General features: G+C 42.6%; 3 protein-coding genes across 3 annotated transcripts; all 3 read left to right on the forward strand.

Annotated features, from left to right (window-relative positions):
* The first annotated feature begins 23,159 nt into the window (after positions 1-23,159).
* foxq1a (forkhead box Q1a) lies at positions 23,160-24,833 on the forward strand. The gene has a single exon (XM_083689916.1). It carries the CDS (start codon positions 23,372-23,374, stop codon positions 24,332-24,334), a length of 963 nt encoding a protein of 320 aa, XP_083546042.1. The 5' UTR covers positions 23,160-23,371; the 3' UTR covers positions 24,335-24,833.
* A 3,792-nt stretch (positions 24,834-28,625) lies between these two features.
* foxf2a (forkhead box F2a) lies at positions 28,626-32,155 on the forward strand. The gene is made up of 2 exons (XM_083689592.1): positions 28,626-29,961; positions 31,532-32,155. The coding sequence occupies exons 1-2, from the start codon at positions 28,989-28,991 to the stop codon at positions 31,702-31,704; spliced, it is 1,146 nt and encodes a 381-aa protein (XP_083545718.1). The 5' UTR covers positions 28,626-28,988; the 3' UTR covers positions 31,705-32,155.
* A 9,896-nt stretch (positions 32,156-42,051) lies between these two features.
* Positions 42,052-44,140, forward strand: foxc1a (forkhead box C1a). The gene has a single exon (XM_083689543.1). It carries the CDS (start codon positions 42,263-42,265, stop codon positions 43,691-43,693), a length of 1,431 nt encoding a protein of 476 aa, XP_083545669.1. The 5' UTR covers positions 42,052-42,262; the 3' UTR covers positions 43,694-44,140.
* The last annotated feature ends 27,949 nt before the right edge of the window (positions 44,141-72,089 follow it).

Below are 72,089 nucleotides of genomic sequence, written 5' to 3' on the forward strand. Positions count from 1 at the left end.
TAGAAGAAGGAAAATGTCCATTTTTTTTTTTAACAGGAGAGACACTTAGCCCGTACTGTGAAGCCCAATCTATGGCAGAAGGTTGGCAGGGGGGGCAAATGCAACCATCTGGCTCGAAGCGCCTGTCTCTGAGTTAGGGGAGGTCTGTCTACTGGCCTGGCTATGGGAGGACTTCAGGGCACCCTATACAAAGCTTGTTCTCTGAGGAGCCGTCAGAGTCACACTAAGTTGAGGGGGGTGCATGTGTGAGAGGGTTTGAGAAGGTTTTCTACATGTGTTTCTATCATGTGTGTTTGATACCATTCCTCGTTCTATTCCATGCATTACAATGAGCCAACCTCCGATTTCTGCCTCCACCAGCCTCCCCTGGTCTCTGGCATGTGGAACTATAGGGTGTTACATGAATGGGGTGTTACTGTCTGTGTGTGGACTGTATCTGTAGGCTGTAGGTAGTTTCCTGGTGTTTCATCAGGTTTCCTAGGGCAAACCTGATGATATTACAATCTCCCTGTATAGATATACTGTATCGAACAACACTGATTGGTACTTCTGTCTCTCTGCTAGAATTAAGATAGAAATGTTAGAACAAGATCTGAAATGACCCCCCTTCGTCAGAACGACAGTCAATAATACCTGCTCTACCCGACGCATTACCATATGTTGTGTAACGATGCAACCTCCTGAACGGGCACCTGGAGTTCCAGTAATAGCCTGGGGCAGGGTGGTGGTGGTGGAGGGTAGGTGTGGCCCGTGCAGGAGTCAGACTGACAGGTCTGTTTATGTCCCTCAGACCACATCGCGTGCCAGACCATAGTCACCAACACCGCACCAATCCCTCAGATCAGCATGGAATCCCTTCCACAGAAACATTAGTCAGTGTTAGTGTTTTTCTGTAACAGTTACTCATCGGTTGCCCCATTGAGTCGTCTGTAAAATCCCCGAAGAACAATACAGAGGTATCTCAAGGAGCTATTTATGTGTGTGTGTGTGCTTCACTGATTTTTCATAAGATGTTTTAGATGTCGGACTCCCAATTTACAGCTTGGATTTCTCCATAAGAAATCTTTTTATAAGCCTGAGATCAACACGCTTGTGCACTGATAGGATTATGGGGTGTGGCTAAAGAATGCTTGCAGCTAATGTTCTAGTGACGTTCAGGTAAAAGCCTTGAAGAAATTCAGGTGAAGTCTCCCGGGGTCAAAAGAGCAGGAACAAGAGCAGGAACGTCAGTAAAATTGTGCCAAGATCTGGGGGTTCCATTTAGTTCTCAAGATTGTGTTGAAAAAAAGAAAACAGGATACTTTATACTCACAGAACCGTAGCAAAGTTTCATTGATATCAATCCACCTGAAGGCACCTCTTGAAAACACACACAGCCCATAAATACAGAATAAACTGAAAAAACATAAATGCCAGACACTTTATATCCTTATAGTACATGTTGATGGCATTTTTACCTTTTTCAACTTCTGCCAAGAAAATCATAATGAAAGGCTCTTTGTAATTGGAGTTGGAATAATATTTTCCTATGCAAAAAAAAAGTCATACGCTTTTTGAATTCTCCTTATTTGTTTACTGAAGTCTGTCGTAAAGTACAAAACTCTTCCTCTCCCGTAGCTAGACCGCAATAGAAATAGCAGTGCCAAACAACTGCATAGACATCAATGTAACGCAATTACAAGCATAGTGTTTATGGAGCAGAATTTCCCACTTATAAACATGGAGCTTACTAATGGGTATGGTTATGGAACGGATATCAACAGTGAAAATGCCCATGGGGTTTTACCTTTGTATGTAAGCTGTTTGGTAATGTGTGTGGTCTACAAGTGGAATTTTCATGACTGATTTTACATTCATCGCAAGTTGAAAAAGAAATGCTTGAAGTGTGGGTAATGCCTTATTCTATTGTCCAGTTTTAAACCGGTATTTAATAAGAAAGTACGGGGTAAAACTGTTATTACCTGATAATTGCATATGAATTACACTTGCGGTTTGTTTAAGATTCATTGACACGAGCACCCTGATGTACCATATAGTGCCAGGTAATGTAATTACCAATTCTGCTGGATTCACCAAGGTAGGTACCAGAGAGTATCCCTCGTAAGAAAGTATGCATCACACACTGTACAGTTGTTTCTCATCGTGACTACCAGTTAAATATCAACTTAAACTGGGCTGTAATCCAATTTTGCATTGCAAAGCTCAAACAATGCAGTATAAATGTCTTCTATGTCAGAAATCATGCTGTCATGAATACAGAATACTGACAATCATGAAATCTGACCCAAAGCATATATAGCTCATAGTGAATAGGACAGATGTCTAAAAGGATAGCCTTTCCACAGCTCAGGAGAGGTGGCGCCAGTACCATTTGTGTAGATAGACATCATCTACGTTGATTTGGCATTGAGATATTCAGTAGGCCCACACCCACAGTTGCATTGAGTGACTTCCCCGAATTCTACAACATACACAATACGTTTACACACACCGCAACTCCATAGATAACAATAAACTAGACAATATCACTTTTCACTGTCTCATGGTGGTAGTGATACTGTGCTTTGATCCTTTGCTGTCAATGCTCTGAAAGCTTCTCTCATTCATTTTTTTTTAAATCTATTTTCCTTTCAAAACACACTCCATTCACATTGTTTTGGGACTATCGTAGAGTTTTCTGAATGGACAGTAGACACACACCATTGTGGATCCTCTTCCATTGAGCTCTTGTCTTCTCCTATTGTGCTTGGCAATGTGTCTGTCCACAAAGCATCCTACTATTTTCTGTTCTTTTTTTTGGTTGACATGCAATAGGCAGATCCATTCTATGCAGAGTGTGTGTGTCTGTTTGTATGTTTCTAAACTCAAAGATGTCATAAACCTAGAGTCTGCTTCATATGATTCTTCTTATCTGACCGGGCCTCATAAAATACTCACAAACTTGAATGTGTAGGTCAACACGTTGCACCTGCGCTGGTTGAAAAAAATAGTTGGTATGTCTACGAGGAATTTCAGCTATTCCAGAAGGCATATTTTCGTGCTCTCTTGAAATAGGAGACTGTGTAAATATTTTCAGGCTCGTACCAGTGTTTGCCTCTCAAGACCAAAACCTTGGCTAGGAATGCCATAACTTCATGGGATTTTGAGGAGCTTACAGTATACTGTACCTCCTCCTCTCTCTCTCATACTCAATATACAGCACTCTGTATGAAATAATAATCATATCCATCATCATTACTTCCACGCGAATAGCAGAATGTCATTCATTTATCCTGGGAGCCATGTCCTCTAATTTATTTTGATGAATTAATCATTTTTAAAAGGAGCGTGTTCAGACTTCAGTAGGCATATAATGATGGAGATCATCTCACTTAGAATATAATAAGAGAAATATCTGGTTTACAATATCTGATAGAGTCTAAAAACCGACCTCTACTGGATGGCTATCCTGTCAAAATGGTTACAGTGCAAGAGCTAATGACCTTGGCTTTGGAAAGGTGTGCCCAACCTTTCAAAAATAAAAGAAAGCCCAATATTTCCCTCCTCCTCTCTTTTAAGGTTACAATGCTTTTGTGAGGGACCTTTTCCTCCGTTTTCTTTTGTTTTTTTATTGCCCTTTCGCCTCAGCGTTTGTTGTTTTGTTGGCTGTTGTTGTCAAAGGGTTTGGGCGCTGAATGGGGATCATTTTACAAAGGACTTTGTTTTGATTTCGCTCCGTAACGTGACGGGCTTGGAATGACATGAGGTCAGCAGGCAGGAAGTCCTTTCATCGCGCCTGCCTCTTTGACTCCGACCCTCCATTGTGTACCCACGGCCACTTCACGCTTCTTGATTGAGTTCCCAGATCATCTAAAGGCATTATAGGTGGCAGTCATATTCCTATTATTGTTGCTGTACTTCAAAGTCAACTGCGTGTGTGTAGTATGTTAGAGAATGCAAAAGCACCGATTAGCTTAAGTAAACACCACTGCTAAAGACACACCACCGAGCTAGGAGGAGAGGAGGATGGTAGGTTAGTCTCGGTATGACATGTCACTCAACCAACCCAAACCGAGTCAGAACCTTGTGATATCTTCTCTATAAGAAATTGCATTTTTGGACACTCGTGATTTACAAAAAAAACATGTCCGATTTCAAGGAACAGCGAAGAGAGGCGTTGGAAATCAAAAGAAGAAAGGGGTCACTGATGATGACATTGTGACATCACGAAGGACGACACTTCCTCTCCCTTTTTTTACCGGGCCTGCTCTGGTGCCCTTCCTATCCCTGATGACATTACTCGAAAGGTCAAAGGTAAGAGACAGACCAAAGACCCTCAAGAGAGGGACACACCCTCCCTCCGTCCCGTCCCAGAATCTAAAATAGAAGCTCTGATTCACAGAGGCGCCCCTCTGACCTCAACATAACCCACCTCCCTGCATCACACTGGACAAACACAGGGTCTAGAAAAGAAAACATCCTTTCAGAAGCTGTCCCACTGCCAGCTTCCTGGGGAAAGGTAGCGCTGAAGTCCCTAGCAGAGAGTCTGAACGTGAACATGAAGACGAAATGTGAAGTTGCTCGCTAAGCGCTAATCTCGGGTCTGTTTTTTTTCTTCTCGTTTTCCTCTCTAATAGTTAAGGATAGGATTTACGGACAATATACTTATCTTAGATAAACCCCCTTATCTTAGATAAACCCCCGGAGCATTTCAAAACAGAAGACCAGTAGTAGGTGATTGAGGACTACGTTTCTTTGTTATTTATAAAGGAGCAGAGGCTGATGTGTGAGTGAAAGGGTCCCAAAACCCAGGTCATTTGCATGCCACAAGACTGTGTTAGCCAGTTGAGCTAAAGCCTATGCACTACCAGCTTTCACAGCGAACTCAAGTCTTCAAGGTCTCAGGCAGGGGATACTCATTGCCCAGCTAGAGGTTCACCGAACCACTACTGTTCCACACACACACACACACACAGGTGACTGAAACGGACTGTTTCAGTGTCAGGACCGTGATGATCGACCTACGTGGAAAAAGTGGAAGTATCCATCGATAACAAGATATCAACAAGGTATCCTGTTGTAACTCTTACGTTGCACTCCCTGACCTTCCTCTATTGAAACAGGCTGCCTTTCAGTGTGGAGGCGGGGAGGTAGGCTGGGTCGACTGTGCGTGAGATCACTGTTTGTGTCTGAGCTTGTTTATGTTTCAGCGATCTGTCACCGCCTCCACGAGCCTGCGAGAGCACACTCCCTCTCATTCTCTCTCTCTCTTTCTCTCTCTCTCCGTAATGTGGGTACTGATCGGGAGGCAGGCCTTAGCAGGTGTTTCAAAACAAACATCGAAATAATACATGCTGTAGCCACCTGGTGTGTAGTTACCTGCAGTTATCAGTGGGAATAATCGGAATTATTCTCATTCATTTCATCTCGTCTAAGATTCACTGTGCATATTATTTGGATGACCCCCCCCCCCCCCCCCCCCCCCCCCCCCCCACCCCCCCATCAGGAAGAGCTAACAGGTTTCACCAAACGGATATAAAGTATTGAGGAAGACTCAAGGTGTACCAGCTTTTGCTTGCGTCAAATGATCAGTTTATCTTTCGAATCAGGTGTGGCAGTATTGGACTGTAACAAACGCCTGCACGCCATAAGGGTCCCTAACACCAGAAGTGACGACGGTTCTGACCTTATCAGACCTTTCTATCAGATACATTCCACAGGCCCAGTTGGTAGGTACTGCACAGTACTGGCCCTGCTCTAGCCAGGCTTGGGCCCGATCCAGAGGAGTTATCTATCTGGCCTCATGTCGCTCTGATGTTCCTCCAATCTTTATCGCCAATGTTTATATAGACAACAGATTTATGCCATTTTATCTGATGACGATGCTAATCTGATGACAGGGGAATGAATCATTCAGTGGGGTGGAACAGGTACTCTCACGCACCTTACGGCTGGTGGCCGATTACACAACTCTACCCCCAGTCTGTCGCAGACGGATGTCATGGTAACCAGGTGGCCCAGCTAGAGGCAGTCCTGCCATGTGTCGCATTCCCAGAATGCAAAGCTGTAGTAGCATTATGTTTTGCTAGCAACCAAATTATAATAGGGATTTGTTTTTGTTTATATCACACACACACACACACACACACACACACACACACACACACACACACACACACACACACACACACACACACACACACACACACATACACATACGTACAGGTCACATACACACTCGCGCACCCACATATATACACACACACACAAAGGTCACATACACACTCACGCACACACTCACACACACACACACACACACACACACACACACACACACACACACACTTTATATTGTATCTGCATCCACCTTTCCATGCAGGCTACTGCGGTCTTGGTTGTGTGTGTGTTCTCGTTGATTGTAGCTTGTGCTGCCTTCTTGGCCAGGTCTCCCTTTTCGACCTCAGTGGGACTTCCTGGATAAACAGGGGTTAAATAAAAATGGTCCTATGGACAGAATGTCCTCCATAGCTCTGTTGTGTAGTAGAGGAGAGGGAAGTTGAAATGCTCCATGGGATAATCACCAGTAAGGTGACACGATGGCCAATATATGAACTATCTAAAGGGCTGTCATTTGCAAATCAGCTCTCGATGGTCATTGCAGGACAGGTAACGTGGAACATGATCAAACACCATGCACGCTCCCTCAATCTATGTCTCCACGGGAACCACGGACCATGGTGAGGATCATATCACATGCTTTGTTTACATTCTCTTCATGCTAGACACACCGTATATTCTGAAACGCACTTGAGTTTGCATGATGTAGAAAGGCCCATGTATTTAAATAATGCCTCTTCAAGTGCAATGCTTTCCTGAAGTGTATTCCCTCTGATTTAGGGAGAAAATGAAACCGAGAGAGGAGAAAAGGAAAATAACATTCCGATTTTCAACATTCAGCGTCTTTGCAGTGTCTTCCATGTGATTCAACAACAGATTAGCCCACTGAGCTAAAGTCAAGACATATATTCTGGCAGATGAGACACCATGTGAATGTTGCTTGCTCAACCATCTTAGCTACATTGGGGTCAGAGATACAGTACCAGTCAAAGGTTTGGACACACCTTCTCGTTCAATGGTTTTTCTTTATTTGTATTCTTTTCTACATTGTAGATTAATATTGAAGACATCAAAACTATGAAGGAACACATATGGAATGATGTAGTGAACAAAAAAGTGTTAAACAAACCAGAATATGTTTTATATTTTAGATTCTTCAAAGTAGCCACCTTTTTTGCTTTGATGACAGCTTTGCACACTCTTGGCAAGGTGTGTCCACATTTTTGACTGGTGCTGTATGTATGTTGGAGAGTTTGGCTCGGAATTCATGCACAGCCTATTTCAATGTTGCCTCCGATGTGTGTATTTTTCCGGGATCTGGGTACAGTCAAATTCTAGGGATGCCAAATAGTACATGTCACTCAACAGCTCTCCACTCTGAAATCAGCGAAGGATTATTTTACCCCTCGCTTTGGCCTTCACTCTCGCCAGCAGGGCAGAACCACATCAAACACCCCCAGCCTTCGGTTGTCATGCAGGCATGGTCTGACTGTAGGGTGTGTGGTGTCTATGCATGGGACAGCTGGGCAGAACCACCAGTGGTGTACCCTTGAAGGCTACCGACCCGTAGCATCTGGGTTGCTAATTTCCTCATTTGAATTCACTCAGTGAATTGAAAGCAACACCCCGACCCGTCTGCATATCCACCAAGAACTATTTTGACCCACTGTTAAATTCCATTAAAAGTAACTTTCCAGTTTGTTTCAATCAATAGATGCAATACTGTGATATGTGCCATGGATTGGTAGAGCAATAGTGTACAGTCGAGTGTCATACACTGGACAGCATACAGTGTATCCAAATAATGTTATCGTTGGAACACAGCCACATTTCCTATCCAGCATCCGCAGCAAGCAGCTGTGCTTTCTTTATAAAGAGAATACCGATTATATACTGTACGGGAGTTACAGCTTTGCTTTGTTCCTGTAATCATGTGACCAAGACAACCTGCAGAGCGAAGACCCAGGTGGAGACGTGAGCCCAAGACGACATCACTTCCTGTGTGGTGGCATTCCTTTGACTGACGTCCGTGATGACGCCTGTGAGCTGACGGTTTTAACAGCATAACGCCGACGTAAATGGTGCAGGATTCTCAGGGGCGAGAGCAGAGCTGGGAAGGGCTCTTTCATTCCGAAACAATTGGCCGGGTTATTTTTAGACCGTAAGTGAAATGAAATAGGGAGCCGCGGACAAAACAAGGACGGTAACACTGCTCAGGTGGGGAAACACGAACACACCCAGACTGAAACATCATCCCACACGCACAGGCATGCACACACAGGCACGCACATGCACATGCACACGCACACACACACACACACACACACACACACACACACAAACACGACCAAACATACAGGTACCCACAGGCACACGCGCGTGCACGCCAGCACACACACTCTCACACACACACACACACACACACACACACACACACACACACACACACACACATACACACACACACATACACATACACATACATACACACACACACACACACACACACACACACACACACACACACACACACACACACACACACACACACACGTAGTATACACACTTATGAGCACCAAAAACAGGTAAGATAGGGTTCCCCCTTACAAAACAACAACCTGGGGTACCAGATCAACTCTACAGCACACACAACATACACAAACATAGGGTGTCCTTAGCAGGAAATCACCAGGGTGCCTGCTGCTGCTAGCTATAGGGAATCTCCCTTTGAACTGGGAAACTGCTCAGTACGGTTGTAGTTCTGAGGAACATCCTACACATCACTCACAAATACTGTATGACTCACCATCTACACTTTCAAGTGTTTTAAAATCAGACACGGGGCAAAAACAGGTTGTCAAATACTTGACAGACCTTCCTATCGGCCAGTTTGTCTGAAGTGTTTGAAGGGTGCTTGGTTTGACATGTTTGGGAGTATTTCATTGGTTCCATTGTACCACACATGACTGAATCAAGCGCAGCTTAAGTATTTTTAACGTATTTTCAATTGGACCCTCTGACCTTCATAAGGTGTCATTACACTGGTCTCTGAGCGGACTGCTCATCTGGTAGCTGCAGTAGTCACAAGCTAGGTAAAAAAAAAAAGCCACACAAACAATACGGTATGGTTCTTTACCTGAACATGGAGGTCAATTAAGATACCCATGGCGACCATGGAAACAAGGTGTGGGCTATGAAGAAAGAACAGCCTGCGATGAAGCTGAAAAAGGTTTTGCATTACAGCTAAGGGTCCCATGTGATAACACACCAACATGAATCCATTCATTCATTCAATGATGTGTGATCATACACCACCTTTTTACCGATAAACGATACACCCCGTCGTTGCTATATATACTGCTCTGTAAACCTATATGCCATAACTCCTTGTAAAGCATCATATGCAATATGAATGAAACCCATACGAAATATGAGAGGAGGGAAGGTTCTAGTTTACTGTGACTGACCTCACTATCTTTAAGGAGAGTGGCTAACGTGACAGTGATACTCTAAAACACAATGATGTGAACACGTCTCTCCTTTTCTTCATATCTGGAGGGGAATGATTCCCTGAAGAATATTGCATTGCCGTTATCCAACCCCTCCATATGAAATAACAATTGAAAAGGAACACACAAACCAAGAGCTCGATGATTAGCGCTTAATATATAATATAATAATAACAACACCATACGCCATTTAGCTGACGCTTTTACCCAACGCAACTTAGATTGCAGTGAGTGTGTACATTTCAGTGTATAGGGTCCCAGCGGGAATTGAACCCACGACCTAAGCGTTGTTAGCGTCATGCTCTACCAACTGAGGCACAGAGGACCACGCGAGCTGAATGAGGTGTTCGAGCCGGGTTCAGTCAATGGGTTCCTAGACCGCTGTGCTGAGTGCTGTGTCAGTCCGTGTGGTCCCACGGTAGAAGAGCGTGTTGGGGTGTTGGGCTGTTATGGAGGAGGACTGAACATGACTTATGACAGGGCCTGGTAGTGGAGGTGATGTTGAACAGGGTGCTGACACGATGGAGCTCCGCTGTAGGGCCCAGGCAGGGAGTGGAGACGGATGGGCTGCAGCAGAGAGAGTGTAAATCTGCCCCGGATGGCAGGTAGCAGCAGGCTTCTTCACCTGGAGGAGAGTCTGTGTACATTCATACAGCAATAAAAGTCCCATTACTTACTGACATCACGTACGCGCCCCCGCGCTCTCTTACGGATCCACAGAGGAGTGGATAAACAGACCAACGGAAAACACGCCGCCATGCAGACGCAGGCGCGCACGCGCGTGTGCACGCACGCGCCCGCCCACGCACGTACGCCGTAGGCAAACACAAATCACACATGCTGTAAACATTCCGCAAACACAGACACACGGGCAAACATACACCAGACGCAGCACATTGTGCTGAGCGCAGGCCCCGGCAGCAGATCCAGAACAGGTCTGGCAACGCATGCCCTGGAAATAAATATCGTTAAACTCAGCTGTCAGCTTGCATTTGGCTCCGCTGAGCTGCACCGCCATCCAGAAGAGCCAGGCACTAACTCCGCACGCAGTCTGCTCCTCACACTCCCCCACCCCCGCACCCCCCCCAAACACACACACATATTCACACACACACATATATATATATATATATACACACACACACACACACACACACATATATATATATATATACACACACACACACACAGGTCACATACACACTCGCACACCCACATATATACACACACACAAAGGTCACATACACAGTCACGCACACACACACACACACATACAGGTCACATACACACTCGCACACACACACACACACACACACACACACACACACAGGTCACATACACACTCGCGTGCACACAAACACACACTCATACACACACACACACACACACTTAAATGGACCACCTGGGAGATCTGTTTATGGGAGCTTGCAAGGACCAAACTACCAATAGACCTCGCTTTTTATTTCTGTTTAAGACCAAAAGATCTAAAAAACGCTAATTCATTTATGTCCATAATGTAGAGAACATTGCATAAACACAGAGAAAACACATACCGTACGCACAGATAAAGACACACACACACACAAAGACACGCAACAGTTCAGGGGTCATATCAGCTAAGGTTGTGTGTCTCTCATTTCGTTTCTAAGTGACAGTTTGGTCAACGAAGATCAAAGGACAAAGTGCTTGACAACAACACCAAACAACCACGTCTGTATCTGTGTCTGCATCTACAGCAATCACAATCATCGCCATTCACCACAGCGAACGGCGGGTGTATTAAAAATCTTCATTACGAAATGACAAGTGCCCTCCAATTGACTCCCGAGTGTAAAAAAAAAAAGAAAAAGAAGGTGTGCTCCGGTGAACCTGCGTCGGTTTCGTGCAAAGCCCGTGTTTCCAGGCACTCACCTGAAGGGAGTTCCTCCTCCCGTTTGCACGCAGGGCCCTTTGTTGTCGAACGCCGTGAGTTTTTTTTTTCTCTCTTTTCTCTCATTTCAAAATAACCCAAACAGGTTCTCTGTAGTAAAGGGTGATATTATCTAAACGCACTTCACCTGAAGGGGGATCCCGTCACAGTGCTTTTTTTTTTCTGGCCTTCTTTTTCTTCTCTCCCCGTCTGCACGAAGGAGGCCCCGAGCTGAAAGCTTTTACAGGCTAAACAAGTTGAGCACTGCTGGGGCAGGCTAAGCCCTGCTGACACCTTTTAAAGACCTTTTTTAACAGCTCACTGTAAATAGTCATTTTCTCTGGTTAATAAAACACGCAAGGTGTCAGGGTCAGGACCTTTGATTTTATAGACGCACGTATAAATCACGGTTACACAAATGGAGGGTCTGTTCAATTTGGGAAGACATGTAGACATATAGGAATTTAGATTTATGTTATGAATTAATATATCAATTTCAATGTTTAAGTGGCATAGCTCAAAGTCCAACAACAGGTTAATAAGACAAATATATTTCTTCACTAATTGAACAAGAACCCTACATTAATCGTTGAGTTATCTATGTTATAGCTATTGTAGATGTTCTGGCTTTGAGTGTCTCAACTCTGAGAAATCAGATCAGGTGACAAAAGACTTCATATCAGACCAGTCATCTCCCACACGTTGATTCACCATCCCAGTTTCAAAACGTTTGAGCATAGAGCATCAGACCGTAGCCTCACGCAACTGTTCAGATAATAGATTCCAATAACTGCCCACGGTAGTCAGTGGGCAAACTGCCAGAGTCTATGACATCAAACCTACCCAATTCCTACACTAACAAAAATACAACATATATGGGTAGGGTAACTATCAGTGTAGAGATTAGAACCTGACATTCCATGGCTGCCTTCCAAACACACACTGAGACAAAGTGAGATTCGTCGGGTTAAACAAACAAAGGTGAGAAGGTTCATCAGATTGTGCGGCCTTGGAGGCGAGGCTCTTGTCATGAGAACTCTCTTTCCATATTCGCGACACTTAGCCGAGCAGGGAAGCAGTACGATGATTGACAGTTGAAAAAGTCTACCTATTTACTTTACTGGGTCTGTGGCAGGTCTCCCAGTTCTTCATGGTGACAAGCTGGAGTCCAATAAACCTGCCAATCTCACCATCATTTGCATATAGATTACATTCATTTGTATTTACTACGTACTGCAAAAGTACTATATGTTTTCGCTGGAAGACAAAGGTACCTGGCAGCAGTAGTGTTTTGCATTTGCCTTCCCAGGCTGTTGGTTTGAATATAATTGCGATTGCATTGAAGTTGTCACCATTGGAGAGGGAAATAAGAGTAAATGGGCCATGGATAATTAAGGGTTAACCGTCGGTCAACTCCATGCTCAACACTGGTTTTCAACTGTCGACATTGCGGCACCAACAGCGTCTGACCAGCATCATGCAAAACAGCCACCAACCCACCAACCAACGTTTATGTAAAATGTCCTCCCAGACTATTTCTGCCCTCAGATCAAACAAGGGAAGTTCAACAAACTGATATCAAACTTTGTGGACACAACGTCAATAGTACATGGGAAAAATAAAATGATACGTTGATAAGTTATCTTCTGGCAAGTTGGCAACATGAAATGACACCATCGGAGATTGCGATCAGTCAAATTACTGTAAACTAGTGATTGCAAGCCTCTGACTAACCTGGCTGTCGAACTATTTTGCAATGGGTTATTGCATAACGTAACATTTATAGGGGTCTCTGTCCAGTGCTACATTTCGCAATACTGTTCAATTCCAGACAAATCAATGCATCCCCACCCCTATGCTGTGGCATCGTGCATAGCAGGCATTAAGTCAGAGGTGGAGCAGGTCCATGCTTGTTTACGGCTTTTGAGTTGTTTCTATTTTGGTTATGTGGTCTATTAGCCTCTGGGCTGAGGTACACAAGCAGCCAAACAGATGGCAGCAAAAATGTATCAAGACTGTCAATTAAAACGACAAGATAGTAAGGTTACCTACAGGTGAGAATGAACTGGGTGTTCTCCTGATACTGTGTGGCAACCGTGTTTGACAGATAACTGTCTATTCAAAAAGGATTATAATCAACAGTGAATAAGGATAATCCGTTGCCTGAATATCTACTGTACTACTCCACAGAATGTGTGTCAGGGGTGAATGCATCTGTTTATAAATAGAATATCTGATCCAATAGGTAGGATTGTTCTTAGGGTTTCTGAATTTGCAGGGAACACAATGTACCTGTGTTTTTTTTCTGTTATAGGTCAGAAAATATCAGTTTATGAGGAACAATATACTACGTAATAAAACCGAATGACAACGTTCCCATCTTTTACATTCTCTGGCAGGATTTCTCCATGATAGAGTCTGATGTAATTGCTCACTGGTGTTTCTCCATGATGGTACATCTTACATAAGATGAGGAAATTGGCATAGGATTTGCACATGGAGAGAGCAGGCAACTGTGTCCTAATTGAAAAATTGGGTTGAGAGAAAAGGGCACAACCATAAACATATCACTGTTGCATTGCTGTCCTTGTTATTTCATTACAGTAAATGAACTGGCATCACCAGGGATCAGTGGCACCTCATCATGTATTTCAGAAACAGAGTTGAAGGCGTCTAGTGTAAACATCACAGTGCTGACTATGGTACAAAAGTGATATGACTATGGTCACTGCCGGCAGTACAATTTTGCTATCATTAAACATAAATCACACTGAAATCGGCTGCGGCCTATGGTTTCATTTGAGAATAAACTATTGTATGGACCAGTATGTGGAGTTCCAAGAGCATAGAGGAAGGATTAAGGATTAAGTTACATTTAGTATCATGTCAGACATTCACCGAATGCTTTTGGACTGAATTTTCTGAGTTGGACTTCATCAAGCTTCAAAGCCCACCTAGAGCAGTTTGACATTGGTGGTTGGCGTGTGAATGGGTGAAGAGATGTTTATCTTATCCTTTTCTCCACCATGGTGTTGTTAGCCATCCTAGCCCAGCTGCTAAAGTAACCGGTGCCCTGTCAGTAACAGCTTACGCAGACCTGTCTCTCTGGCCTGGCCCCTCACACGCTAGTCCCTCCACACGCTAACCCCTCCACCAGAACCACACCACCCAGAGGACTAAAGAGAGGGGATTGATGGATCCCTTTTCTAAACTCTTTGGCTGTCTGTTATCACTCGCCCTGTTATGACGCGACCACCATTCAACGCTGAGGTTTTGTTTTTTTCTCGCGCGAGCTAAATCGTATCCCTGATCTCCGTCTCCCGTGGCAGCTTCACCTACAGTGCTGCTTTCTTGGCAGCGTATCCCTCCCCCTTCCCCTTTTTTTGTCTGTCTAAACACGAAAGAGCCAAACACTGTACTCACGCAGAGGGCTTGCACGAGATGCACCCGCCTAACCGTTGCACCACTGTGCCCTCCAGCCCCTTTCCAGAGTCCAGCCTAAGCTAATCAAATTAGCGTTGTTTTGGGCAGAAGACATTTCAGATTTATAAAAATGACTGGGGAACAAAACTAACATTTCAACATTTAAACAAAGGGAGCATTACCCTCGAGCCCGGGTCCGCTTTTGGGTCAAGGATACATACAGAGATAGTGTTTTCAAAATGTGCGCATGGTGCAATGGTATCTATCGATCATACATAATATTCTTTAAGAAGGTCGTTTACGCCTCTCTGTCCATAAATAATCTGTGCTGCATGCTATCGTCCCCATCCATCACAAGCAGTGGCTTAGGGCCTGAAAGGACTGCTGTCTAATTGCAGTCTGAGAGAGCAGTAAATCATCAGCGTTCATTCCACCAATTGTTTGCTGGCAGTGCGAAGAGGAGGCAGGAGCTCTAATCGTTTACCGCTCGACACCTTGACCTTGTGTGTGCCGAGTATCGATGGACTCCACAACAGTATTTCTGTATGGTCGCTGCTCCGTTTAAAATAGCCGAACTTTGAGAGATAAACACGATCGAAACACCTTTTGCCTTCACCTGTGGATAACCTTCCCCGTCATTGTTATTTTTAATTGTCGGTTTTGATACATTTTTGTTCCAATCTGTTTGGCAGATCATGTATCATAGTTCTGAAGTGAGGAGACCACAACACCGAAATAGAAACTTCTTAAAGACGCCCAACAAGCAGGGACCTGTTCCTTCTCACTGTCTGCTGCTTCTCACATCAGGGGACATGAGACAACTTGAGCCTTGTTTACTGCAGTTTTCATACCCCTGCACTACTGTATGTCAGAGCATTTGAAAAGCTCTTGAAAGCCGACCTTGGTATTACTTACAAAAACACAAAGTTGAACACTTGGCTCTAGTATAAACATACAGTTAGATTCAACACAATTATGATAAAGATCAGTGCTTAAAAGGTGCGACAGGGTTTGGATTGCCAGACAGAATCTTCAAGAAAACAGCGTCTGTTTCCATACTCTACTGAAGTGGTTACAAAAGCAGATACAAAATGTGACACAAGAAGGTGGGACCGATAATGGAAACAATTATACTATATGAAGAAACATGCTATTATTACAGTGAACACACGCATGTTTGTGCAAAACCAGAACGCTTCATTTGGACACTTAGGTACTTAAAGGCGGTTTGAAAACAGAGCTGTCAAAACACCTTCATTATTAGCTGATGAAATATACTAGGTTGGAATGGATTGTACAATGAGGTTTAAATGCACTAGCTGTCATAAATAATACCAAGGAATGTCTGGAATTGGCATGGGATTCCGTGTCTATTTTGAGCCTTTGTGTTGATCCCTACTCAGCAAACTGTCTGAGTGAACTTAACGCTCTTGGCCACGTAATCTTCAGCGAAACATCTGAACATCTCTTAAATTATCAGCAGCGTCGCATGCGTATTTGTTTGCTGAGAGTGAGAGAGACAGAACCCTTCAGTTGAAGATGTGCAGACTTACTGCATGGCAGGTAGAGATGAAGTTACTTTTTAGACAGGTCAGACAATTAGCTGTGACAGTTTACATTACTGCGTTACTAAGTCAACAGATTAAAGCTTTCTCTCTACCCTCTACAGACGTTTCTAGATGTCTCTTACTGGCTGTGAAGAACACAGAAATAAACATAACTTTTCCATCCAATGATCCCGAATTCATACACTATTTGAAAACATACATGAATTCCCCGAAACATATGTAAAATGTCAGCTTTCAGAAAACACCCTACTAGAATGCACCTCAATCAACTACCCAAACATTACAAGACCCAAACATTGACATGACAATATGATCAATGTATAATGTGATATATGAAACTACATAGATTACTGTATTATAGTCTTTAACTAACCACACAATTACTGTGCATTTCCTATCATTGTATCATGGAAATTGAACAATATCATTGAACCAATGGGCCAGACATAACTCACAAGATGCATATGTGGCCATGCAATCTAACTCTCATGTATTATTTGCCATATCCCATATGCTAGCCTAGCTTGTTTATCCTCAACAAACACTTTAACCCATTACTGCATTGTATCTTCCCTCTTATATATTTGAACAGCCTAGTGTATTACCTGTTTGTTAGTTTGAAGAGAATAGGAAAACGAACAAACATGTCTAAATGTCTTTAAAAGCATTGCACCTGTATTTGATTCTACGACATCAACCCTATGTGTAAATATGGTCCAGTACCTGACAAGTGAATGACCAAACTATGTATTTCTTCACTGTTCATACATCCTGTCCACCATACGTTTACCCCTTCCTCATTCATAACATTATAATAATACACTATATGCCATTTAGCACTTTTATTCAAAGGAACACGCAGTACAGTAAGTAAACACTTTTTTGGTATATATGGTCCCAGCGGGAATCAACCCCACAACCTTTGCATTGCTAGCGACCGTGCTTTACCAACTGAGCCACACATAACCAAACATTCCTTACAAAAACACTCAAGTCTGCTAAGAGTATGGTTGTTTACGTTCGGCCCTGCTGATTGGGCATTCCGAAATGGCTGAAAACCATGTTGCTTTGGAAACAACCACAAAGGCAGAGGGAAGGAATTAGAGGGCATATGTCTGTGACTGCTCCTCTTTTATGATTTACTGCTGAACCCAGGCGGAGGAGAGATCTGCTGTAAACCAAAGTATGCTGTTTATTTGGATATGGTTGTCAATGGAGAGTGGTTTTAATTTATGCGGACACTGTTAGGAGCATGAATACTGGACTTCATTCCGAGCGGGAATGCCATTTACAACACGTACTGTGCCTGCTGTATATATGTTGTGTGGTGTGTGTGTGTACAGCATGTACATGCACGCTTTGAGCTGAAATTAATAACACTAGCTGGTATGTCATTTTTGCACACTGACCACACACAGCTGTGTCAGTTTGAGATAGATCTTCATACGAATATCAATAACAAAGCTGTCCCCCAAAGGGAAAGTGCAAACAGCCATGGGCTGTCAGTATCCCCTCACGTGTTCTTAAATGAAACCCTCGGTTATGTTGAATATGACTTCAGAATACCTCAATGAGAGTAGAATAACTGTCTTAATGTCTCAAAACCAAGTAAGTATTAGGATGACTCAATTGTTTATATGGAACTTTAAATTCCTAATTCACTAAGGCTAATCATATCTCAATTGATTTCAATTCAAGAATGGATTAACGTGACGTTCTAAGGCGTGACTCAAGTAACCATAACTTACAAAGCGTGTTGATACTACGCCTGATGATTATTCTGACAGTATTCATCAAAGTGATATATGTTTGACAGTCTGGCTGTGCTGCCCATACATGACCTCCGCGTGTGAACAGTGTGCGGGGGGGGTGTATGTGTGTGTGTGTGTGTGCATGTGTAAAACACCTGTTCATTAACTGGAGACCTTATTTCATCTAAGGCCTGTGGCAAGGCACTGAATGTAATCTAACGTCCTCATAAATCTCTGGTCCTGACGCAGGTGTGAGTGAGAGGCAGAATGACATACTGGAGCGGGAGCAGCTGTCAGTCAAGCTTTGGTTGATTAAACCGAAGGTTGGGGTCTGAGGGCTTGTCATTGATCAGGTTAAAACGGGACTAAAGTGACCAATGGAAAGCTCTATTTTTGGTATGTCTCATTTCATTCCCACACAGAGATTTACATTTACATTTACATTTCTGGCATTAATGATTTATTTATGACTAGATGCTAGCTAATACTCTCACAGACATATTCATAGCACATTCAGTGCTAATACATTTATGGCATTTAGCAGACGCCTTTATCCAAAGCGATAGAACAAATACATTTGTCTAAGTAAGTGAATCATCTATCCATCAGTCTTCATAAGATAAAGTAATCAATGCTCGGACCAGGGGCCATAGGCAGTCACAATGCTAGAAGAAGGATTCTTTCTTTTTTTTTTCTTTTTTTTTTTATTATTAACAGGAGAGAAACTTGTACAGATGGGTAGTGGGGGTGAAGAGGTCTTTAGGAGGGACCGTTAAGATGTAGGCTAATACTTTCCAATACTTTAAGCATTTGCTTGAGCCTGCCTGCTGGAGCGCCAGATGGGCACGTTTTGCACGTTTTGGGACTATTCCATGTGTTCCATCGTGCCAGGCAAAATCAATCAAGCATAGATAAGTATTTAGAAATGATTTTAAACACTATTTAAACCCAGGCCTGAATTACATTCCCCCAATCACAGTCAGCGGTCCCCCCAATATAGCTGCCTATAGTAGACCGTTCAGAGTACATTTCAACGTTTTTTTTTACGTAGCGGCTTGTGTAATACAGTAATACAGTAATACAATAATACAGTAATACAGTATCACGTCATTGTTGATCGATGTGCGTCTTAACCCGCTCCCTCTCTCTAGTCCCACCCGTTGCAGCATGTCAAGCAGGCTATTATTATGTGGATCAAGATGTATACATGAACACACACACGCATACAAGCCGTTACATGTGAGGAGGAGAATGCATACGTAGCACTTGAGCCTCCGCCATTGTGTTGTCAGATTACAGCAAATCCACAGTCAACACAGAGGTTTTCAACAACAGTGACTTCACCACGGATTGGGTGTCACCGACTACACAAACAGATTATCACACTCTCAAAACGCCTACATACACTGCACACACGCAAATACCACGCACACACACGCACACACACACACACACACACACACACACACACACACACACACACACACACACACACTCATTGTAGTCCTGCTTACATAAAACGGAGACATAAACATAAGCATAGAAGGTTGAGGACTCTGACTATGCTGGTTCACAATAACATTTATATTGACGAAGCAGCACGCTAACCATGCTAGTTTACCAAACCAATGGCCAGGTCACCGACGCCCCGAAGGACAGAGCACTCACTAGCTGCTTCACATCTGCCACACAGGCATGTGCCCTCTGTGAGCTCAGCACTGTTTCAGTAAAAACAAAACAGTTCCAGTAAAATGTGCTATATACGCACAAAACGTGATTGCTCGGTTCAAATGTGATTCATTCAAACGAGGTTGACATCACTTTACAATTGGATCCAACAACTTCTCCAAAAACACTGAACCTTCTTTCTGTTTTGAAAGTTTTTTACTTCAAAACAACCCTCCCCATTGGATGAATGGTGGCAACCAATGTCAATCTATTGGCACGGTGTGGTGTTCTCACAGAATCAGAATGCCAACGCCACAGGGGGACGGGTGAATCGGTTTAGCGTGACTGCCAGTTGAACCCGGCAGTGTGTGAGGGAGGAGAATATTTCACATACATCTGGAGTAAACATAGCAGGGATTCTGGGCTGAGGTGTGGTGCAAAATAACCCAGAACTAAAGCGTTGCAATTAGCTATAGGGGAATATCACATCATATTTCAAGTAAACGGTACAGAGTCTTCTGCCTTTTGTGTTCTCCCTGTCTACCGTATGTCCCTTTGGAAGAAGGGTCACCGGACATACAGCACCAGTCAAAAGTTTAGACTAACCTTCTCATTCAATGGTTTTTCTTTATTTTTTAATTATTATTTTAAATTATTATTAATATTGAAGACATCAAAACTATGAAGGAACACATATGGAATTATGTAGTAAACAAAACAGTGTTAAACCAACCAAAATATGTTTTATAGTTTAGATTCTTCAAAGTAGCCACCTTTTGCTTTGATGACATCTTTGCACACTCTTGGCAAGGTGTGTCCAAACTTTTGACTGGTACTGTAGATAGGGGATCAACTGCCTTGCCATCTATTATACCAAAGCAGGTCCAACTGTAATCAAAGCATAAGGCTTATAAGCCTTCATAACCTCTATATAAGACATAATATAATATATATGCCATTTAGCTGATGCTTTTATCCAAAGCGCCTTACATTGCGATGAGTGCATACATTTCAGTATATATGGTCCCAGCGGGAATCAAACCCACAACCTAAGCATTGTTCGCGCCATGCTCTACCAACTGAGCCACAGAGGACCTACACAGATGTTTCACAAACAATATACAACGGTGTACATATACAGGTGCATCTGGTGTTTTGCCCAAACACTTTTGCCATACCTTTACAGTGCATGCCATTTGTCGATGAATACTTTATGAAGCATCGATGCATGCCTTATAACCTGTTTATGAAGGTGTCATTCAGTCTTTCACTTTTCATTTTTAAGTTAGACCCCCCCCATAAGACAGTGTCGAGTCTCAAACCACCACCAACTGTATCACTCCAAAATGGACCAACATTGGGATTCCAAAACATCCAGGAGAAGTTCATCTCCAGGCCTGTAACAGTCCCTGCCACCTAACATTACCATCCACAATGAGAGAGAGCAAGGGCTTGGTGTATGAGCCTGTTACGGTCCAGTACTATGGCAAACAATAGAAGTCTCTGTGTCAGCCAACCCTGTGTTGTTGTAACCTTTCGTGGGCATCCCCCGGATTAGGTGACTTCACAGAGCGCTGGCTTCTAACAACACCTGAGAGATAGATCGACTGTGTGCCTTTTCACTGTGCTAAACAAACACACATGGGCGATCTTCCTTCACCGCTTCTAAACTGTGCATGACCCTGCTATTATTAATGCTTTCCCAGAGCGCATTGGGGCTTGCCTCTGTCTTTGCATATCTTCCAGAAACCTGTTCCACGCATGGCTCTTTTCCAGGGCCCTCCGTTTTCACAGTTGTGGTGACACCTTGGTAGCACTTCATGTCTCTATAACTTCCCTGTTCCTTAAAGACACCCGAAATACTCAAGGCCATTTATTTAGTGAGTCATCGGGATTAAAAAGAAATGTGTGACTCATCAAGAGAGCGTGCCCGCCATAGTCTTCTTCTTCAGTAATGGGGAGGACCAGTTAGGATCTGTGAGAGCGAGAAAAACAAACAACAATGGTCTCTATGTGGGTTCTGGAGTTGGCATGCACATGTCTTCAGCTGCGAGGAAATCAAGGGCTTTGATGTGCAATCGTGAGAGCACTTGAAAGCTTCACTTTGCACTCTGAGACAATTTGTTTTTACTTTGTCTTCGTCACTCTGACATCCACAAGTGTGAGTGTTCTTCTCGAGACATAACAACTTAAGACGACTTCGCCACGAAGAATTAACCATAATTCCCCCTATAGGATACACAACATGTCATATCTTCTGCACGAATCGTGGTTTCTAAAATCACACACACCTGCATCATAGGAATTTAAATAAAGGGAGGTCATTATTCAACTCATGGGCAATTAAGGATAATCAAAACAAATAAAGCAGCAAGTAAGCTCTCTCAAGTCACACAAAATGAATGGTTCAGTGAAATGCAGTTTGCTCAGACATCATACCTCACTATTCATTCTGATTCATAATAATCTTAATAATAACTTCATAAATGAAGCATGAGACACTTGACAGCCCCTTTCATCTAAACTACTGCTGCTTTCACAGTGAATTCCTCCTGTATGAGTGTGTTTCTGTGGTGTTTGACACCTGAGATCCTTTCATGTATTTGTTGGAATGCTGCTGTCCTTCACTCGCGTGTCAGTAGAAAGATACAAGAGAGCGATATAGTGTGAAAGAAGATATTCGATACACCTCCCCGGCAAACATTGTATTTCATCTTCTTGACTTCAGACTGTACATTTTGATTCATTCCATTTTGTTTTCTTGTTAAAATGTTCCAAATCAAAATGATACAGTACATGGTGATATTATTTGTGTAAACGTGTTAGGAATCAACATAAAGGGATTCAAAACTGGAATTGGGCTTCATTATAATGGCATTCGTGACAGAACTGATGCAAAGGAAACGCACGCCACCTGGTTGTCTCAGGTGAAATACTCCGGGTGCCTCCTCAGCCGGATCGAATTACACAGGTGAGGCAAAAAGAAGGTATTGCATGTGTGCGTAAATCACAAGGGTGAAAAGGTTATTCAACTTAATGTCATTACCAAACAAATACTACCCTGAATGTAAAATACTAAACAGGGATTGGCTTTTACCTATGGTGAGTCATTAAAGCAGTATGCAATTTTTGTTGTTCCAAAATATTCGTAATTATCTGACCCCGCCTCCTTGGGTTGGTCCTGAGGTGAACCCGGCTATAAACGGCTCAGCAGACACCCAGTAGGTGAGTCGGGCTTCAGTGCTCCCAAAGGTATGACATCAGTTATCTCATCGGGTGCTTCTTAGGATATCTCTGACTGAAAGCGCTCTGCGCTTTGACACCTGTTCGTGCATTGCCTTTCTTCAATGAGAAGAGACTCACTTTCTGACGACGTGCCTGTTTTGACTTGGGCATCCGATAAAAGTTGGATATATATCTTGCAGTGAACTACAATAAATACAAAACATGAAACTTGAAGTGTTCTGTGGAAACCACTACGAGATGAAGTCTCTGGAGCTGTGCAGCGATGCCGAGAGCAGCGTGCGCTCGCCTCTCTCGGGCGAGGAGGAGCTGGGTTCGGATGGGGACTGCGTGGCGCACAGCCCGCCACCTGTCACTCCGTGCGCTGACGCCAAAGGCAAGCCATACACACGGAGACCAAAGCCTCCATACTCTTACATTGCACTGATTGCTATGGCTATCCGTGACTCCACCACAGGACGTCTGACTCTGGCGGAGATCAATGACTATCTTATGAAAAAGTTTCCCTTTTTCAGAGGCAGCTACACAGGTTGGAGGAACTCGGTGCGACACAACTTATCACTAAACGACTGTTTTCTGAAAGTGCTACGGGACCCGTCCAGACCATGGGGAAAGGACAATTACTGGATGCTGAATCCTCACAGCGAATACACCTTTGCCGATGGAGTGTTCCGACGCAGGAGAAAGCGCATCAACAAAAACGCAGGCAAAGAGCAAGAGGTCTCTGAGCACGTCGCCGACGAGGACGCGCAAAACAACACAACGTCACCAGTCGTTACTAAAACTGGATCCAGTGCAAAGTTTACAAGTTCTTTCGCAATAGACAGCATCCTCAGCACGCCCTATAAGAGACAAGAGTGGGCAGACAATTCCACTGTTACGTGGCCGTGTTTCACGGGTTTGATGATGCCCCATTTGGCGAGAAATCCACCTGTCACCTTACCATACGCCCAATCGGTGTTCCATGTGAACTCATACGCTGCGCATGTGCTAAGGGCATATAGTGGTGGACTGTACTCCGAGGTGGACTATAGAAAAAACTGTTTCGCTGCGTTGGACGCAACTTCTAAGGACACAGTTTTCCAGATAATGCCTGCCGATCCCATGCAAACCACATCAAGGCAAGATGTGTACCACCCATTCAAAATAGACACTATGTTGTCGTAATGGACTTGAGGGGTGTGGCAAATTGAATAAATGTAGTCGATTGGCACTATTGTACACTTTGCAAGATATTCAACAGAATGCATTTTGAATGCATTGCTTTGATTTCGACAACCAGTCGCCTGAGATGATGTTTGATATTATTTTTCGTTGCCTTATTATAAATCATCTCATTTAATGGAATTTGACGCATCCATTGTGATGGCAAGGAGCTGTAGGCTATATGTCATTGCTTTGAGGTTCACTGTTCATTTTCTTGTAAAATTATGGATGTTTTACTTTATGATGTACATATGCTACTATTTATGTTTCTGGTTTGTTTAAATGTTGTTGCTGAATTTTACATCACCTGACCTTCAAAATATGCTGGTTTACAACTTCACATTTGGCATGTCTTCAAGTGAAAGTCGAAAGTGTGTGTATGTTTAGACCTGTGTTTTTGTTCTTGAAAACACGATGAACGTTTTAGCCCATACAAATAAAGTGTATATTTACATGAAAATAGTGTTGTGTTTTTCCTTCATCTGTGTTAATGCCCAACGTGAAATGTGAAATAACTTTTCAGCATGGTTATATATTTTTTTTATCTGGAACCCACAACCCTAACCCTAACTGATTTTCCTTTTTACTGTTACAAGATAACGGCCGGGATCAGGTAGGGGAGTGACAGCTTGCAAGGGTGTCATGACTCATCTAATTCGTGCGTAACCTTTAATTGGTACATGCAAATGGTGGCTAAGATCCAATAAGGTTATTCGATGGGCTACTTCCCTGCCAAGTTGTTAAAAGCCTCTTGTAATGCCTAGGCTTATATGAAAGACGCTCTTTAAAACCATCTTTGACAAACCCCAACAGGAGCAGGTACGTCTTCAAGTGAATTACTCATTGCAAAACAATGGTTAAATAAAGAAGCAGAACAGTTTTTTTCATGACAAGGACTACACTGAGCATGGTAAGCAGCCGGTTTTGTGGATTTATATTATATTAGGCTATGAGTAGTCAGACATAAACGTAAAAATGATGGCAATATGGAACTGCAATGGATGTTGCTAGGCCGATCATTAAACGAAAGAGACATCAATTTATCTTAAAGGCACAATCTGAGATTTGTCCTGCTTTTGTCCTGTCATTTAAATTCATGATACATACCCATTTAATCTCGAAGAGTATGACATTCCAAATGACCCTCGTAGGCTACCACTATCTTATCGTACATACAACATATACAGTTATTTTATTGGATGTGTTTGTAAACAATATCTTTGTAAATAAACAATGTAGGCTACAGCTTTAAAATATGTAAAACATAGCATATCAATTTCATGGATTATTAGTCCTTGTATCCGGAGCTCAGTCGATTTCAGAGTGGTCACATTTCCCCAGCCCCATCTCTCTAAATAGGCCTACAAAAACAAACGGCCGGCCAGCCATTTGGCTGAATCACGAATGGAGGATTGCACCTTTAATAACACGCCTTCCATTGGTAATGCATTGCAACAACGAATTGCAGCACCTGATGCCCACAGCTCTTTTTTTGCACGTCAGATAACACACATTCACGATTACGGTCAATACATTATGATGAAGCCCATAGGCCAATTATGCCTATCATCGAAACAGGAGGGTAGAAGAAAGAAAGGAGCCAGGGAGGAGTGACGGAGAGAGGGAAGAGAGTAGTAAACGATGAAAAAATAAAGAGGAAATTAAACGAAGGATTGAAGATGCTGAGGAGGCATCTCAGATTATAAGGTCATTTTGCTGGACCAAAGAGGACAAACAAATGCCGTCATCAAACATTGGCTATTGGCTATTCATATAGATACAATATATAAATATTGATGCATTTGATACAGTCGGTGATCATAACTCGTTTGGTATCATGAATATACAGATTTACCATAGTAGGTTATTCTTGATTTAGGTGGATTTGCTTATTGGAGCCTGTTGTTAAACAGCACTCTCTCACACAAATGGCAACACTGTGTATCGGCCATGTTGTTATGGATTAGGTTATGTTATTAGGTTATGGATTAACTGAATACTGTTTGTTTATAATAAAATATATTAATATATATATTTATTCAATATTCAATAATGTATTGTTAGTATTATTTTATGTATTATTATACAGTACCAGTCAAAAGTTTGGACACACCTTCTCATTCAATGGCTTTTCTTTATTTTTTATTATTTTCTACATTGTAGATTAATATTGAAGACATCAGAACTATGAAGGAACACATATGGAATTATGTAGTAAACCAAAAAAGTGTTAAACAAACCAGAATATGTTTTATATTTTAGATTGTTCAAAGTAGCCAACTTTTGCTTTGATGACAGCTTTGCACACTCTTGGCAAGGTGTGTCCAAACTTTTGACTGGTACTGTATGTATTATTATTGTTATTATTATTGTTGTTATTATGATTATTATTACAAATAATAATAATAATTTAAAAAAATGTTATCATCATATCTTTATTATTAATGTGGCACAGTGAACTAATTCTAAATTGGTCGTTTTATTGAGGGAGAAATGCTGCGACTTCTATTTATTTTTTGTGTCCGTGAAGCTCGCTGTGAGCGGATACAGACATTCAGTATTTATATTTTCTGTCTGGGGCTACAAATAGACGTCGCCTCTGGAGTCGAGACACATGAGCAAGGGGGAGAGAGTGGCGAAATAAGTGGGATATAAAACTTGAATTCAGTACACATTACAAGCTGAAGAACTGTACTCTATTTTCACCAAGTTATGGCATGATCCCTAGTTTTGTGCGTACTATCAAAGCCTTCCAAGTATTCTTCTCTAGCTGAGCAAAATTTCCTTTACCAGCTGTGCATCCTGATCGCAGCGGGGTTATTAGTTTTGATGTTGGCGGAAATTCTGAGGAGATTATGTTCTTTACCTTTGTTGTTATAATGAAAGATGATTTTATCTTCACATCCTTGTTTGCTTAAGAGTTTGAGCTTGTGGGTAACGGTTGCTTCAAAGCCATTGGCTTAAAATACCTCACTGTTATGTAGTTCATCATAACATATTAAACTGTGAAAATTGGTAACAATATGTCTTCAAATAACCTCAGTTCGTCGTTAAATCTGAAATATAGGATCAGGAGCCAATTAATTTAAATTCAACTGGAAACTAGAAATATAACTGATGAATGAAACATTTATTCCGGATGTATCAATTGATGAAATTAATTTAATAAAAATAATAAGCTATGCAACATTAATCAGAGAGGCTAATCATTGACACAGCCTACAGGAATACATTGTATAACACACTAAAGTAAGTCACTGTGATCTCGATAGGCCTAGAACAATGTAATGCTCAAAATTCTAAATGTAAACATTTTACAATGGGCCATTTTCGTTCGACAGTTTATATTTTCCTCACGCTTGTATTGTGGCATATATAGTGGAAGTAGGCCATTTAGACGAATGTGCATATACATCAAAAGCGTAAATCGACGAGAAAAAAATAACAAAATAACAACAATCATAGGCTGTAATAAATATGGAAAACGAAGATCTTTCCCTGAGACCTAATTTGGATCCTCGCTGTAATTAATTCAGCTCCCCAAGGTATACGATCCAGGCTCGAGGCGGTAAACTGACACTCGCTCGCTGTGTGTGGTATGCTGGCAGCGCCTGATGGAAAAAGCATGCTTCCACTCATGTCAAAGCCCTACCCCTCCACAGCCCCCAACAAAGGAACACGACAACTATGGACTGCAACACCAGGCAACCTGGCAATATCACGCCGAAGTATAACAAAGTTATGAGATCTACAGTACAAAGATCTCCAGTTTCTCCTTTCTCTTCATCCAGAAGACTAGACCGAATCATGCGCTCTCGACCCGAATGATAAAATGACAATTGCTTCTAAATAAGGGAAGAAGAAAACCCCAAAGGACGGCAGGCATATGACACGGTTGACAAATCATATAAAAATACATTATGCTTTTCACTAAAGTTTCAAAGACGGGATGGTGAGGGTTTGGTTTGGCCATTAGGCTCCCTTCAATGTTTGGCTTGTTGCACTGTTTACTAGAGTGTCTAAATGCGTTTGATAAATGGCGTAATTGCGTGTATTGGAGATGCGAGGTGTGGGAGGAGATGTCTTATATAGCATGTTCTGTGCTGTGTGCCTCACGCTAGAGTGATGTCTGGACCGGGGCCAGATATGGGAGGGGGTGGGTCTCGAGTTCCTGGCGATTTCTTGGAGGGATTTAGACGGGATCTAGGGGGCAGAGAAGAGATTTAAGAATTGATAGGTGGTCGAGTTTTGTTTGGCCGAGTGATATGCGCAAGAAAGCTCTAGGAGCTTTATGTTTCCCCCCCTTAAAGGATTATTGCCAGCGATGGCCAGAGCGCGAGACGGAGGAGGAGCAGCGGCCGCAGTGATACGCAGCTGGTGTTCTTGATTATAACAGCAATAAACGCGCAGTAAATCGCGACGGGACACTGACCTCTCCAATTATCGCATTTGGAGACTTCTTTTTAAAACGTTTGAGGGAGTTATGCTAAATAATTGACTAAAGAGGATTGGGTGTGATCTGATTAGAAATTTCAGGCCAGTGCGAAAAGCGTCTAGCAAGGCATTGGGCTTACTCGTGTCATTCTCGTTATCCTCACTTTAACGGGGGGCCAACATGACGACTGAGAGCTCTCAACAACATCTGGACTCGCCGCATCCTCTCAGATCAAGTCCAACAGGCGGTGTGATGCATGCAACTCTGATGAGCGCACAGCAGCCAGAGGTGGAGAGCGCAGAAAATGCGTCAAGCAAAGGGAAGAAGGCAAACTCTGGCCTGAGGCGTCCCGAGAAGCCGCCCTATTCATACATCGCCCTTATTGTGATGGCAATCCAGAGTTCCCCGACCAAGAGGCTCACTCTGAGTGAAATCTATCAGTTCCTTCAAGCCCGCTTCCCGTTCTTTAGAGGATCTTATCTGGGCTGGAAAAACTCGGTTAGGCACAATCTGTCTCTGAACGAGTGCTTTATCAAACTGCCCAAAGGCCTCGGTAGACCAGGGAAGGGACACTACTGGACCATCGACCCGGGAAGTGAGTTCATGTTCGAGGAGGGGTCCTTTCGACGTAGACCTCGCGGGTTCCGTAGGAAATGCCAAGCTTTGAAACCCATGTATCGAATGATGAATGGCATTGGTTTTGGTGCGTCGATACTGCCACAAAATTATGATTTCCAGTCACCCCCCGCGTCCTTGGCATGTCATAACGGCTACAACTTGGACGTGATGGCGAACACGGTGCCAGGGAGCTACGACGGGCTAAGCGGAAGCCACCATGTCTCACACATGTCGCCAAGCCCCGGGTCCACCTACATGGCGGCTTGTCAGGTGACATCTACCGGGGACTATTGCCCGGACAGCAGCAATAGCCCTTTGCACTCCTCCCCATCAATGGCAGGCACCTTGGACTGTCACACTCCTTACGGGAGTGCTCCTTCACACTGGACATCACCTGGTGTATCTCCGTACATCAAGCAGCAATCTCTGGCCTCCAACAGTCCCACATCCTCCGCTTTGCACTCGAGCATGTCCCCTTACTCTCTGGAGCAAAGCTATCTCCATCACAACGGGAGAGACTCAGCTGACATTTCAGGTATTTACTTTCGGGTAGGCCTCGCCTATAGTGCAAGAACACAATATAGGTCACGCACTGTTCATCATAAAACTTAAACATTTACAAATCGTTAGGCTAATAAAAGGGCATGTATCTGTTTTATTGACTTATCTCGCATTTGTTAGAATATCTAAAGTTTTATCAAGTAGAGGCATAGTGTTGATTTACACACTCACAAACGATCTTTAAGCAACCGAACAGAGAACGCGCAACGGTTCTTCGTGGAAAATGAAGAAGGCCTGTCAAAGAGGGGGAATTGCAAATTACGTAATTACGAGAGGTGACAGGACATTGGGCCTACAGGTAATAGGCCCACTGTCAATGTGTTTCTTGAACACTATGTAATAAAGGACAAAAACACTAAAGAGAACTATGGAAATGAAACATGAGTTACGACAGAGCATATACTGCAAGCTATGTGATTGAATTATCTCTAATATGACACTATGCTTTTGCCAATATGAACAGACAACCGCTGACGCACAAACTGACGCCATGATAAGCTACACGCGTACATGTTTGCATCTCTGTTCGATGTGTAATACGTGCTGCCAAGTATATATGAATATTATATATGAAATAAGATTGTATATGAACATAAGCATGGTTTGAATCAAATTATTTACACATAATGTTTGACTATTCGAATGTGCCCTATCATGTCAGGCCTGTGTTTAAAAAAAAAAAAAAAAAAAAATATTTCAGAAAACATATGTGATCATTTTACAACAAACATTATATTTCAAAGAGCTGTATGGAACATTCTCTCAACACCAGTATGTTGAATAAACGCAATATCAACATTCTCATATTTTGGCTTAATCAATTGATTTCAAGATGGGTCATGGATGTTGCTCAGAAATGGACAACATTGTATCATTGATACATTTGCACGTCCTGGTAATCATACTGGGCTGAAACAACATAGTCTCCAAATGATTACGTTCTGGGATTTCAGAAATGATCCTCCAAAACGTAATATTTTGGAGATTGGGTTGTGGAAATGGCATGCAGTGACCTTGGCTAAGTAGACAACAATATAATTGCCTACATACTGTTAATACAGAAGGTACTGGCTATACACATGAGCAACAAATATGTAGTACAGATAATACAGTTAATCAAAAGAAATGTGGTTTATACAAACTATACCTTAGATTTTACAATAACAGTGCCGCGCATTATAAGCCATTTTTGATCACTAAATGAAGAGCAAACTAATGCAAATTGAGAATTAATATTTCAAAACACAGTAGGGCCTACAGTGAAAACGTGTGAAAAAGTAAATGTGTTAAAAAAAAAAGAGTTTTCCAAAGCCGAATAGGTCTATCTAAATACCCATCTACAGCCCAACTTCCTTACAAAAATATATAATTTTGAATCTAATGAAAGAATATTCCATTTGAAATAAGGTAAGAAATGTCCGATAACGCCAGGTATAGACAGACCTACTACATTTATCTTTTTTCTTGAAAGTAGACTAGCGTTATTGTATACTCTCATAAAGCATTTGTGTTTGACTGCCATTTCTCTTCTATTTGTTTTGCAGTGGGATTATCTCGATACTCCAGCCATTCATCGCCTGTGTGTGACAGGAAAGATTTTGTTTTGAACTTTAATGGAATCTCCTCGTTTCATCCTACCACCAGTGGATCTTACTACCACCAGCTGCATCACCACCACCAAAGTGTTTGCCAGGACGTGAAGCCATGCGTAATGTGAAATTAAAACAACGGGGCTGCTGACATCTTGGAACAAATCAACATCCCGAGAAAACGTTTCTTGTTGTTGACGCCCGGTGAGACGCCCTTCATAAATACCTCCGTACTAAATTGACCTATAACCTATAGGACACAGTGGAGAGCGTCCGTGCCATGGTTTCTTAACAGCAACTTTAAACTGATGAAGAACCCGGCAAAATGAACAAAGACATTTCTTGCCATCGTCAACGACTAACACAATATGCAATTAAGGTCGCTATATCTCAATGCTTCTATAAAACTCTCTCTGTGCCATCCCATACTATGCCATGCTAAATGCGTCATTTATGTTGTTTGACTACACGTTTTATCCGATAAACTGCAATATCCAACCACATTTGAAATGTGTTGACTGAAAATACATGCACAATCACTCCTATAGTTATCTTTACTTATTTGCACTTAATTTTGTCCATCAGAGTGTTCTTGAGATGTTGCTGTATAGCAAGTCAATAAAAAGTTATATTTTAAAAGCGTGGGATTTGTCAGTTATTAAGAAATTATTTCCGAAATGTGCTTTATTTCGAATATATCTTGTGCAAGGAAGAATGCTTAAAATGGTAGGCCTTGTTTGACGAATTTGTTGTAACATGGTCTTTGCTGTGTTACTAATGAGTTATTGTTAAATAATTGCGGGAAAAAATAGGCTTTTGTTCAAGTATTGGCAAATCAATTATCAAATGCATCCTATCCATCTTTTACAAAACTAAATGTAATTAATTCAAACAAGTTAAACGTTGTGAAATGTTTGATTATTATATATTTTTTCAAATATGTTTGATTAGCGTCTATTGATAGCTACAGCCTAAAGGTTATAACTATTTTGTCAAGCAGAGCCTGGTATTCAATATATAGCCCACAGACATTTCTAAGCAAAAATCTACAATGATATGAACAATGAAATATGAATTTGGTAAACCAACGTATCTGCTCGATATCCCACCGATGCAGTAGGAATCAAGAACATCTAAATGTCATGTCTGTTATATAATCTATATAGTCTCTGTATTTACATATCAGTGGAATTTACATGACCTGGTTATTACAAAGCAAGTATAAAGTAATTGCACAATAACTCTGATACCTGTTTGTAGGCTAATACATGTTAGATTGAAACAAAATTAAGAACAATTTGATCTGGGCCATTGTAAACAATCACGCAGGACTATCAATTATCAGTTTATTTAAGAAAGTTTTTACAAATTGTTGCATACTAGTTAAGACAGTTAAACGTGACAAATCGTATACAGTATAGGCCCATTATAGTATGCCATATTGTTGCAACATTGAAACATGAACAAGAAAAATGTCTGAAGCACATGAGCTATTATAAATGCTGAAAAATCCACCATAAGGGCTAAGTGAAATACTGTCTGGCCAACCGTCAAATCAGGATTAATAAGGCATTTAAATCGGGGTTTTTTCCTCATGGTAAACTGAGATAACAGTTTTGTGTGACAAAATAAAATAATTTAATTAGAATACATTAATTTAAAATATGATACAATGAAAGCGTTGTTTTGCAACGAGAATGGGAAAGCAAAAACAAGTGAAACGTCCATTATTCGCAGCAGCTGTCAAAGGTTTCTGCTGTGCATACAATTTCATCAAATGTACGAACTCACATAATGGTGTAACCATGCTACCATCTAGTGGTGCTTAGAGCATTGGACCTATTTGACTAAAGCGTGATAAGAGTATCTCACTATCAGGCCAGGCCAAGGCAGCAGTTCCCAAACGTTTGGTCACGATCAATTGGGGTCCCTGAGAAAATCAAACTAAACCCTATGATTTGATGAACAGGATACAAACATGTGTAAACCCTATACTGCAGTGTTTTGGAGGTTCAAATCCGGCCAACAAGAGCACGTTTAGTCATTTTGAATACACTTGGACGTCATTATTATGTGTTGACATGGCCTGCGATCAAGTTATTGGGGGTCACAGTCAGTTTGGGGTCGCGAACCCAAAAAGTTTGGGAAGGGCTTTGGGATGTGACGTTCAATGCACCCTCTGGTCACTAGTAGGCGCTGGTGATCTTGTATGATCCACATCCACAGACAAAAACAGGGCTACGACTCTGTAAACAGCTTATTTATATAGGGCTCCTTGTTTATCATGCTCAAGTCTCTTAAAGTGACACACAGCTTACAGTTGTTCTATACAAGAGTGGTGGATTGGTTGAAACTCAGTTCCAAGGTTAAATGGGCCCTCCAGGTTTCTGTTTTTGCTGATTCATCAAACCCAAGATCCCTAAACATACCATTATTACGGCATGTAAGTGACGCTAACCAAAGATTAGAGCAGAGTAGAGTACTGTAGAGTACAGTAAGGTACAGTACAGTACAGTAGTGTAGAGTAGAGAGTTGTACTTTATAAATCCCTAAAGGGGAAATTTACTTTTTTCAATTACAGCAGATTGGACACTTCAACAAGGTACAGACCTATCACCTCTCTTCACAAACTGAACAAATAGGCTGAGTTTGGAATTGAATTGGAATTTCGTTATATGTGGTATGTCGTGATTTGAACTTGGATCAAATGACTCTGATGCTCCTCACTGGTTGATTTAGAAACCCTTTACTACTACTAGGAAGTCCAATGAAGCCTTATAAACATATTCATAGCACCTTATAGAGCATTTTGAAACTGTATGAAATGTAACAGAATATATCCCAGCCTGCTATGCCTTACAAGTTAGTTCAGGTCATGAATCCTACAACACAAAAGTAAGTGGAAAATTAGCTTAACTATACCTTTAAGGCTGTACAGATGTGTGTAAGGCTGTATAGGCTATATGGGCATATTAGTCTAGTAGCAATACTAAATCGTTGTTTTGCATAGATGCACATTTTCTATAAATGGGAAGACAACAACTAAAGCATGGAATATTTATTTCGACTCATCGATCGGTTCATCAGCCAATTAAGTGGGTATTTATTAAGTATATGATATATGATAAGACAAAATATAGCGGTCTGTCACTACCACTTCAGTGGAACCACAATTTCTAAGAACTGAATGAATCTTTTATAAATCCTTTACACGGCCTATATAGACACCCGAAGCGTCATTAGCAGTAGTGTATATGTAAATTCATACATAGAAAAGGTGTTATAACAGGTCTGGAACCTGTGTCTTGTTAAATGTGGCACAACTCGTTTTTGCTTATGGATGATTGGTGGGCTCTTTATGTGGTTTACAAAGGTTTTTTATGAGCCTTTAAAGTTGTCATTTGTTTAAAAATGGGACCAAAGTCATTTTTCCAAGTCATTATTGCTAATATATGACTCCTTATTTTGTCCAACAGATATCCAAGTCCAGAAAATCCTAAAGTGTGTATATTTGACAATGGAACCTGATTGGTTGTTTCTTAAAACTACACCTATATTTTCGGACTTTATCTCTAACCCTAACCCTTTATCTCTTTTAAAAATGCTGTAAGATAGACTAATCAGCATTTAGTCATATTGGAGAGGGATGCTACTGTACCTCATTTTCTGGTCATATTCTTGAGGTTGTGGTTTCTGTCATATTTAATCTGGAGCTTTAAAAAGAATGTGTTTCGGTAGTGACCTCAAAAATGTTCATTTCAGAAAATGTGAAATATCTGAACTATATGTGAATATGTGAACTATATCTTCATATTTCGATTTGCTTTCAAAACAAATCAAGATGTTTCATTGATTTGATATAGATTTAAAAGCTACAAAAGCTACATTTTTCAATACAAATTTTCAATACCCATTTCACAAAACACAGTGGTCTAAAAACACTGATTTTGTATTCAATTAGGAAATCAATATGTTGTTTATTGACTTAATGACAAACCTGATTTAACTGAATTTCTGGATACAGTATCTTTTTTTATTGAACGGGGAGGCAATTTGCACCATTTCTGTAGAATGACGCATACAACGCTTCATAAGAGTGTGCTTCAAGTCAAGTTTTATTGTGGATTCTATAGTTTCTACGGAGGCCTCAGGGGCCTGATCATCATGACAGGAAGAAAGCAAAACAGAGCATTTCAAAGTATGAAACAACATAAAGTTATTGACTTAATAGCAGTTGCGAAACCACAGGACTCTATTATTTCAATCAGAGTTTAGATTATGTATTCATTATCATCATCAGAATGTTTGTCAAACCACAAGAAAAATGAAAATGAGAAAAGACCTCTTTCATCATCTGAAGCCATTTTTCAAATCTAAACATCATATTTTTCACCACGTGTTAGCAGATGTTTACAAGGATGTGCGTGAGAGTGTAGGATTTGCAAGTCCATTTTAATGTCCATTTTTTAAAAATGGAAATACACTTGACTGCTGTTTTACATTTTCTTGTAAATGCATTGAGAAAACAATGTAGAGATCTAAACTAAAATGTATTAATTACATTAAATTCAGTTAAATTCAAAATGTTATTATATTCAATTGAAGAATTGGGACAACAAAAAGTATACATGTGAGGAGTTTCCTACTTCCAATAGTGGGTCCAATTTCATTACAAAAAAGTGTATATGTTCTACATGGAACCAAAAATGTCTCTACCTGACCCGAAAGGGTTCTACATTGAACCTTTAGGGTTGTGCTATGGTGACAAAATGGTTCTATGTAGAACCAAACCTATTTTGGTTTCATGTAGAACCTGACCCAGAACTAAAAGGGTCCTACTTAGCATCAAAACTGGGTTCTATAATTGTGACAAACCAATAAACCTTGTTTGGTACTTATTGGAACCTTTTATTCTTAGATGGTATCAAGGCCGGCGGTGGCTATGGGCAGGGGTGGGCTCAGTCTTGCCCACCCAATCAAAAGTTAAGATTTTTTTTTCTTCTGAATTGTTGATATTCCGGGGGCGTGTTTGAATGTTTAATCTCATATTTGTATTTACTGTAGGTCCATATCCTATGTCTATTTATTTAGCGCTGCCCATAGAGCCCCCTCCCCCTGCCCCCCCCCCCTCCCCCCCCCGCCCACCCAAAGAAAAAATCAATGTCCCTTCCAAGCTGTTGGTTCTGGCACCGGGCCTGGACTGTATGAAGTACTAAACATTATCCTTACCTCTATTCATAACAGTGCTGTGTAGCTCCTCAGGTCATGGCCTCTTTTCTCCGACAGGTAAAAGTGAGGTTACTCTCAACTTTGAAGCCTTATAATGCCTTATCGGCTAAGCTTGGGTGTTTCTGTGGAAGAACAAGGAAAGAAGTGAGAGAGACATTTCTGCAAGGCGAGAGAGCTTTGAGAAATGAAAGAAGTCAAATTGATTTAACTCAATATACTTTGAACTGATTTGAAAGCAGCTAGGGATTTGTTTAGTCATTTCAAAACATGATCAAAATGACTCCTAAATACTCTGAAGAGAGTAGAGGTGTGGATCATAATCACACACAGTACCTGTCAAAAGTTTGGACACACCTTCTCATTCAATGGTTTTCCTTTATTTTTTATTATTTTCTACATTGCAGATTAATATTGAAGACATCAAAACTATGAAAGAACACATATGGAATTATGTAGTAAACAAAAAAGTATTAAACAAACCAGAATATGGTTTATATTTTAGATTCTTCAAAGTAGCCACCTTTTGCTTTGATGACAGCTCTGTACACTCTTGGCAAGATGTGTCCAAATTTTTGACTGGTACTGTACATTAGGATGTATGACTTCATTGTTGATGTTTTTGTGAACAATTGATATGTAGCTTGAAATTATGTTTTAAAAAAGTAAGGCTGCTCTTATGGATTGTCTGTTTTTTTTTGTTTTTTTTTAGCACAAAGTCCTAGTAATGTAGTGCTATTTGCTTAAAATGCATTTTCATTTCGTTTACATTTTGTTGATGACCCTGCGTGCAGAAATCACAGTTAGCTGCGTTAAATATTGTTGCAACATTACAGATCTGATGATTAACTAAGCAGTTTGTCTATTTTCCTAACTTGTTGATGTTTGGCATGGAGCATTCCCACCCCAAAACTCATAAATCAAGACTCGTTAGTGAAACGTCACCTCAAATGATGCACGTGCATGTTTAGGCGATATGATTGATGAGGGATGAAAGAGTTCAACCTGCCCCTGAAATCAACTTGACAATGCCTGTCTCTTAAACATTGGACTCTTGAACGTTACTCTGCTTTCAAAAATAAATCCATTGCAACGGTTGGGTATTGGTGCAGCTGCTGCTAGATAATTTAAAACTATTATCCACTTTGCCTTAATGGTCAGTCATTACCTGGCAATGATCCCTTGCCTCTATTTTAAACAGTATTTTTGAAGTGGTGTTTTTTTGGGGGGGATTGTGACGTACTATTAGAGAGTATTAAGTAGTAACATACGATTTGAGTGGGGGTATTTCCTCACACACAAGGGGCAGTGGCTGGTTGCTCCTGGTTATTTTTTTCTTTGGTGATCAGATTCAGACACAAGGGGGTGCCAAGAGGGTTGATCTGTTGTTTCACAGTGAGCAAACGCCTATCATGTGCTGACTATGTTGTTGTGTAATTCATTACAGCACTGTAAGTGTTCATGATTCACTCACTTACTCAATTCAAATGGATTTTCCTATGCTTTGTTTTTCTTTGTTGCTGAATGTGTTCATTATGTTGTAGGCCTACCTAAAAGTACACCATGGACGTTTGGTAACACAACTCAAATGTTTTTGCTTTCGTGTTGACTGTACGCTTACCAATTAACTCATTTAAAATATCATCCATAATTGTTTTTTCCTCATTAAAGCACACAATAGTTCGTTTTAGGCGAATAAACTTTGTCAAAATAACCCCATGGGCATGGAGAGGTGTGCCTCTTTTTGTTCCATTGGGTGATTTCTGGATATTATTGACTATTTCGGATCCATTTTAGCTCAAGAGTAGCGCCAGAGTACAATCTTCCATAATGTCACTTTAAAAGACCCTTTCCCAAGAATGTCTAACACAAACGTAAATGTAGTACGGACATACAACACATGGGGGCAGCAGTGTTCTTGCAATGAAAACAATCTTCTCCAGTAGTGTTCATTGTTGTCAACATAACCGTCGATGATGGTCAGTAACATATTCACTCCAAAATCGAAGTGACAGGATACACAGTCAATATTGATTCATGTCGAAATTAACTTAATGCATTATTTTACTGGGCAATATTACTAAAGACGAAACACTGTCAACAAGTACGTGATGCAGAAGTCTTAAGTGCCACAATAAGAGCCAGAGTAAGGCCCATAAAAACGAGTGAGTTTGTAAACCCATGATTTAAAACCTAAAATCGTAGGCCTATCACTGCAATCATTGTGATGGTGATGTTAACAAAACAGCAGCGGGGTGAGGTCCATTTGTCAAATGATATTTGTATATTAGTGTGTAGCAAAAACAAGAAACTAGCTCCTCGTCAACATGACTATGCAGGGAGATGGGGGGGTCAGTAACGCCAGGTGAGTCTGTCAGGTGAAAACATGACAACATGAACACAGATAAGTGTGACCTGATCCTTTATTGATCGCCAGGGGGAGCTAGGTCCACATAGTGAAGAGGTGGTCTCATGTGGTCGCTGGAACTAGTTTCGTGCTGTAGAATTAGTACACCCATTTAGGCAACCCTTTCCCATTCTATAGTTCATAGTAGCACTAGCTGGTCTCTCTCTCTCTCTCTCTCTCTCTCTCTCTCTCTCTCTCTCTCTCTCTCTCTCTCTCTCTCTCTCTCTCTCTCTCTCTCTCTCTCTCTCTCTGTTATTTTCTCTAGGGAATCAACTATGTCTACATTCTCATAATCCTCTCTACTTTCTTAATACAAATATCGACAACACCAATTACCCCAACATTATTTCGATTTGAACTTTTTGGGTTGGTTACAATAAAAAAAAGAAACGTGACATAGCCGAATGATGACAAGCGATATAGGCCATGATTAAATATTGGGCAGCTTTATATCTTACTCTATACGTTTAGGATGGATCAAACTACATTATATATCAGCCAAAACAGAGATTAATATATATTTTGTCCGTAGCTGCTGACGATAACGATTATGTTGTACATGTGTATTTCTGTTTAATTTACCTGGCGTGCAAATAGTAGGCCCTATGGCTTATTAGCCAAGCAACCGCTTAATCATAATAATAATAATAATAATAATAACACAAATAATAATATCCATAATATTCATAATACTCATAATAGTAACAGTTGTAGTAGTCATAATTAATAATAATAACAATAACAATAATAACAATGATATTCATAGTAGTAGTAGTAGTAGTCATAATTAATAACAACAACAACAACAACAATAATAATAATAATAATAATAATAATGATTATAATAATAGTAATAATAATAATCGTACTAGTAATAGTAATAATAATAACATATTTTTTTAACACGATTAGGCCATACATTTTTGTATTTAAAACACTATAGTGGTTAACTTGGTTAACATGGAGGAATGGGGGACTGGGTGGGCAGAGGCATGGGGTTAAGTAAAAGGCACGTTGTGAATTGTGTAAACAGCCCGGGGCAGTGGAAAAAGTTCATGCCCGGGTCCCTGTAAGGCGAAACCGGCTGAGCACCAGGCCACAGCACGGCCATTTAATCAAGACGACCTGTAAGGGATTAGGACGATATTGTGACCGTAAATTCGCCTCGCAATGGCCATTAACAATTTCATGTTTTTCACCCTTTGTCTAGTCCATACAACTGTGTAGCCCTACGATAAAACTATTGGCCTAATAGGGCATCGTCTTGTTCTTCTTAAATTAATAGGCTACACTCATCTAGGCACTCATCAAATGTGCAACGATACACGTTTGTATATATACGTTTTGGATTTGTTTTTGTTTCATTGGCAAATTCTTAAAGGAATGGTCTCACTTAATTGTATGATATACTAAAATAAAACAGATTGTTGCATCTTCTCAGTATATATAATAACCCGAAATTAGGCTTGTATTATTAAAACAAATGACATTCATGAGAAAACGTATTAACACCACGTTTGAATACGGACAATAGTGGATGGGCTATTTTATAGGTTAATCGTTTCAATAGGCTATAATGAAAAACTAATCATAAACATTTTTGGTATGAACGTTCTATTTTGAATGTCTTAGAAATGATCACCCGAAAACATCAGCTTGTGTCGAATCGCATAGCCTATAGGCCTATATATATAGGTACACAACGGCGTTAACATTTGCAGATTTTAATTCGCTCAATTATCTCTTTTAATTAACAATTAAAATAGCGGAAAGGTTACATGAGGATGTCCCCATGGGACAAAGGCATAGGCATATCAAAGTATATTGTTAAATAGCTTGATCGTTTTTTGTCTTGTATAGACTTCATTGCAATGACAATTGTATTAAGTTAATATTCACACCTTTTGATCGAGAATGACAAATGCTTAAACCTCGCCATTTGGTTGCTCGTCTCGTAATCTGCCTCTCAAATAGAGCAAACTTTCGCACCTTTACCCTTTCTCTGCCCATACTATCTTAATTCCGCAGTAATGAGATTGCACATACCGCCCACTGCACGGGATGATGAGCGCTCCGTGGCGCTTTGATCCGACCCCGGTGTTGATTGAGACTTTTAACTAACAGGCAGCGTTAATAAAGCCTCACATTAAGACGCTAAACTGCAGGAAGCAAACACGTGGGATTATTGCCTCCAACTCGATTTATTGCTTATTTGAAAACAGATGTTTAGGATGAGCTTACAGAGAGTGATTGACGGATACTGAAGTGACAGAGTAGTTGATAGGCTATCGGCTGCTATTTCTTCGGCTCCCAATTGAAGCGCATTCTGGACGCACGTTTGCAACTTTCTTTAATATGGAATACTGACATATCATGCAAATGAAGTAAAGCAGAATCTGAACTGTCCGTTTATATTACCGGAACATAATTGCGTTTGAATTAAAGTCTAAATTATCATAACTTGTGCTAGGTATGAAATCTAATTTACAAGGCAAATCGGCATTTTTGTGTCATCAGTCCACCTGTTGAAATTTGCGTTCAAATATTCATCCATAACAATACAGTCTATGATCTGATTGTGTACGTGAGCTGCGCGCTCTCAACTAAAGCCCTATATCTTTGGCTGGAGTGGGCTGGGAGTCACCAACACCTCCTCTCGTTTTTCTAAAGCCGTGTGTGTGGCCAGGAGCTAGATCCATTGCTGCTCACTCTGCAATGACTGACCTCCAATGGACGGCTAGGATTCTTTTTGGGAGGAGCTCTACTGGCAGCAAAAAGGGGGAAAGAATTTAACTGCGCAAAAGTCTTCATAGTCACGGATGCCCAAAGTTCAGAAGTTTTTCAATGTGCGCTACAGCACAGGGAGATGGAAACCGCTTAAACCTTATTAAGACCCGGTACAGCGCGTTCCTAATATTATTATTTTTCAAGTGACAGGGCAGGAACTCTGATTTGAGCGCCTCAGCTTTCAAGAAGGAAAAAGTGGAGATCTCCGGCTGCATACTTTTGGAAGTTCGTTTCACAGGATCAGTATTGAGCTGTGGGGAGAAGACATGCAGGCGCGCTACTCCGTCTCGAGCCCCAACTCGCTGGGCGTCGTGCCTTACATTAGTAGCGACCAAAGCTACTACCGGGCCGCCGGTGGGGGATACACCGGGATGCCAGCCCCTATGAGTATGTACTCTCATGCGGCCCACGACCAATATCCAGCCAGCATGGCGCGAGCCTATGGACCGTATACCCCACAACCTCAGCCGAAGGATATGGTCAAACCCCCGTACAGTTACATTGCGCTCATCACTATGGCTATCCAGAATTCACCAGACAAGAAGGTGACCCTGAACGGGATTTATCAGTTTATCATGGAGAGGTTCCCATTCTACCGAGACAACAAGCAGGGCTGGCAGAATAGCATCAGGCACAATCTCTCTCTGAACGAGTGTTTTGTCAAAGTTCCCCGTGATGATAAAAAACCTGGCAAGGGGAGCTATTGGACTCTGGACCCGGACTCTTACAACATGTTCGAGAACGGGAGCTTCTTGAGGAGGAGGCGACGGTTCAAAAAGAAGGACGCAATGAAAGATAAAGATGACCGACAGGTTAAGGACACACCGTCCAGACAGCAGGGCCGGGACCAGGAGCAGCCCGTGCAAGGCTCCCAGCCAGTCAGGATCCAGGATATTAAGACCGAGAACGGGAATGCGACACCCCCACAGGCCGACTCTCCCATAAGCACCGTGCCCAAGATCGAGAGCCCCGATAGCAGTAGCAGCATGTCCAGCGGAAGCCCCCACAGTATCCCGTCTAACAGGTCCATCGGCATGGAGAGCACCGAGCAACAGCAGCAGCAGCAGCACCACCACCATGGCCAGGCCCCGGCACAGGGCTTCAGCGTGGACAATATCATGACCTCCCTCCGGGGGTCTCCACAGGGAGCCACCGAGCTTGCCCCCACTCTCATCGGGTCCTCCAGGACAGGTATAACACCGTCTTTGTCTCTAAACTATTCACCGAACCAGACGTCAGTCTATAGCTCCCCCTGTAACCAAAACTCTATCTCCACTACCTCGAATGCGACCTACCATTGTAATATGCAAGCCATGAGTTTATACGCCGGGGATAGATCGGGCCACCTAGCTTCGACTACCACCGTGGATGAAACGTTGCCTGATTACTCCATCACCACCACCTCCTCTTCTCTGGCCCATGGCAATCTAAACTCTGGGCAGGAGGGCCACCACCCCCACCAAGGGCGGCTTCCCTCATGGTACCTGAACCAGGCCGGAGACCTGGGCCATCTTGGCGCAAGCTACCCCGCACAGCAACAGAACTTCCACTCCGTGCGTGAGATGTTCGAATCTCAAAGAATTGGCTTGAATAATTCTCCAGTGAATGGGAATAACAGCTGTCAAATGTCCTTCCCTCCTAGCCAGTCTATCTACCGCACTTCGGGAGCTTTCGTATACGATTGCAGCAAGTTCTGACCAAAGTAACCCATATGTTTTCATTGTGTTTTTCTTTTTCAATGAATCCCGTGAGTCGTTTTCACCCACATTACCCCGACGATGGACTAAAACGAAACAGAACACAAACAAAAGACAGAAAAAAAGACATGATCTTGGTTTGTAAAGAACAGTGTTACTGCAAATAACACGTAAGTCTCTCCTCGCTTTTGTGACATGTTTTTTAAGATATGATAAGGATGTGTCAGACTTTCATGGACATATTATTACGTGTAAATTGCATATAGTAATTTATTTCTAAACTGTAGCCGGATATTATGGACCAAACACCAAAAAGTGTTTCTAAATTGAATTGCCTTAATTGTCCGAGTATGTTCCATTATAAAAACGCGGAACTTGTATATCTCCGTACTCTTTCAAAGTTTCTCATTTTGTTGAAAAGTATTCTGAAGGAATTGCATTGTTTGTTTAATAAATTGCCATTTTATTTGAGTTAAAGCTATGCCTGATTTCTTATAGACTAGTTTAGCATTCTCAACTCGAAAATTGTGGAACACACAGCTTAATGGCGCCTGCTCAGTTTTTCATGTTGAAAGCAAATGATAATTTAAAATATCAGAATCGACTTTGTGTTAGAGCAATTGTTTGAAAATCATCTAAAGATCAATGGATACGCTGCTACATTGTCCATAGTCTTTTTTTTTTTTTTTTGGGGGGGGGGGGTTAACTAGACATTTATTTTATAGGCATGTAGGCCATGTTGCACCCTGATTCAATCGACGTATCAAAATAACAGGTTTACGGTCTATGATTAGGACAATGCAAATTCTTATTTGCAGCAGGTTGGGGTGAGTTCACAAGCGTATAGTCCTAAACTCCCCTGTTTGCACTCTTGTGTGTGAAAAATAAATCAGAAAAATAGAGTTTACACGCAACAAAATCCAGATCTACAGATATGTGAACAATGGCATAGGCCTATAAACGAACCTGCAATGTTTCATATTAGGCATAGGTCCAAATTCTTCAAAAAATATGGAATATCTAGTGCCTTCTCATTCAGTCATAAAAATGTGATGGCCACTATCAAAATTTGTTGTCAACAAGAGTTTCTAAAAGAGGTTAACTGCATGTAGAAATATATATATATATATGCCTACATGGATCACAATGGATGGATATGATGGCTTGTAATGGTATATGATTTATAATGTTTTACTTTGTATTCAAAGTGGCACACATCTCTCCTCAGACACGGACGGTCTGTCAACATCTTGACCTCAGGCCCTCGTTCCTCTAACAGTTCCTCGATGCAAGCTAGTAGTCCACACAGCAAAAAGTTGTTTTGAATAGCCACGTGTGTTTACAGGCGCATTCCAGAGCTTAGTTAATATCATACCACGCATGCCAAAGATAGTCCTCTTACCGCAAGAGGTTTGGTGATTGCCTTAAGAAGACGACAACGCATTGTGTAGATATAATAATCATATAGTAAGGCAACTGCGCCGAGGAGTAGGCCTAAGCAATTTTTTTTATTGCATTATCAATTTATAGGATTGCATTTACCTAAAAAAAAAAATCTTAAGTGACTGATCAACAACAATGGTGTATGGTGCGTAAATTTGATTTATGTTTTTTTCCTGACAGCTGGTTTGCTTTAACTAGGTTAATGAAGAGACATATTTTCCCTATTGTCACATTTTCAAATTATAGAAACATGTTCCACTGCCTCAGCTGAAATCTTTGGGGACTGCAAGAAATGATGCATGGTTGAAGTAAATTCGGTGAATTTGCCATGAGTGGAAATATATAGGCTCTTAAAACCGCACTGTCTCCATTTCTGTTGCGCTTCAATGGCTCCAATTTGATACAGTTACAAATGCACCTTCCAGTTAATACAGCTTCATTGCATATTAAGAAATTAAATATACCAGGACAAAATGGCCATACGCTACCGTATCCTTGGCTGAGGTGAAGATGAAGGCCTATGCGTAAACTCGCGGTCTATGCGTTCTCTCAACTTTAACTACCATAATGTAATAATAACAATAACAATAACAATGATAGTAATAGTAATAATAATAATAATAATAATAATAATAATTATTATTATTATTATTATTATTATTATTATTATTATTATTATTATTATTATTATTATTATATATTTGCTGCAGTATTGGGCGCACTATTTTCAAGGGGAACAAATATTGCAAAATGAAAAAAGTGTCTTTACAGGCTAAAAGTGTCTTTACAGCAGATGTTGTCAAAGAAGATGCGGTTGGGAGGTAGCCATGATTGTGGTTAATTAAGCCGCTAATTGCTTCTACAGGGTCAACAAAGCATTTTAAATGTCCCTAGGACTTCCACGACTATTGGTTATCTTAAGCGCTCCAGTATATGATTAGCTTTATTTATATAATCTCAAAGTAATGACATTGGTTGACTCGATGTTCTAGAGATATTCAAGGGAACGGGTGTATGAATGTTTTTTTTCTTTCTTTCTTTTTTTTTTTACTAAAATAAAGAACTGTTATCAAGGAGGCCCTTGGGGCGACAGGGTCAAACGGGATATGAGTACACGAGCATGGCAGCGTGTCTTGCATCCTCTGGAACAAACTAGGTCCAAAAGTTGCAATAACTAGAACAATTGTCTCGATGTTTATTTTAGCCTAGCAATACTACTATTTCTAAATGGGCCAACAAAACCCTCTTAGCCCAGTTGTTGCAATAGTCAGCTATCCCGTTAGTGTTACCCTTTACACTAGGCCTTAACAACAACAAAACAACAACAACAAAACAAGTACCTTGGCCCAATAAAATGTTTTTATTATCGACCTGTTATAAGCTTATTGTAAATAATGATTGAGGGAACAATAATAATCACACTAATCACAAGAACAACCATAATCAAACATTATGAATCACAATAACAGCGAAAAAAAAGACGAAGAGAACAAAAATCAACTGTAAGCAAATAATAGTATGTGTTTTGACTAATTGAGATTGGAGAGGTAGCCAATGGAATGCGGTTTCGAGGGCCCATTCTCTCCTTCACTCGAATAGCTGTAATCAGCCTCATAAAAGTCATTAGATCCTTTCCCAAGTAATAAACAAACGTCGTGTTAGTCCGAAGATTGATGGCGCCCTCACAGAACGGGCCAGGTCAGGAAGGAATAAAATTCAATCAGAGCGCTGGAATCATTTTTCATGGGACGGAAAAGCCAGAGAGGGAGACGGGGGTCAATGGGGAGGATGTCGGCCGCCGGAGCACCATCAACAATACCACAGGAGAAAGGCAACGCGAGTGTGCTGTATACTCAGGAACACTCGACCATTTACATTATTTCTAACATTGCGCTCTTGGACCAGACCGCGCAGTTGGAACGTGACTGCGACGAAGGGTATACCGCAAATAGATCTGGCAACTTCCAAGAACAAAATGTATCATACAATTATGTATACCTAATTTCTTATAAGTCTAGTATAGGGGTCACAATTCGGCAGGACTTGATTCCAAACCTGCCTGCTACTTGTTAAATGCTGCTATTATGTGCATCGTTGTATTGGCTATTACGATTTTAGGCTTATTGTTCTAATAATAATTTCAATTAATACCAGTACAATTATTATTATTATTATTATTATTATACTATTATTAACATATGTTTTTATTATTAGTATTAGTATTAGTATTATTACCACTAATGTAACACAACTAGGCCTACTACATAGGCCCAAAACGATGTACGGAGAAATAGTGCGTTCCTATGCATTTTTATGGATGTAATATAGGCCTATATTACTACTCGATTAGGCCTACTCTTTTTCCTATAAAACCTTGTTGTTTTGGTATGTTTGTTGCTATTGACATGTAGCCTATTAGTCTATTAGTCTATTAGTCTATTTGACAGCCTATGCATTTGCAATAAGAAGGTAACCTGCTTCCACGTTGTACAAGGGCCTCACGACAGTTTCTCTCTGATGAATTCACTATCCTCTCTATATTATTCCCCCTTATTCTCCCCTGTTCCGCTACATTCCTGCAAATGCACAGCTTCGCATGCGCGTCAGCACGCATCCGTTCTTTCTCACACTCTCTCCCTCATTGCTCTGGGTCAAATACCAAAAACAAAAGCGACTGTGTTCTGCGTTCCTTTGATATTTAGCTCGTCAAAACACCACGATTTCAATATCCGCTTCATGTGTAAGCAGAAGCTTAATACGATTAGTGAATGTCGCCCTTCTAATAGATGATTGTACAGTAGCCTATCTGTAGACCTATAGAGTTTTTTCTCTCTTTCTTTTGGGGAATTTGGAGATGGGCCTTAATACAGCAGGACATAAGCCTAGTTTTCCCTCATGGCCTCAGATTGATTTACTGATAAATTGCCAATGGTTCGGTATTCTGTTTCCACTGTCCTCTCAAACAACTCGAGGCCCAAAGCATCACTCAGAGGACAATTTATACTCTTAACAAGCCGTGTGTGTGTGGCTAGAGTCAAATCAAATTCGGTAGAGCTAACACGATAGTCTTCGTTTATAATGAAAACTGTTGTTTCAGGGATTGAACTCACTTTCTGAATATTGATGTGAAACTGGCCCAATGACATGGGGACGTTTTAAAGAGGATTTAAAGAGTTTGGGGGTCAAAGTTCAAGAGCAAATAATTCGTAAATCACCAACTGATTTAAGATGCAGGCACTATACCCCCAGACAAACACATATAATAGAATGTAATAGAATGATGAAAGATAATTATTTAGGGCATTTTTATGTTTCATTTTGTTGGTGAAACGGAATGGTTGTCCGACAATAAGAGATGTCTCGATAGCAAAATGAACACAACAGTCGATCAAATATACATTACCTTTTCAAGTGGGCTATAATTGTGAATGTATGAAATTCATTGTATGAACAGTATAATGAGATGATTCGTGTATGATAGAAGTGGGGATGACGATCGCGCTGTTTTCTCCGCGCTCTCTGTCCCGTGCCAAAGCCTCGGGCCCAGAGATATCCACATATACACTCCAAGGTGAGAGGTAAGCTCTCCTCGCTCGATGTTACTGTTTTTTCGACTTCTTTTTTCTTTTTCTCATCTGTTCAACACAGCGCTGCACTTTTCGTCATAGTATGTTATAGAGGGCCCTGAAGTGAACATATAGTTTTTTTTGTTATGGGTAACTTTAATGTCGTGAGAGTTTTGAATGAATCGTTGTATAGCCTCGTTGAGCTGAAATATTATAGTCTTTACTCGATAATAGAGTACATTTCGTAAGAGAAAAAGCAAACATAATATTTATGATACTATTCAAACAACATTGAGGGAATATGCCTCCTATTCATAAAATGATATTTTATTCAACATTAGGCTATAACAACAACTCCAACACAGCAACATTGACGATAGGCCTACGAATAAAATAATATAATGTCGTGATAGTAATAATATTAATGACGGTTAAGATAATAGTGATGATAGTGATAACCAGATCAATCAAATCAAATGTTTATTTGCCATACAATCTCTCTCTCTCTCTCTTTCTTTCTCTCTCTCTCTCTCTCTCTCTCTTTCTCTCTCTCTCACACACACACACACACACACACACACACACAGGGAGATCAGAGTACAGGGGATCATGATAATCATGATGACGATCCCTTTCCACCTTTATTCAAACCCTCTTTACGAATACTGGATTCTTTTAGGGTTATTCTTTTATTCTCAAAAAAAAATTTCTTTTTTTTTTTTCTTTTTTTTTTATCAATAATTTCAATCGCATTCTGCGATAAAGCCATTATTCAATTACATCAAACCGGTACAAATTCTAACTGTGGCGGTTTCACTATAAACTGGACAAATACAGGTGAGGGGAGACTTGTTTAACAACCGTCCTTTGGTTTTACCATGCCAGCGCTGCCCCGGACCACGCGCTCTTTTCTGAATAATTCAACCCATGTTCGTTTCCATCTTACCTCGAGTAGGGGGGCGGGGGGGGGGGGGAGCGAGGAGAGACACGCCGCGCCCGACGGCTCACTGCGGCGGCCCTGGAGACGGTGCACCTGTATGGCTGGGTGACCGGCTCAGCTCAATGGAAAACTGCTGTGTTTCAGCTCACAGTTGGTTAAGGCCCGACCTCAAAGCACCATCTGTTTCCAATTAAGAGTCCACATAGGCGCAGGCTCTGTCTGACAGTCAAACGAGTGAAAGGCTCGAGGTCCAACACTTGTCTTTTAGAAGAAGAAAAAAGAACGACCCCCCTCTCCACTGCCTCTTCTTCCAAACGTTTAATGTCCCATTGGAGCTTTGACCTAAATAGTCATACGCATAGGCCTATGGCTTTTCTCAGGTAGGCCTATTTAAACACATAATATACATATACACATAATTGCATATCGCTGAAATTATGTGTAATTTTCTGATAGGCTACAAACATGAAGATTCAACAGTTCTATTTGTCTGTGTGCGTGAAGCAAATATAGCCTATAGGCCTATGGTAGAACCGTATTTAGGTATATGGGGCCAGATTAGGTGGTGGGGGGTTAGGGTTGGGGGGGGTGGGTAGATTTATTTGAAGATTTTGCCCAGCATGGTTATGGCACAGGTCCTGAAGCTGTGTGGTTGTATTAAGGCAGACATCTTGCACAGAAACGTTTTTCATATTAAACACATCCAAGCGCGCTCCAGCCGTTTTGGAACGAAAGTCCACTGGTGGAATAATGGAGTAGTGTGATTTCAGACCGAGGGGAAACGGCCGTGCCCGGCGACCTACGGATAACCCGAGAACTCTGGCACGAAACCCCGAAACTAACAGTACCTTGCCTTGAAGTTGTACCTTAAACCTACCTCTCTGCACCACTCGCTCGTGCGTGTATGTGTGTGTGTGTGTGTGTGTGTGTGTGTGTGTGTGTGTGTGTGTGTGTGTGTGTGTGTGTGTGTGTGTGTGTGTGTGTGTGTGTGTATGTGTATGTGTGCAGGCTAATTATAGCTGCTTTTTTACGTACTGTGGGCCCTGAATGTTTCAATTCTGCTAGTGTGACATACAGGATTTTATTGTCTCCAGTTTAAATTTACGATGATATTTTTCGAACGTCTCATACCAGACGTCTTGAATAGGAACATTATTTTCATTTTTAATTATTCAATCTGAAGGAAAACGTGATCATCTAATGCAGCTGTTGGTGATAAAATATTATCGGCTCACAATTTGTATTTCTATTGGATATTTTCTTTTCAGTCATTCTTACATTTTTCAGTCAATTATAATTTTTAAGATGATTCAAAAGGAACAGTCCTTAATTGTACTATTTAAAAACCTCGGCTAAACCTACTATGCTTGGCTCAGTGTTGTCATGTCCAAACCTATAAAGCCTGTAGGTGCATGTCATGACTGACTATATAGGCCTAAGCAAAATAACATTTTAAAGACAATCGTGAAAATGTTACAAAAAAACCTCATATATGTCTAACAATATATACATTGCAATTTCACATTATTACACATGAATTGTTACATAATAAAACAAATCATATATTTAATATATTTGCACTGAAACCATTATTTGCATTGCTCTCGCTCATAAAGGAGATGAGGAATTATGTTTATTGTGATATAGGTCTTCTGTTCAAACGCGTCCCACCATCCTATTTCATAACGCGATATTCAATCTTCACACATTCTCCTTCGGCCAATGGATGAAACAATATGTGACAACCTCTTTCTGATTCACTCAGAGAAAAACAATTATCTACATCAAATTATAACAGAAGATAATTGCTGTTACTGTTATTATTTTACAGAGAATAAAAAGAACAATACAAAACACAGTTGAACATTGTCTGCTTCCACAAGCACATCTGTATCGGTCAGTAAATGCCTGCTCGGATAGTAGTGCAAATTGAACGAACTTGAACCCAAGAACATGTGACATGATACTTCAAAGCGACTCTGCCTGTGCTATTTGAGCCACAGAAGCAGTTGTCTGTGTCTTTCGCAGGTCTCATCTCATTTTATGGTGTAAGGCAGCCATGATAACCACACCGACAGGCTACTGACTACACACGATTGCAGATGACGTGACTGCTGTGAAAGCCTCCGAGATTAAAAAAAAAAAAAGAAGAAGGTTGCTAGGAATTTGCGTCCACATTTCGTCTTAAACAAGAAGAAGAAGAATCAATTTGGGGAACTGTACGTTTATTTTGCAACAATGACGCCAAGACTGCAACTTCAGGCTTGATGATGTGCATGGGTGTATCGATGCTCACAACTCTTAAATTCTGAATTTACAAATGTCTTCTAAGGTGCGCCTTGTCGTTTTCTTTATTAAACGCACTTCAGTGGATACTCTTTGTAGTCCAAATGTCAGGGCAATGCCCTCCAATCCTTCATTTTGATGCATGCTATTTTAGAATTGTATCAGTATTTCATGTTCTTTTAATTTGTACACTTTAATCAAACCGAATATGACTTTACTTGAACTAATCAATTTTTAGTTTAGACTTAAGACTACTGTATGAATGCCCTCATGATGTTGTCCTAGCCCTTATGGCAATATAGCCTTTAGAAGCCAGTATTACCCCTGCACACGCACACACACACACACACACACACACACACACACACACACACACACACACACACACACATACACACACACAGACGTATACATGCTGGTACAAACACACACGCCAGTTGCTCACATGCATACTCACGCATGTACACATGGACACCAACACACACACACACACACACACACACACACACACACACACACACACACACACACACACACACACACACACACTCTCTCTCTCTCTCTCTCTCTCTCTCTCTCTCAGCTCCTTATCTCCAGACGTTGCACACTCCTGCTCTCCCTGTTCCTCACACCCTATAACTTCAGGCGGGTGTCATCAGAGCAGATATGCCAGGGGGTGCGCTGGAAGTCACCCATCGCAACGCGGGAGGGGGGCAGTCAGGCCTGCCCAGGGCAGAATGGAGTACGTGTTAGACATGAACATATGGAGAGAGACAGAGAGGAGAGACTAGACAGTAAGCAAAACCTATTCAAGAACTAGACTTTGATGTCCAACACAGAAGTAGAGAGAGACACTGAGGGGAGAGAAGAGATGGAGTTAAGGCCACATCTCTTTTTGGTCTCATAAACAACATGTGTTGGTGTGAATGTGTATGTGTGTGTGTGTGTGTTCATGTCTGTATGTATGTATGTCTGCGTGTGTGTGTGTGTATGTCTGAGTTTGTGTGTATGTATGTCTGCGTTTGTGTGTGTGTGTATGTGTATGTGTGTGTGTGTGGGTTAGCGTACAGTTTGTGCCTATGTACTGTGTGTGTGTGTGTGTGTGTGTGTGTGTGCGCGCAAGTGTGTCTGTGCAGTGTGTGTGTGTTCCAGTGGTAGCAGTAAGGGGAGGTCAGAGAGTCCCATCGGCCATTAATTCCAGGCAGCGTCACCCTGGACCGCCCCGCCAGCGCCAGACGATGATGAAATGGGGGGGGGGGGGGGGGGGGGACTTGTGTACATTTTGTTCCTGTTGTGATTTTGGCTGTGCAGGGAGATCCATTGAGAATTAGACCACCATAACTGCAGTTCGCAGCAGGCCTCTTTCTCTCTTTCGCTCCCCTCTCCTCCCCCTCTTTCTCTCCCTCTCTCCCTCCCTCCCTCCCTGTCCCTTCTTCCCTCTAGCTGCAAAGTGGTCTAGCCTGCCAATATTTGCTTTCTTGTGTCAGACAGATGTAAATTACGAGTGAATCTCAGAGTTCAGAAGATAGCAAGGAGAGTCAAATCTTCGATGAGGTGCTTCAAACCAAAAAAATAAATCAAGACAAATCAGATTATTACTTATTATGTTGAACGTATGCAACTCAACACATTTCAGTACAGATGACTTCAATTCAAATACTCGAAAAAATGTCCAATATTTTTTCAAGTTCACTGAGAAAGTGTTGGATGTGGCGCTCTTAGTGAGAGGACACCAGAGGATGATTGTGATGATAATGAAATGTGGGGGAAACGTAACGGTAAACAGGATAGTGAACTCAGATGATGTCACCAAGTAGATAATCATGACTGCACTGTAGACAGAAGCCAGGGTTTCCCCCGCCCTCAAAATGACAACTACCAGCTATTGTGGTGTGTGTGTACGTGTGTGTGTGTGTGTGTGTGCGTGTGTGTTTCCATGAGAGAGAGAGAGTGTGTGTGTGTGTGTCCCCATGAGAGTGTGTGTGTGTGTGTGTCCATGAGTGTTTGTGAGTGTGTGTGTGTGTGTGTGTGTCCATGAGTGTTTGTGAGTGTGTGTGTGTGTGTGTGTCCATGAGTGTTTGTGAGTGTGTGTGTGTGTGTGTGTCCATGAGTGTTTGTGAGTGTGTGTGTGTGTGTGTTTGTGCTAGTGAGAGAGGTAAAGAGACAGGTCGAGTGACAGCCTTGCACTCAAGCATGCTCCATGTTTCCACATAGATTATGATCAGTCCCTGCAACCAAAATAGCAGGAAGCAGGGATTTACCTCCTGAAACACACACACACACACACACACACACGCATGGACGCACACACACACACTCTCTCTCTCTCTCTCTCATGGGGACACACACATACACACACACACACTCTCTCTCTCTCTCTCATGGACGGACGGACACACACACACACACACACACACACACACACACACACACACCGCAGTGTCATGGAGGATTACCATGCCGGGGGGGGGGCGCGAGGTGAAACACAGACATAGAAACCCAACCCGGTGAAAAGAATAACATTCACTAAAGCCACAACTATTAGAATATTCCACGCAGTAAGAGCACTGAAGAGATGCATGTTTCAAATAATTCAACAGGAATCATGACCAGATGGGACAGCACATAATCATCATATGGATCCTATTTAGTCTATAGCGGTAACCTCAACTTGCCACATATCCTGTTTTATCAATGTAATCTGCACGTATGAGAATGTAGTAATCATATGCCAATGAAATAAATCGTTGAGAAAAGGGGGGGAAAAAACGAATGTCAGGAACACGTAAAAATAGAAACATTTGGCCACGCTTAACCATATGTTACTTTTTATTACGTCTGGAATGCAGACTCGAGAAAAAATCGGAGAATACAGTTACCGCCGAAGAAACGGAGCAATGGACTGTGTCATAGACTGCAAGATGGAGGCTAAATGCGATTGGTCAGGGCTGGTTCAAGTGCCCTTTGACCTCTCCGTTCAATAGAGAGCACAGCTCCTCTTACTGATGGGACTTTTCGACACCTCGCTGTTTACGCTCAAGTCAGTTAACTAATTTTCTCTAAGTCCCCGCTGTCTTCCTTTTCTCGCTTGATTGCATTGGAAAGGGCTGTCAAGAATCAGAGGTTGTGTGTGTGTGTGTGTGTGTGGGGGGGGGGGGGGTCGATAAAGGTAGTCTCTGACAAGAACAAAAACAACAGAGAAAGAAGCCCGAGAAAAGGGGCAAGGATGTAAGAATGTGTGCATGGGTGTGTATGTTAGATAGATGGACAGGTTGTAGGAAAGGAAGGAAGAAAGAAAGAAAGAAAGAAAGAAAGAAAGAAAGGTGGGAGAGAGAGAGAGAGAGAGAGAGAGAGAGAGAGAGGAAGGAGTTTGACTTGTGTCGTGCTCGCCGGCAATTGATAAGGTGCTCTTCTCCCTGGCTATTTGTTTTCACGTCCAATTGTTACGATGAAGAGGTGAGCTTCTTTCAACTTCCCTTCCCCACCGTTGGCCTTGACACAGAGAAACACAACAGCAGGGTTATAAATAAGCTGCTACAGCCCCGGAGGCCACAGCTAGGAGCACACCTACGTCAATACATCATTATCCACTTGCAGATATTGGAGACAAGAGTTCAACCTCTCAGCTCTGTTCTCCATAACCCGGTGGCTTCAGTAAGTAGATCTTAATGGCTCCAGTGACATGAAGACGAATCGTTATTCCAGAGAATTATCTTCTTCCGTAAAAAGGCGGCATTAGTGCAGACAAAAAAATATGTTCTCGTGTTTAAAACTCTGCTGCTTAGTGTGTTTTGTTTCGGGCAAATCTGATCTGACATTTATTTTTTTTAATACCGAGTTAATGTTAATTAATGCGTTATGTTTGCTACGGTCAGCCGACATTTGGCGGAAACATTTGATAATATGAAATGTGCTTCACACAGCAAAGAAGGGATGGAATATATTAAGAACACAGTGTACTGTAATTGACAAACCCCAGGAAAGAAATTAGGCTACATTCTGTGCCTTTTTGGGCATCGCTGATTTGAATGAAAGTCTGTGGGGTGCGCAGGTGTGAGAGGTCTTCTCTGTCAAAGTGTTACGGTGAGAAGACAGATGGTGTTTGTGTGTGTGATGGAGAGAACATCGGCGATTGCCCTCACAGATAGCCCAGATCAGTGCCCGTATCTTTGTTCCATCTCCAGACTCTCTCTCTCCTCATATAAACATTCCCCAGATGACAGCCCCCTCTGATGTTTTTACCATCATGTTTACAGCGACAAGTCATGCAAATATGTCAACGTGTGGGACAAAGAGGAAAAGAGGCCCGCTTCTACACATACGAGTTGGACTACATTGACACACGGACGAGGGAAAGACGATTCCACTGAAATCCAATGCTGAATCTTATTACAAATGAAGTTTGTTTTTGAGTGTAGGTTATGAGGTTACACCTCACACACATGTATTGCTTTGTCAGCACTATGAGGCATACTTGACTGTGATTTCAAAATAATACATTTTCGATACAAAGATAGCCGTGTACGGATAACGTCCTGTATACCACATCATCATTCTTATTGCATGCGTTTGTTTAATCCGGCGCCAATACGGACTGAGGTTGAACCACACACAGTTTATTCCGAGCCCCCCCTGTGGAGCTCCCAGAGTGGGGGTTTCATACACACGCTGACCCCTTTGGTCCTCGCACTGTAGTCCACGCTCGGCGGGAAACAGATTCTATTACACTGATTCAGCATTTACACGCGAGGAACCAGAAGTCACGTTTGAACACTCTGGGGGCCACGGCGACCGACATGAAGAGTTCAAGCAAAGTGGAATACACCCCCACCCACCCGCACGCACGCACGCACGCACGCACACACACACACACACACACTCCTTACACACACTCCTCTCATACATATAGTAACACGTACTGTACACACTCACAGTCACACACACACACACACACACACACATACACACTCCTTACACACACTCCTCTCATACATATAGTAACACGTACTGTACACACTCACTCACACACACACACACACTATTTACACACACTCCTTTTACACACACTCCTCACATACATATACTAACACATACTGTATACACACACACACACACACACAAACACAACCCTTCACATCTCATTGGGTACTGGCACATTCTAGAACCCAGTAAGCCATGGAGCAAATGAGATGTAGCAGCATACTGTTTACGAAATGGAGCTAATTCTCTGAGATTATCTCCATATGAAATACAAAAAAACATCGTATCATAACGCACATATTCAATCAAAGCAAGCTTCCATGCAATGCAATAAGTTCAACATCAAAGCACACACGTGAAGCCATGTTTTCTCCTTTCACCGTCTGTTTTTCAGCTGCTGAGCGGAGGGAGAAAAAAAATCCCCTGCACTTCAAAGGAGAGACAGAGAAAGTAATTTCCCCTTATCTTAATTGACCTGCAATTTTAATAATGATCTTACACATTGGGACATGGGGGGGTGGGGGGGGGGGCTCTGTACGGCTGGTAGCCCGAGAGACCGGGTCTACTGCGGCCCACCGTGCTCCTCATTGGCTCTTGAAACCCTCTGCAGCTCCAGACCAGACACATCACTGGCCGGTGATTAATGATGACCTAATGTTTTGTTTATTTCATGCTCATAACGGGGGATGGATTGCATAGAGCGTGCTGTAAGGGGAAACATGAAAGGGTTTTTGCGGCTGCTTGCAGCGGTGCAGTTGCAGACACACGCACACGCACACGCACACGCACACGCGCGCACACACACACACACACACACACACACACAGGCACTCTCACACACACACACATACGCTAACCTGCACACACAGGCACTCACACACACGCTAACGTGCACACACACACACTAACGCGCACATACATGCGCACACACACACACACACACACACAGACACAGACGCACAAATGCACACTGACACACACACACACAAACTAAGACATAAACAGCTCTCCACTGGAGCCACTTGGCACACCATCCAATGAAAGATGAGGACCAGGGCCCTCTGCCCCTTCGAGGTTTACGGAAAAAACTCTGGGAGCAAGTTTGATTGGCCGTCGTGTGGCTGACATCAAAAAACAATGCAGAGGTCACAAACTCAAATTGAACTTGGTAACAAAGCCCATTGATCCTCTTAGTAAATATCCCTTCCACAGCTCAATGAATGACAGGCTTTTACCACAAGGGAGATTTGTTGACATGATCGGAAATCTACGTGACAGATGAAAATGGCGAGGTCAAGAGTCCAGTACGTCAGTCCTTTCTAAACAACTCTTGCTTCTGGCTGTGGGTTTCTGGTATGTTGCGAGGCATTCGAGAGGTTCTTGAGCGGTCCTGATGGTTGCCATACAGGAAATGCTGCCACTGCAAAGGAAAATAAACACGACTACACATACCGTGCAACTTCATGGAGGTTTGTGAGAATGTGAGTGTGTGTTTGTGTGAGTCAGCAAGTGTGAATGTATGTGTGTGTGTGTGTCTGTGTGCATTTGTGCATCTGTGTGTGTGTGCGTGCGTGTCTGTGTGCATTTGTGCATGTGTATGTGTGTGTCTGTGTGCATCTGTGTGTGTGTGCGTGTCTGTGTGCATTTGTGCATGTGTGTGTATGTGTGTGCTTGTGTGTGTGTGTGTGTGTGTGTGTGTGTGTGTGCGGAAGGGGGGAGGATTCAACCTTGACAGGCATTCAATATATACATCATACACAGTCGGGACCCCCCTCACTCCTCTCTCTGCATTTTTGCAATACCTCCCCTTGCATCGCTGTTCCGGATGGGGATACAAAAGATTAAAAATTCTTTCCTTTTTCTTGTGAAAGGAGAAATATTTTGGCAGGGTGCTGGAGGAGGGTGAGGGTGAAGGGAGGGAGGAGGGAAAGAGAGAAGAAGGGCAGGCCAGCAGGACCCTCATCTCTGCCAGCTGTGTGGAGGTACACAGTACCGAGGGTGCACTTCATCCCCAAGGCTCTGATGCGGGCCGTAAAAAAAGGGGGATTGGCTCCACCTGTTCTCTCAGGCTCACGGAGATGGAGACAGGACCTGTGTTATCACTGGGTCAAACTTCATCATATGTTATTTGTATTGCGTATTTTGTACACAGTTGCAATGTGTAAATGCGTTGGGTCACATTCTTCTAAGTCTCCATGACGGACAGAAAAGCATCATTGGGACAGTCCTCTTAACAGTCCCTCCTAAAGACCTCTTCACCCGCACTACCCCCTGTACTAACCCTAACCCTAACCCTAGAGACCTCTTCACCCCCACTACCCTCCTGTACAAGTTTCTCTCCAGTTAAAAAAATAATAATAATAAAAATTCTTCTAGCATTGTGACTGCCTATGGCCGCCCCCTGGTCAGAGCATTGATTACTTTATTTTATGATGACTGATGGACAGATGATTCACTTACATAAACAAATGTATTTGTTGTAAGTCGCTTTGGATAAAGGCGTCCGCTAAATGCCATAAATGTAAATGTAAATGTCCTGTTCCTAACACAAATGAGCCAGTTTCCCTACCCTTCTATGGACTTCACAAGAACTTCACATTGCAGCATATTTTGAGATGCGGTTTGTCTCTCATGACTTCAATTTGAGGAATGTAGAAATACAAAATCACAATGTACAACTATGAATAACTGTCTACAAAAAAACAACAACATCACTTTCCATTATTCCAACCATTCTTTACTGGTGTAATCAGAGGTGTGGGTTGTGGGGAAGTTTGCTGCCTCACTGACCTCCTGAAACCTTTTCCTTCCATCAACAACTCCTGTCAGCCTCTACTCCCACCCACAGTTAGTCATCTTCCCTGGAGTTGACTGATCTGGCTGCCACTGTGGGAATTGGGCAAGAATCACAATGTATGCAGATGACATTGGACTATTATCGCCAAAACAAAGGGTTCCAACTGGAGAGTGAGAGATCCTACTGTCTTGGCAAATTCAATACTACTCTTATATCAGTGATACATCGACTTAAGACGTATTGTGCCAAATATTGTTTCCCCTGCACCTGCAAGGAGGATGTGAACTTCACTTCAGAGGGTGGCTGATAAGGGCTATTGATAGGACAGGGTTAAGTATTGATGAATGTGGGGGTGGAGATAGGGGCCATTATTGACGAGACTGGAGGAAAGACTGTAAGTAAAGCAAGAGGGAAGGTAGATACTAACTAGTTAGCCTAGCCTTGTTAGCTGCCACGTGTTCCTCCCTTGCCCTTCCCTCTCTCAAGCAAATGGTGGAGCCATTTTGGTGCGCGGGCACAGGAAAAAAATGCCAACGATTTCACACACACTGCTTAGATTTCCTTTTTGAAGGATTTCATGAGAATGGGCCGTATCCCCCTCTCTCCTCAACCCACACTACCCACCCTACACCCACTACCTACCCGGTGAACTACCCACTGTGCACTATTTAAGTGCGTCACAGTTGTTTTAAAGTCTGCCAGAGATGCAACCCCCACCCCCCCCCCCCACCCTCAACCACCCCCACTGAGAAGAGGGCAGATGTGTAAATAGCATTCTCTCTCTCTCTCTCTCTCCATTCAAAATCCAAAGTGAAAATCCCATCAGATAGGCATTTCCTCCTTCTGCACCAGCGATCGAAGCAAGCGGACTGACTGCTACATTCTTATCTTATCGGTAACAACAATCTTGCGTCTCGTCGTGCCCAAACAGGGAGAGACAGACTCGTAACGAAAGTGCAATTTCGGCCCCCACCTCTACACGTTTGTACACTCATTCACACACATGGGTGTACATACTACACACACGCTTCTGGCTGCGTATCAGGCTAGAAAGTGGATGGCTCCCGCTTTCTCTCGATCTCCCCTCTCTTTCTCGATCTCCCCCCCCCTCTCTCTCTCTCTCTCCAGCTCCCTCCCTCTCTCTCTATCTGTCTCTTTTTCTTGGCCCTCTCCCTGTCTCTCTTTCTTGGCTTTTTCTCTCTCTCAGCTCTCTCTCCCTCTCTCTCTATCTTTCCCTCTCACCCTCTCTCTTTTCTTTGTCCCCGTTTCTCCTCTCTCACTCTCTCTTTTTGTTGTTGCTCTCTCCCTCTCTTTATTGGCTTTCTCCCTTCTCGGTGCTCTCTCTGTCTCCCCCCCCCCCCCCCTCTCTCTTCCACTCTTTGCTCTCTCTTTTTCTGTCTCCCCCCCCCCCCCCCCTCTCTCTCTCTCTCACTCTCATTGGCTCTGTTTTAGGTGACAGGACTGATAACAGAGCAGAGGCAAACAGCGAGCTCTGTCTGAGTCTGCACGGGAAGTGCAGGAGAATCAGTGGTGTTGTCCATCAGCGAGGGGGGGCCTGTCCGATGCCGTCAGCCCCCCCAGAACAATGGCCACAGGCCTCCCCCCGGCCCCCCTGGCTCCCCCGGCCTCGGGGAAACTTAGTCAGCCCCGCAATCTCAGTGCCACTGACACAGGAGATAAAGCACGGAGGAAAAGGAGAGAGGATAAACTAAACAGTACACACACACACACACACACACACACACACACACACACACACACAGAGGCGGGCGGGCGGGCACGTACACATACACACACACACACACACATACACAAACACGCACATGCACAGCCCACACACACACACACACACACACACACACACACACACACACACACACACTTCTGGAGTGTCTGCTGGAGTTCGAAATAATGAATTGCTCAATCAAGATTACAAGCTCACAAGAAAGGGGGAAAGAGATGAGGGGGTAGGAAAATGCACTCATTGGGTCAGGTTGCAATTAACCCTATAACACCCCTCTGCCCTTTTCCACCCCCCCCCCCCCCCCAACCCCAACCCAACCCATGCAAAACAATCCTCCAAATATGGACATTCCAACTTAGCCAGATGTTACAGTATGGTATTAGACCAAGCTATGGCTTCTTGCTGTACACAATACATCCTGTTTTCATCCAATGTTGTGTAACTACACACACTACTCACATCACAATCATAGTTTACCTCTTCATCTGTGACTACTACTGCAGTAATAACCCACTATTACACACCATATGACAGACCACTCTGTTATTACTATGTAATTATGATACTCTACAGTACACTATCATTACTTATACCACGTAGGGTCCATGCAGACTCTGTTTTACTCACTTCAAACGGTGTACACAGTTTTTATTAAATGAACGCTTAATACCCTATGAAAGTCTGTTTGTCCGAACTGAATATAAAAATAACTGGAGATATTTGTCATTTTTGGAGACAGACATCACTGTTATGATTGCTAGCGAGAGTTAATCTGAGCAGTTGCTAACAAATGGTAAACATGATCGGATTTTGGCCAAGGTTGACTAAGCTTGCAGGTAAAGTAAATTGATGAATTTACCGAAATCTACCGTTAATTCGCTACCACTGCTAATTCCAAGGCAAATTACCGCCAACAATCATAATGCTGACGCACGTCTCTAAAAATGACAAGTGTCTCCCGTTTTCTTTCCATTTTGCAGTTTGCGACCTGTGGACTTTCATAGCATATTGACTGGAATTGTGCTGTTGACGTTTCGTCTATTGTAAGTCGGGAACGCTACAGTGACCTGTAACATGAGCGGCCGACTGATATTTTTTCTCGCCGCATTACTTGCATCTGTGCCCTACATCAGCCGTACCAACACATTCCTACCCTGGCTTCCCTTACAGTGCAGGAAATCGAATCCCAATCAACCAATTGCAGAGTGAGGGCTAGATAGACTGTGAAAACAAACAAAGCATAGCAGCTTGTTGATTTAATGCCGTTGCATACATTATTGCAGGGGAAAACATAACTCCGTGCCAACGTAAATACATTCCGACCCTCACGTTACGCGTGGACAGCGTGGCGAGTAAACACAATCAGAAACACAGTAACACAATAATGGTATTCGTAGCGGGTGTGTATGTTTAACGCTTAGCGTCGGCTCCCTATCGAATTCTAGCGTGGTATGGGTAGAATATAACCCCTACATACTTCAATTAAAAGGTGCTGCTACTGAAAATACATGAGTGTCTTATCTTGATTTCTGTAAGAGTTCAAGCCCTATGCCAAGCATCTACCTTATACACAACCGCTCTGTAACCGCATAATAGCCTAGGCCTCAGGCTACAACAGTTCTGTGTCACCCACCAACTACTGTAGCCTAGCACTGTAATCTAGCAATGAGACACATAAGAACAATAAAGGATTGGAGGGCATGTGGGTCACTGCTTTTAACAGCCAAGAGTGCCCAACCCAAGGCCCAGACGCACAGACAGACAGACACACACACACACACTCACACTGACAAATACACATTCATGAAGGCACGCACACACACACACACACACACACACGCACACACACACACACACACACACACACACACACACACACACACACACACACACACACACACACACCCCACAGTGCATCCTTCAGCTCATACTAACTGGAGGGGAAGTCAGCCCTTCAGCCTGTCGTATGACATCACACTTGACAAAAAAAAAAAAAAAAAAGACACCATTTATCACCAGCCACCGTACATGGAGACAATCATAACATCCTGACAGGAAAATCTTGTGGAAAATAATCAGATGGGCTTTGATGAGAAACTTGGCTTCCCTCTTGGTCCGTGTCCAGCACTATATTCTTTCTCGTTCTCCCTCTTCCTCTCTTTCTTTGCACCTTTTCTCTCAGACTTGTTGTCAATGATTTCACTTTCTCCCGAGACCCGAATGATTGAACACGTTTTTTTATTTTTTTATTTTTAAATAAACTATTTTCAAATCTGTTCAAGTAGAATTGTAGATATGTATGCTTGTATGCCGGTCACGCTGATATCTAATATCTGTACAAACATGTTTCACACACTGATAACAGCTTATCTAGATGTACACTATACATGTTTGAGAGTGTCTTTATATCCCACGCTATTGAAAGTAACTGCACTGGTGTGCAGATTATTTGTTGACCAGAAGTCAGAGCGGACATACTGTAGCTAATAGTCTATCATCATCATATCATAGCGACAATAACAAACCAGTTATCACCACTATGTCAAACCCAACTGATGAAACATGAAAAAAAGGAGATGACCAACTCTTTCCAGAACACATTCATATGGGTCCAAAGGTTGGTCCTTCCTGTTTGAGTAAGACGCGGAGAGTGGGGAGAGACTCTGGCAGCTAGCTCTTTGTCAACGAAGCTAGTCTCCCTTTTTGCGGCGAGGTGAGAGTCAGGCCTTTTGTCTTATCTCAGGAGGGCATGGACCTAAGCCAAGCCTGTCCGAGGGCTTCCTATTTTCACACCCTTAAGCACCTGCCCTCGTCAGAGCGTGACGGGGCAACGCCACGGACAGAACAATGGAGACAGGGCCTCTTTTCCAACCACTCCTCACCAGGCTGTCACAGCTCTGACCGCCTGTCACTCAAACTCATGACAGGTCAACATAGATCACCACCGCCCTAAATCATGAGGCTTCACAGGACACACCCCGAGAACTGGGGGCATGCCAGTCCCTGTCTGATACACACACACACACACACACACACACACACACACACACACACACATATAAATGTTTGCACACACAGACACAGGTATGCATCCACACGTACACACGTACACACGTACACACGTACACATGTCCACACACACACACACACACACACACACACACTTTCCTGTCCTCCATCTCTCCCTTTTCCTTTGGAGGGGGGAAGAGAGAGAGAGAGAGAGAGAGGGGGGGGGGGGGGGGGGGTTGTCCCTCCAGGAAATGCCAGAGCTCTGAAGGAGGGTCTCTGTTTCTCTTTTTGACGATTGGTCCCGGGTGTTATCGCGGTTGTGCAATGTGAAGTGTTTGCCCTGATACAGAGCTGTCCAATGATAGCACACGCCCCGCTTAAACCCTCCCATTCTTAACTTCCTTAATTTATAGCATTTTTGCGGAACAATATTTTCACTGTCATTCAGTTGACAGACAGAGGAGTGACATCTTGAACAGGCATGACATTGTAGTGTGGTATCTCTGGAAACCTCCCTGCAGCCAGGCAAGACTTTTATTAGACTAGTTACACAGGTTGTTAACAGAGGCGCATGATGAAATGGTAAATCATGAAAATCCCAAAGTGTCAAATACACATATTTCGCCCTTCTCTGTTCACCCAATAAATGGAAATAAACTGTCAGTCATGGCAATACGGTAAAGGGACCGAACAAATCCCCAACACACTCGGAACCAGATTTATACAAGCCAGCCGTACCTACTAAAACTGCATTCACTGTCTTGAAAACGCATGGAATGTTATCCGAGATTAATTTGGAGATGAAGCAGAAGATGAGATAATACTGAATTCTATTGGATACCTCTCTACTCTTTATCGCCCCCCTTCAGGCAGGGTAGGCTACTGCAGGCCCATTGAGGTAAGTAAACAGGCCGAAACAGTCTCAACTCCCCGTTGCGTTGCTATGCAATTAGCAGGCTGCAACACCCTTCATTACTCGCTTATGAAAACAAGTTCTGGATCTCACAAGTTCACCAAAATAGCCCAGAGGCAAAAGGAGAGCTCCCTGACTGACACTTAACTGGAATAGGATTCCGAAATGTCATCAAAAATAAAAACATTATTGTTCCAAATCAGATAAAATCTATTTGTATAATGAATGTATTGGGCAATACAGGATCAATACATACTGTAAATAATGAATAGAAACCAAATACAAAGGTGTGGATTTATAAAGATGATGGATTCATGCTTGGAGGGAGATGACAGTGAACGTTTGTTGGTTTCTGGCCAGGCGTTCTGTTTATTTGCAACCTGATTAGCTCCTCAATAGCCGATGAAGCAGATTTATGTGATGCGGTAAAAGACAGCTCTAAATCACCGTGTCATCGTCCCCATATAAGATAGGGTTGACAAAAAGATAACCCCAAAAATAACCTGTGTTGCCAATAATATCAGGGAAGCTCACAGGCGCCAAAGTAGCGTTGCTGTTTGGCATAGATGACCGAGTTGGAAGCCTCCCAATCACATTCTGTACAGTATGCTGTAGGGTGATGTTACGAGCTCCATTACAGGGCTACACCTTATATGTCTTATTAGGTCAGGTAGCCTTTTCCAGGGCAGCAACAGTAACATGCAATGAGCCATAATCTAACTCCAATACTGTCGCCGCTGAAACACACACACACACACACACACACACACACACACACACACACACACACACACACACAAAATTGCATGCACAAATACACACATATTGTACACACACATGCACACACACAAACACACACACACACACGCACACACAGACACACACACACACACACACACACACACAGACTCTCTCTCTGGGATCTAGACTACAGTCGCCCAGCTCCTCCTCTTACAGTCTAACCCGCTTCTTCGGAGTAAGAAATGATTTAGCTGTCTCTTTCTTGATAAATACATACCGGTACCGTAGTAAAATGTGGCGAAGTGGGCCGAAGGATATATGAGGCACCTGAAGCGTTGAAAGCAGGGAGACAGGTCGTCGTGGCGATACCTCACAGAGCACCTCGTTCGTCTTGGCGGATGTGAGGAGAGAAAAATCTCTTTTTTTTATGGCGTCTCCATCATCGGGCACAGGAGATAGAGCACTCACAGCCTATGTGATGACTACTATCCCCTATCGCCTTAAACACAGATTTGGAGTACGGGGAGTCACATTTGACCGCTCAGCCACCTTATCCATCAAGACACAGATAAGATAGGGTTTTTTGATAGTGGATATGTTTTTAAATGTATGGCATCTTAGCCAATTCTCTTCATCATGTTTATCAATGGGTTTTGTGTCAAGACAGATTGTCGCCTCACTTTACCAGGAAGTAAATATAAGCTTGTCATTAGGATATCTATGAGGCTTGTATGCAAAAACGAAGTAAAGTAGTCCTTTAATACAAATGACAAATGCTCTACAAGGACTCAGACTGCCCTGTAATAGAGTTAGTTGAGGTCTGCCAACTGTTTGGAAGAAACCACAGGCTGCAGTGAGTTCCACAGGGGGTGAAATAGTCCAGACCACACTGTCCAAATTGCTAATTAATCTTTTTTTGACCAGACAAAAGAGGATAAGATCACACAAGGTCCTTAAAGGCATGATTGATTTGCACTAAATGAGCACTCGGGTCAGCCAGGGGGAAGAGCACAGACGTGGGACCCAAAGTCCACATGAATAGACTAGACCCCTGTGGCAACTGAGGGCAAGCTCCCAAAACCGCGGCGGGGCACACTAAACACCCCTTATCTCAATTTCCTGTAAACGAGAGTGTCATTTTGAGGTCACATTTTTCATGCGTTAATTCTGGCGGCTTGAGTCATGGAAAAAACCCAACTGGCAGCTACAGATGCTCAGTCATTTCAGATGACATTTTCCACAAAATATGTTTTCAGTTTTCAGACTGATATACTTACACTTCCTGCTGGTAACCAGGAAAAGTAGCACCTGGGAAGTCTTGCCTGTGGCCATCGGTGTCTAACTTAAATGAAAAGTGTGTATGTGTGTGTGTGCCGGGGGGGGGGGGGGGGGGGGGGGGGGGGGTTGGGGTGGGGTGTGTGTGTGGGGTGGGGGGTGAGTGAGTGTGTGTGGGGGGGGGGGGCGGTTGGTGTTGTCTACCACCTTTTGCCAATAACGTAGGCCTACAAGAGACATACATACTAAATCCCAGATCGGCAGGTGACAGCTCTGAAAACAGTTGCATCGCCCATGAATTGATGCAACATCAAGCCTGCTGAAGAAGGCTTTCATCATTTGGAGTTTTAATTCAGGCTGGTTCTAGTTCGCCATTATAAATTATCGTTATAGTTTGCTGAATACAGACAGTGTATTACCCTGCTTTTTGGTCGTCTCTACAAAGAGAGGTAGTGCTGACAGGATCCACTCTCCTCATGCACAGGTGTAAGAAACGATGCAATTTTCAGCACTTCATTCTGTGAAATTCAAGTGGTCAAAACCATTCATTTCCTGGCAGGGGGGGATGTCCAAAACTGTGTAATATTCATTTGGGATGTTGTAGCTAATTTAGAGAAGACCAACTGCAATATATTACTGTCTGATAACACTTCTTTTCACCAAATATGAAATGAGTTAGTAGGCGGTGGTGGTGGAAATAAAAAATTGCTGTTTTTTTATAAAAAGCCCTTTTGAAATTCTTGAATTGAAATTCCAGCTCCTGAATGAACGGAATTGGAATGGAATTGACCCCAGCCCCGTTCCTAGACATCTTGGATCAAGGCATTGTCTGTGTTGCATACCCATAGGATAGGTGAGACACTCCATGGAGAACGACTATTGTAAGGATCAATCTTACCAGAACGTCACACCGTCCATTGTTTTACCTGTGGGGTCATGTGCCTGTCAGGTAATGGAGACTGGAGAGGCAATTATTGACCTCATACTGTACAATGTTCAAGGTATACCAACTCTTTCTCTGGGGCTCCCTGCAAACACACTTGACACACTCCCCACCGTAAAAGGGGGAGTTGAGTAATCACTCATTTAGAGTGGGAATGGGAAAGTACTAAAGCTAACTAACTATTCTGAGAGAGTTCACCCCAACAGAGTGGAAAGAGAGAAGGGAAAAACACAATGGCTGACAGTACATATGTTCTCCTGTACCAGCTGAATGGTATTGGCTCAATTCCATTCCCTCTCATTATATTGAGAGGGAATAACCCCCCCCCCCCACCTTCAGAGGGAGAGAGAGACAGAGGGTGGGAGAGAGAGAGAAGCAGAGAGAGAGAGAGACAGTGACAGAGAGAGACAGAGAGAGAGAGAGAGGGTGGGAGAGAGTGAGAGACAGAGAGAGAGACAGAGAGGGGGGGGGGAGAGAGAGAGAGAAGCAGAGAGAGTGAGAGTGAGAGAGAGGGAGAGAGAGAGACAGTGACAGAGAGAGAGAGAGGGGGGGGGAAAGAAAGAAGGGGAGGGAGAGGAACCTCTCCAACACTCTACTAACAGCCCCAGGTGTTGTCCATCATCAGAGCTCCAGTTCCTGCCTCTGGGTGAGTGCTGAACGTGCAGTATGTCAGCCAGCCTACCTGCCCCACTGACAGCTTTAGTAGCGTCCTCATCAGATTAAGACATTGCAGATGTCCCTTGTAACACCCATACATCTAAACTACACACAAATACACAATCCCAAGGGGAAGATATTTTAGAGAGAAAAGACACCAGCAACCATTACACACACACACACACACGCACGCACACATGTGCGCATACACACGCATGCATACACACACACACACACGCATGCATACACACACACACACACACACACATAGACAAAACCTCCTTTAACCTCTCCAATCTGGCACTAGTACATGTGTTCCAAGACACATCAATCAAGAACCATGAAAAACAAAAACAACAACAACGGTTCTAAGCCTGATGAAATGTGTTTGGCATGGTGCAAGCAGACTGAATATCTCACGGCTGGTTGTCAGCGATAGTTTGATGAATGAATGAGGGATTTCATCAGATTGCCGGTTTGTCCATAAATCCATCAATTTGGACAGATATCATAGATAGCAGATAAGACTCCTCAATGTGATGAATTAGAATCTTACACAAACAACTGAGGACGTAAGTCACTCAGTTAATGACAAGTAACAATTAATATAAATATAATAACTGAAATTTCACAATGGGTGAACTTTCTCTCTTTTCAACTCTTTCTCTCTCTTTCTCTTTCCCCCCCCCCCCCCCCCCCGACTCACAGGTGGCAACACGTGCCTCTGCGTGCCTTGCAGACATTTCTGCTTGGATGTCAGCCCACCACCTCAAGCTCAACCTTAACAAGACTGAGCTGCTCTTCCTCCTGGGGAAAGCCTGCCCTCTCGAAGACTTCTCCATCACTCTACTGTGACCTCCTCCCAGACAGCCAAGAATCTTGGGGCGATCCTTGACAACCATTTATCCTGTGTGGCGAACATCACAGCGACAGCATGTTCCTGTAGATTCTTCCTCTACAACATCAGAAGGATACGTCCATTCCCCACCAGAGAAGCAGCACAACTCTTGGTCCAGACACTTGTGATCTCCCGCCTTGACTACTGCAACGCACTCTTGGCCGGGCTCCCTGCCTCCGCCATCAGACCTCTGCAGCTCATCCAGAATGCTGCCGCCCGTCTAGTGTTCAATCTCCCCAAATTCTCCCATGTCACCCCCTCCTTCGCACCCTTTGCTGGCTCCCGGTAGCAGCTCGCATCAGATTCAAGACCCTGGTGCTTGCATACTGGGCAGCAAAGGGAACAGCCCCTCCCTACTTGCAGGCAATGGTCAGCCCCCAAACCCCTGCCACCTCGGCTGGCCGCCTGGCACCGCCGCCTCTACGTGGATGCAGCAGTCGTGCTATTCGGTCACGGCTTTTCACTTTCTTGGCGCCCCGCTGGTGGAACAAGCTTCCCACTGCTGTCAGGACTGCAGAGTCACTACCTATCTTCTGCCATAGACTGAAGACCCATCTCTTCAGGCTACATCTTGACTGTCCCTCCTAAAGACCTCCTCATCCCCACTACGCCCATGTACAGTTTCTCTACTGTAAATAAAAAAATAAAATGAATATATAATAGTAATTCTTCCTTCTTCTACTATTGTGACTGCCAATGGACCCTGGTCCTAGCATAGATTTGTTTTTCTTATGATAACTGATGTGAAAGATTATTCACTTACTTAGACAAATGTAATGTTGTAAGTTGCTTTGGAAAAAGGCGTCTGATAAATGTCTAAAATGTGTAAATGTGAATGTAAATGGAGGGACTCACAAGTAAACAGAGCATTCTCATCCAGAGTTAGTAGATTCACGTTTGCAGTGAATGAGGTGAGTTCTCCCTGGACAATGTACTGAGCTTTAGGAGTCATACATCAAAACCTTCATAAGATATTATTGATTATGATCATCCTAAAAGGACAATGGAAAGTCGGAAACTAACGAGACTGAGAAACACAGACTGAGAAAGTCAAAAAAACTCCCACAGCATTTACTGTATGTTCAACGATTAAACCAACATTTCATCCCGCGGTGCCTTTCCACAGCGTTCTTCGTGGGTGTGCGCGTCTTCAGCACATGTTACGTATCCATATGAGACATGGAGGAGAGTCATAAACTACGGGAGCAGCAGGAGGAGGAGGAGGAGGAGGAGGAAGAGGAGGAGATGAGAGCAGGTCGCCTGCCTGCCTGCCTTCCTTCCTTCCTCCACGGCAGCTGTCAGGCTTAGCTCGTGGGTTACTCTTCCCAGGGGTCAGAGGTCATCCAGCTGTGGCCCCCCTCCCCTCCTCCTCCTCCAACCACCACCCCCCCCCCCCACCCTCCCCTCTCCCACCCTGACACAGCAGATGTGGCTCGGTCGGTTGGACCACCGCGGCGGAGGGTCCGGCCACATCTGGGTCTGGTTATGCTCAGACAAACCAGCTTTATCAGCTCCGTCCACCATCTCCACTGGGGCTGTTTGGGAGGTGACGCCGCGAGCAAATTTCCATCCTCGGAAGGACAATAAAGTTCTATTCTATTCTATTTCACTCAGTCACCCGGAGTTGTTCTGTGACACATCATTTCTTTGTGTCGTGCCTTACATTTGAGTCATCAAATGTTTGAGTCATCAAATTGAGTGACAGGGTCATCGGAATCGGAAGAAACCACGCCGTTGAGCTGTTGAGCTTATTAATAAAACGATGTGGAGGGTCCCTCCGAATCCTACAAGAGTATCATAATCATACATCACCATTTTCTTTATAATCATACACTGTCATATAATTTCAGGTACACTGGTAAACCTAATTTATTTGCTAGCTTTAGTCACACACTGTTCCTAGCCCCCCCCCACCACACACACACACACACACACACACACACAAACACTTTATTTTGACTGATTCTCTCCTCCAGGGAAGGTGATAAATCCATGCTTGTCAAACACACATAATGACAGGATCTAATGATATACTGCAGCTACATTAACAAAGTCCCCCTGGAGAACTGGCAATCCTCCATCAGGTGTTTGCGGGAACAAAACCACTGTGTATGTGTGTGTGTGTGTGTGTGTGTGTGTGTACATGCTCGTGCATGTGTGTGTACGTGTATATGTGTGGGTGTGCTTACACGTATTAAAAGAAA

Source organism: Argentina silus, assembly GCF_951799395.1.
Source record: "Argentina silus genome assembly, chromosome: 18".
NCBI classification, from domain to species: Eukaryota; Metazoa; Chordata; class Actinopteri; order Argentiniformes; family Argentinidae; genus Argentina; species Argentina silus.

Bases quoted from the DNA above. Each gene is read 5' to 3' on its own strand.
- foxq1a (XM_083689916.1), top strand. From the start codon at position 23,372: ATGAAACTTGAAGTGTTCTGTGGAAACCACTACGAGATGAAGTCTCTG.
- foxf2a (XM_083689592.1), top strand. From the start codon at position 28,989: ATGACGACTGAGAGCTCTCAACAACATCTGGACTCGCCGCATCCTCTC. The intron at 29,962-31,531 runs GTATTTACTTTC...TTTGTTTTGCAG, and splicing joins AGACTCAGCTGACATTTCAG to TGGGATTATCTCGATACTCC.
- foxc1a (XM_083689543.1), top strand. From the start codon at position 42,263: ATGCAGGCGCGCTACTCCGTCTCGAGCCCCAACTCGCTGGGCGTCGTG.